The sequence below is a fragment of the Humulus lupulus genome, chromosome 8 (assembly GCF_963169125.1).
Source record: "Humulus lupulus chromosome 8, drHumLupu1.1, whole genome shotgun sequence".
Classification (NCBI taxonomy): Eukaryota; Viridiplantae; Streptophyta; class Magnoliopsida; order Rosales; family Cannabaceae; genus Humulus; species Humulus lupulus.
Window position 1 is genome coordinate 31,694,340 of NC_084800.1, and position 72,089 is coordinate 31,766,428.

The following is a 72,089-nucleotide window of genomic DNA, read 5'->3' on the forward strand; positions in this document are numbered from 1 at the left end:
TCGGACATGAAGCTCCTCGGATGGCCAGCTATTCGGACACCCAGCCTGGCAGGCGCGCAGCTCTTCGGATGCGCTAGTTCCTCGGACACGCATCCCCTCGGATGTGCACCCCCCTCGGTGTGCCTGGATCCTCGGATGCGCACCCCCCTCGGCGTGCCCCTCGACCTACTCTGACACATGGAACATTCGCTCGGGCATGCGACGCAGCCGCTCGGGCACACGACACAGCCCCTTGGGCACACGGCATAGCCACTTAATCACACAGCATAGCCTAAACCTTATCCCTCCGAACATCATTCGACACTTAAAACACCTTGTGTGAATCTCTCAAAATTGCCATTATTTCCCAAAAGAATAAATGTCTTTATGTGGGGAAAATTTATCTTTCCTCTCAAAGAAATTGTTTTCATAGGGCACTGTATATATATATATATATTTGTTTTTGTTTTTCATTCACTCTATGTTTGGTTTACTCACCTCCCCTTATCTTTTTTAGATGAACCGCTTTGACTACAGGGGAGGTGACGACCAAACAGACTCTGATTCCTCATTTCCCACTTCAAGAGACACATTTTTGAGTCGTGATTCTTCTTCCAAATCTCCCAGCAAACGAACTCCTGAAGACCATCTCCATCATCTCAAGAAAATCCTTCCATGGTCAGCTTTGTATTTTCTTCACAAAGATCAGTTCCTTAAGCAACAACACCAACACCAACCGATGAAGGTGAACAAGTCTAATCGAAGATTGAGCAGGCTGAGAAAACAATTGCTGATCGAGATAGATCGTTGAAGGAGTTGGTTGATGAGAACAACAAGTAAGTCCAAGCCAATAAGACATTGGCCGACCAGCTAAAGAAGAAGACTCAAGATAATGAAGAGCTGAAACAGGAGAAGGAAGCTGATGTGGCTTATTATGAAGAAATCTGCTTCAACTGCTTCTATTAGATTGGGAAGTTAAACAAGCCTCTTAACCTCAAATTTCTCTCTGAAAAAGCCAAGGCCGAAGAACTCGCCAAATGTGAAGTCAATGCTGCTGAGGAGGTAGCTCTTCCAGCTGCCATTGTGCCTGCCTCTCCTGCTCTATCATTCCGACCAGAGGAGGTCCTGGATGTTGAGGATGGTGTTGACCAGCCAGGGACTAGTTTACCCGACCAGTAGACATTCTTAGCCAACCTGAGAGCTTCCTATCCAACCACAGAGTTTCCTACTCGACCAGTGATACATGCTCAGCTGACCAGGGAAGTTGTATCTGCTCTCCTGACCAGGAAAACTTTACACCTGACCAGCTAAACTTTGTACCTGTCCAGTAGTTTACTCTTTTTTCTTATATTTTTATGAAGACAATTGCTGCTTAGAAGCTTTGATATTTTTCTCATAAGGCCGAGCTGTTAGCATTTATACTTTACTTTTCTTTGCTAACTTGAAACATTCTAAGTCTTTTTAGACTTAAAACATTATAAGTTTTTTGTGAATAGTAAAGTCACTCTGATGTATATCTTATATTTTCACATGAGTACTTAGTTTTCTAACTTAGAAATTCTAGGCATTTCATAAGTCCATACTGAGTATATTTTCTCACACTCTTATTGCTCTAACATTTTATGAGCATAATGTTTATGGTCACACGAATATCTGCTTCTAACTTGAAATTTTGAAAAATTCCAAGTTACTTAAGCTTTTTCAAACAAGTTAGCTTAATGGCCTTTTTTTACTTCAAAAATTTACAAGTCAGCCTAAAAACAAATATCTTAACTCGTGCTCTTATTGCCTGTGTTAAATTATATACCAATATGCCCCATGTGCCCCCCAAGTGATCGAGGGTTAAAAGATCCTTGGTCACTTGCTACTATACCGAATCTGTTCGAGCAGTTAATTACTCGTGAAACACATAGAATATATGGAAAATATTCGAGCAGTTGAACACTGCTTGAACGTACCGACCAATTGAACATTATAATGCCCCAAAATCGCTAATAAGGTTTAAGACCTTGATTAGGAGGCCGGGAGGGCCGTAATTGATTTATTATGCCATTAAATGATTATATGCATGTTTATGTGAATTATATTATTATATGATGATAAAAGCATGCATATGGGTCCACATTTCATTATAAGGGCATTTTGGTAATTTGGCCCGTTGAGGGGGTAATTGTGTATTTTCATGTATGTTGGTGAATTATAAATAAGACCACATTATAATGTGGATTTGTTCAAGCCATTCGGCATGAGACGATATGTGAATGCAAGTTATTGGTCTGGTCATAACAGGATTAATTTCGGGGCTCGGGGTGAGTCTCGGGGTAATTTGAGGATTAGAACATTACTGGGAATTAAAGGGAAATGGGATGTGATTTATTAGCATTTGAGAGTATTGAGAATCACGGGAATTGGAGGGTGTTAATTATGATTAATGAGAAAGGAGTAAAAGGATGATTTTGCCCTTGGTGGCGTTGAGAAGACTTTAAATGACCTAGGGGCATTTTAGTCTTTTGACCCTAAAGGATATTTATCAGCCATTAAAGCTTAGAAGGCTGTAGAAAATAGAGCACTCATGCACCTTCTCCCGTTCATCATTTCTTCCTCTTTTCTTCTTGATTTTTGAAGCTCTTTTTGAGGAACCAAGCTAGGGAACCAAGCCTTGAGGGTTTTGGGTTGTGTTCCACCATTGAAGAGGGTGCTAAGCTAAGATTGAGGTGAGTTTTTGGCCATCAAAACCTTAGTTCTTGCTCTATTTTCATTTGGTTTTGAGTTTGGTTTTTTGAGTTGGAAAGTTGAGAATTTTATGGAAGTTTTGGCTAGGGTTACTTGGGTTATGTTGCCTAGGACTTGTGTATATGGTATTTGGGTTCATTTGGGGGTTTGAAAGGAGTTTGGAAGCTTGATTTTTTGGTTGGAAATGGAGGATTCGAAGGAGGGGAAAAACCAAGGTGATCTGACTGGTCCTAGCGCTACAACGCCCAAAGGGTAGCGCTAAAGCACTAGCCAAGGCAAAATTCCCCTGGTTGTAGCGTTAGGGTGCTAGGGGGCAGTGCTGTAGCACTGCCCTGCTTTCTCTTATGCATATTTTGGGCACTTTTGAGGGTTTTTGGCACGGGGTTTCAATTCCTAAGGCTCGGGATCGAATATACTCACAGTTTGGGTACAATTCGGGGTCCCGGGAGTGAGGTTTAGGTCAAGAACCTTTTATTGTTGATTTTCATTAATTGGAGATTGTAATTGGTTATGACTAGGTGACTGTTAAAGAATCAAAGGATCGATCGTTCTTAAGGGTCGTTCATTTGTTATTTCTCGCTCGAACCAAAGGTAAGAAAAATGCACCCTATATGTGACATGCATGGTTATTGTTGAGGCACATTGAGTGTTTAAATGTGGACATTGATTGCATATCAAATGCTTAGCAAATCTTGTTCACTTATGAATGGCACTGACTTATTAGTCAGATTCGGCAATGGTGTCGGTATTAACTGTGAATGTAACGCCCTGGGTAACCAAGACTGTTACATTGTGTGTTTTAAAATAGTGCAAGACTTGCTAACCAAGTCATTTTAAAAAAATGTGAATTTAACGTCATCAACGGATTAGAAATAAAAGGTTTTGGTCATAAACAGATTATTTTCATTAAAAATGACTGTTTAATACATGGAATCTCAAAACAGGGTTTAGATGACATATTTACAAAAATTCCATAAGTTATAAATAACTCAGGCCACTCTAATGGCAAAATACACATTTTAGGTGTTGGTTTTTATAGATCAAATTAGAGATTATACACAGCAGAACAACAATCAAAATTGTTAATTTAACCCCACAAGATTTCTAGATCTACTTCTTCACATACATATATATATTGAATCAAAAATATGAATAGAAAATTACCTCAGGTCCTTCCTTGCTGCTATCTTTTTGTATGGCAAAAATCCTTGAGATCTCACACAAAGATCTTCCAAAATGTTCTCGGCACATAAAGAACGAGTGTGGGCTCGCTATACAAAATAATAGGCAAAATCTATTTATCAGATGTTCTCAACACATGAGATCTAATAAATGTCGGACCTAAGTTTGTGAAGAACAGTGACCTATGCTTGTCGCACTGTTCTCTTTTTCTCAGAGATATTTCACGATATTTTTCTATCCCTGAAAAGTATCGATCTAAAAAACTGATATCCTATAGTTAATATATCCAATATATTAAAATAAAATATTAGTTATTTTAAACAATTTGAAAATAACTAATCAGTTATCAGATTATGTTTTAAATAATAATATTTTAATCATATTACAATATCTCATTATTTATTTAATATTTAAATAACTAAAATTGTGGAACCAAGAAACTACCAATAGCTTCTTATGCGTGTAGCACAGTGACTGTGCACTGTGCTACACGTGTACTACATGCCAGGGAAGGTATGTGATTTTTCTCAATTTTTATTATTATTTAAATACCAAAAATCCTAAAAATAAATTAATTCAAAATTAATTATATTTTTTTAAAATCAAATAATTAATTAATTACACATAATTATACAATAATTATGTTTGATGCATAGAAAAATATTTTACTTATCAAATAAGTCATTTTGCCCATTTTTGTATTTACCTTTGTCAGTGTTTGTTTGAGTCATTTCGGGGACCATGGACCTATAACATTATGCTCCAATAAATTGAAACTAAATAATTAAACTCTTTAATTATAATAGTTAATTTATTAATTGTAATGCCCCGGCTTCCCTAATGTGGTTTAGCGGCTGGATTTGTAGGCCGAGAGGGCCATAATTGCTTAATTACGCCATTAAATGTGTTTATGCATGTTTATGAGAATTATATTATAATATAATGTTAATTGTATGCATATCGATGTTATGTGTTGAGACCACATTATGATGTGGGTTGGTTCGAGCTTTTCGACATGAGACGATCGTAGAATATTGATTAGCGGTTTAGTCACAATAGGTTTAAGTGTCGGGACTTGGGTTGAGTCTCGGGGTGATTTTGATGATTAGAGCGTTACCGGGAGATAAAGGGTAACGAGATGTGAATTATTGGTATTTGAGAACATTGAGAATAGCGGGAATTGGAGAGCGTTAATTATGATTAACGAGATAGGAGGAAAGTACCAAAAATGCCCTTGGGAGCCTTTAGAAAGAATTAATTGACCTAGGGGTAAAATGGTCATTTCACCCCTAGGATAGATATAACACTTGGTGACTGAGAAAAATGATGGAAAAACAGAGTACACATTAGAGTTCTCCCGTACCTTCTTCTCCTCACTGTTCTTTGTGGTTTTTGAACCAATTTTGAGGATTCAAGCTTAGGAAGCAAGCCTTGGGAGTTTGGGAGTGTGTTCCACCATTGAAGACCATCATAAGCCAAGCTTTGGGTAAGTTTCTAACCATGGTTTTCTCTGTTTTGGTTTTGTTTTGCAGCTGAGTTTACTAGGGTGAATTCATGGTTTTTGTTGGGAGTCTTGGCTAGGGTTCCCAAGCTTGTGATGTTTGGGATGGTTTTTGGGTTTATTTGGCATCAAGAATAGGCTTTGGAAGCTTGGGAATCGAGTTAGAATCGAAGAAGTTGAAGAAGGTCGGTTCAGGGGTGTTTGGGCCTGGAGGTAGCGCTACAGCGCCCACCCTAGGGCGCTATAGCGCTCCTCAGGAGGATTTTTGGTGCTTGGGAGGCTCTGTGTAGAGCGCTGTGGCGCTAGGGGTTGAGCGCTGTAGCGCTACCCTGTTCCTTCCAAACCCCGTTTTGAGTGTTTTTAAGGGTTTTTGACTTTGGGTTTCAATCCTTAAGGCCCGGGATCGAATCTACTCACCGTGTGGGCATGTTTCGAGGTCCCGAGGGTGGTGCTTAGGTTAAGACCCTATTATTGTGGATTCTCATTAATGGAGATTATAATTGGTTGTGATTAGGTAACCGCTAAGGAACTAAAAGATCGATCGTTCTCAGGGGTCGTCTTTATCATACTTCTCGCTCGAACCTGAGGTAAGAAAACAGTGTATGAATACAGTTGCACCCTGTACAGGTATATGACATGCATGGTTTGATATTGAGGCATGTTGGTTGATATATGTGAACGTGGATTGCATATTAAATGCTAATGAATGCTGATTACCTGTTTGAGACACTGACTAGTCAGGGACCGACTCTAAAGTCGATGATCACACATTGAATGGCTCTATGGCATTAGTGTGGGACCGACCCTAAGGTCGAAGAACTTATAAGCGCTTGCCTGGTCTACGACCAGAAGACTATAGCCAAGGTTTATGACCCCGGTGACCGTCTGTCACGTGGCTAAGGGACGTTGTCCATAGTTTCGACCCTAGAGTCGTGAGGAAGGTTATGTTGGTGACCAATCACCATGCACCTGTCCTGAACATGCTTATGAAAGAATCACCTATTAGTTAAGCCCTGGTGACCCTATCGTCGCATGGCTAGAGGGAGCGATGCTCATTATTGTGACTTTTGGCTATTGTCACCTATTACTAGACTGATAGTCCTGGATGATTATTATGATCGTTGTTGATATTATATCATGTTTTATTGTGTTTTCTTGCTGGGCCTTGGCTCATGGGTGCTATGTGGTGCAGGTAAAGGAAAGGAAAAGCTTGGCCAGCCTTGAGTGGAGAGCTTGGGCGATGTGATGTACATACAGGGCCGCTTGACTGCCACGGTCAAGGAGTTCTCAGAGGGACTAGGGGTTTACCCTAATTTTTGCCGCTTAGGCCGGCGGGAATTGTAAATTTGAAACTATAGCGACTCTTTTGTATTATGAACACCTTGTAAACAATTTAAAAAGGGCTCATGAGCAGTTCATTTACGTAATGAAATGTACCCTTTCCTTTTTACTGGTTTTACACCTTAACCTGATAACAACACTTAGGCCACGTTTTTAACCAAAGGACTCGGGTAGCGGGTCAAATTTTCGGTTCACCGTAACTGTTCTGGGGTAACCAGGGCGTTACATTAATTCTGATATTTCTCCACTATAAATTCAGAATTGCACTCTTTATGTTATAGATATACTTTTACAGAAATCTTATCTTAAGTCGTCCATTGATATACTCATCTTACAATAGTTCAACCCTCTAATTAATTAGTTCATAAATTAGAATGGAAGAATTACCATTTTACCTTTCTAATTTACTTCTTATTCCTTAAGTAGCATTAATTCACTAGCGAATAATTAATTTATAATCCAATTATAGATTTGAGCTCAAAATCATTCAGTTCCAGAACTAAACCTTAAGGGAACTAATATACGATTCGTTAGGAAATATTAGATTCCGTATTGTTGATACATGTTCCCAGCCATCCATGATATTAAATCTCAAAAACAAAAGTCATTAGCCTCATTCTACGAAGAGACCTTAACGAATGAATCAAAAGATTTAATAAACATGAACAGGAGTTCATGAACACTCATGATTTAGGTTGATCTATAAATGATCATCAGTTATGATATGAATTACAAGTCTTTATTATTAAATGGTTTTTGGATAAAGACTTTTATTCATATCGGTCATTGTCATATATAATCATATTATATAAAGTACATTTACCGAGATGTCTTACCACATCAATAACCCGAATCTAGATTATTTGTATCAACATGATACTCATCAAACCGTACTTACAACCCTAATTAAAGAATTCCATAACTTTAATTTGTTGTTGTTGACTATTTTATTCATTCATGTGATCTTAATTCTCTCGTACTAATACAATATCACATCCTCAATAATGAATATGGAATTTTTTCTGATATTTACAAAATTATTCAAACAATAATTTAATAATCTAAATATATAAGAATAATAAACCATTGTATTTATTTATTCATAGAAATAACAAATGTCTTTTACATGCTTTTAGGACATACTCCTAACATTAGGTTTCCGTCCCTGTACAAACCCTCGACCGTGGCGGCCAAGCAGCTGACAATGTACACCTCGCCCCCAGAGCTCTCCAACTCATGGTTGATTCAACATACCCTTGCCTTTACTTGCACCACGTAGCACCCGTGAGCCGAGGCCCAACAAGAAAACTATTATATCATAGAATGATCAATATAAATAACCAAATATTTCACAAAGCATAACCAAGTGTTCAACGATTCATAACATTCACCTATTTAGTGATAACAATTGACAAATCAACAACTTGTCATCCAGATAATTAACATACCATATTCATTAGTTTAACAACAATAATCACATTCATAATCAGCAGTTTATCACAACCATTACACAATATTCAGGGTCGGCACCCTTAGGCCGCTCCCTCTGTTTAACCCACTGTCTTCGGCTCACTTAGGCCGCCCCCAGTGTTATACCCACTGACTCTGTCCAGCTTAACCGAGCTCAGTGATTAATAAGCTGTCCTCAGCTACCAGTGGCTGAGCTGCGCCCTGTGCGCATATATTGATTCCGGCACTCTTAGGTCGTTTATCATATGTTCCCATGGCATAATACCATCTCATGACATCATATACAAATATATGGAGCTCTTAGTCCCATCATATTCACATGCTTCATCACAATCACATAACAATGCATACAAATATAGGGAACACTTAGTCCCAACTTAACCACATAATCGAGTGCAGTTTTCTTACCTCTTGTTCGAGCGAGAAATACATTACGAACGACCCTTAAGAACGGTCGATCCTTTGATCCCTTAGCGGTCATGTAGTCATAACCAAATATGGAATCCAATTAATGAAAATATTAATAAAAGGTCTTAACCTAAACCTCACTCCCGGGACCCCGAATTGTACCCAAACGGTGAGTAGATTCGATCCCGAGCCTTAAGGATTGAAACCCCGAGCCAAAAACCCTTAAAAATACCCAAAATATGCATCTGAGAAAACAAGGTAGCGCTACCCCCCTAGCGCCCTAACGCTACAACCAGGGGCATTTTGCCCTGGCTAGCGCTACCCTTTGGGCGCTATAGCGCTGGGACCAGGCAGACATGGCCCTGGTTCTTCCTCCTTCGAATCCTCCATTTCCAACCTGATTCAAAAGCTTCCAAACACCATTTAAACCCCCAATTGAACCCAAATACCATATACTACTAGTCCTAGGCATCATAACCTAACCAAGCTTTTCCAAAAACCCCATTGAATGTTCAACTTTCAAACCCAAAATCTCAACTGAACCCAATAATAAAACAGAGCAGAAAACCAGAGTTCTAATGGTTAGAAGCTTACCTTAAGCTCGGTATGAACTCCTCTTCAATGATGGAACAATACCCTAGATCCTCAACACTTAATTCCCCAACTTAATTCCTCAAAAGAAGCTTCAAAATTGAAGAAGAAAAGGAGAAGAAATGATGAACAGTTGATGAAGGAAGGGGTGCTCTGTTTTTCTATAGCCTTCTACAGTTTTATAGTTTAAGTATGGATATATATCCTTTAGGGTAAAAAGACCTATGAATAATTTGGTAATTTAGTACAATCCTGGGATTGATTGGGTAATGAGAAATTATTTGGTAATTATTTGAGGATATTGGAAGTAACGAGTATTATAAGGCGTGAATTATGATTAAGGAGATGGGTGGCAAATGACAAATTTGCCTTTGGGGCATAAGAAGGCAAAGCTAAAGGGCAAGGGGCATTTGGGTCATTTTGTGCCAAAATAGTGAATTAGTCACTTTCTCCTTCAGCTCAAGAAAACCCCAAAACAGAACATTCACAAACTCTCTCTCAACTCTCACATTCTCTCTCTCGTTAGTCTCTCTTTGTGGTGAGGTGTTTTTTTGGAATTTTGAGGAGGAAAGACTCAAAACTTGGAGGATTGAAGCTAGAACTTGGGCATAGGCAACTTGGGGTTTGCAGCTTGATAGATTAAAGGCAAGAATTCTTTGTGTTCCCCTGTAATTCTTCATGTTTTTATAGTTATCTTGAGCTTGAGGTTCAAGGTGTTAAGTTAGAGATTTGGTGGAGGTTTTGAGTGAGTTAAGCTTGGGTTTTGATGGTGTTAACGTGCTGATAATGTTTGGGGGCTTGAATTATGATTTTGGGTGAAATTGGCTGAGGAATAGAAGAAAATATGGGTTCGTGGGGTCGCGCCGTGACACGTGTGAACCCAGGGCGCAGGGGGTTCTGTCTGGGGTAGGCGCGCCGCGACCCTCAGGGTCAAGTCGCGGCCCATGTCCTGGGTTCCTGGTAGGGGGCTCTCTATTTTCATAGGCGCACCATGACCCTCAGGGTTAAGTCGCGGTCGACATAGACAATTTTGGCCAAGTTAGGTTTTGAGTGATAGGAACTCAAACCTAAGGACTTGGGATCGATCCTACTACTTGGTTTAGTAGAATTCGAGGTCCCAGAGGCTAGGACTCGGTTCGAAAGCCTTTATTCGCTCGTTATTGACGGGATTTTATGTTTGGTTATGACTAGGTTACCGCTAGGGGGTTGGAATCAGGATCGTTCTCGAGGGTCGTTCTTATTTTACATTACACTCGAACCTGAGGTAAGAAAGGTGCACCCAATACGTGATGTACATGATTAGGGTTTGACCTGAATGTTGAATATTGTTTTGATTAGGGCTTGGACCCCTATAAATGCGCATGATTATGATTGTGATTATTCTTGTGATTGTTGATTAAGCATGTTGAATGCTCTGTATCTGGATATTTGGTATATGATATATGCTTGTTTGCATTATTTGATTGAAAAGACTTGACTTATATGTCAAGAACGACAATAGTGCGCTGAGCGCTGGTCGAAAGCATTGACTTATAAGTCAAAGGAGGCAATAGCACGCTGAGCACTGGTCGATATGGTTAGGCCTAATCAGGAGCGCATCATACGCTTGTCCGACCCAATGGTCGTGGAAAATTAAGCGCCATGTACGCTGGGCCAGCTCCAAGGCTGGTTATACAAAAGATAGGACAAAGGGCCCCAGGGTTACTTATTAGTCCCATATCCTAGGGCTGGGCCCCCAGTATGATTCATCAATCATGTATTTTGGGCCACGGACCCCAGTATGATTCATTAATCATTTGATTAGGGCAACTGGCCCCCATATGATGCTGTAGTCATTTACATGAATGGTATGCATGCATGAGTATGGTTATTACTGCTAGGCATGCTTATTATGACTTGGTAATGTGTTATTGACTGCTTATGAGCATGTTTAAGTTTTCTTGTTGAGCCTTGACTCACGGGTGCTACGTGGTGCGGGTAAGGGGAAAAGGAAGTTGGACCAACCATGAGTTGGAGAGCTTCGATGGCGACGTGTACATATGCGACTGCTCGACCACCACAACTAGGGTTTCTCAGAGGAACTAGGGTCAAACCCTAATTTTTCCGCTTAGGTCGGTTAGTTGTAACTTTTGAGTTATAATTACTCTTTTGGAACTGTAAACAACTTTGTAAACGTCTATTATGAAATCCCATGTACAAACTTAACGTTTTAATGATATAACTAATCATTTTGACCGAAATTTTTAACCCTAAACCATTAATCACATTTAATTATACGGTTATGCCCAAATGACTCATTTAGTGAGCTAGCATTATTTATAATACAGTAACGATTTTGGTTTACCAAAGTATTACAATGATAATTTTCAAGATTCTTATGTTTGGTATGAAGTGTTTTTTTTTTTTTAAATCCTGGAGTTATAAGACAGTGGAAATGAGATTATTATAGAAGAGGATAATCTTATATCATTCCAAAAAGGTGAATTTCAAACATTCTCGTTAATCATAATATGGCTACACTTATAATTAATTTTAAAAATAATTAAATTTAAATATTTAATTTAATATATATATTATGATATGTTACATTATTTTTCTTTTTATTAAATTTTTTAAAAAGACAAGGAACAAAGTGACGTCGTTTAGCAGTTACACGTGCAAACCCATTATCTCCCTTCAGATGAGAACTCACAAGAGAAAACAATAGATCATCAATAGTATCGCACTCGCTGCCCTGAGCTTTCAGGGAAACCCCAAGACCGGAACCCTAATCTCTCGGATTTCGCTCAAGAATTTTTGGATACCATCATCATGGAAGGAGACGACGAGCCCTCAGGAAAGATGATCGACGAGGAGATCTACGCCAACGGCGTCGGTGAAGAAGAGAAACGCAAAAGGCCAATCATAAGCGGCGAGCAGCTCGACATCGAGGCCTACGCCAGTCTCTACACGGGTCGTACCAAGATCACGCGCCTTCTCTTTATCGCTGAACACTGCCAGAACAACCAGGCGATGCAATTGGAAGCCCTAAGAATGGCGTACGACGAGATTAAGAAGGGCGAGAACACCCAATTGTTCAGGGAGGTCGTACAGAAGATTGATGGCCGTTTGGGCCCGGATTATAGTATGGATTCAGCGTGGTGTGATACTGTCGATCGTAGGGCCGAGCAGAAGAAGGAGAAGCTTGAGAATGAACTCAATGCCTACAGGGTACACTTCTTTTTTTGGCTTTAAATTATTTTCTCTTTCGAGTTTAAGTGGGCTTTCCATGACATCTTTGTTAGTAGTGCTTCCTTTTTATGGATGCTTTCTCATATGCTATTTATTACACTCAATGCAGATTAGAATTACGCTGTTTTGTACTTGTTTGTTTTTAAATGCTTGGTGTCTTCTTTGACCGGTCATATTTTGTGATACTATTGAGTGAAAGTTTATTATATGCAAGGCATGTTGGGTTTTCGTTGTTTGGGTTGCTGTTTTTACATGATTTTGTTAATCCCTTGATTTTACACAATTCTTTTTAACGCGAGACGTGTTTGCTTTAGGTTACATTCTTGGTTGATATATGACTATGGGTATTCATGTACGCTTATCAAATGATGATTTTTCAGAAGAATTTCGTGTTCCTGAATTCTCTTTCTGACAGACCTGTGTGTATGTTTGTTGCTAAAGTAGATTCATTATGGTTAAATCTCTTGTAAGTTGTAACTTTTATTTTGTCTTGTTGAATATTTTAAATTATGTATGCAGACTAATCTTATTAAAGAAAGCATACGAATGGGGTATAATGACTTTGGAGATTTTTATTATGCTCATGGTGCTTTAGGGGATGCTTTTAAGCATTATGTTCGTACGCGCGACTATTGTACCACATCAAAACACATAATTCATATGTGTATGAGTGCAATTCTTGTCAGCATTGAGATGGGTCAATTCACTCATGTTACAAGCTATGTTAGTAAAGCAGAGCAGTCACAGGATGCTCTCGACGCAATTATTATAGCAAAGCTTCGTTGTGCTGCTGGATTGGCTCTCCTGGAGGCCAAAAAGTATAAGCTTGCTGCTCGTAAGGTTTGTGACTCTTTTTTACTTCCTGTGCTTCCATTGTCAAAGCCTTGTAAATGTATTTAAGAAATATGAGAACAATTTAGGAGTTTATTTATGAGCAACTCACTTGAGTTACAAATTTGAAGCAAAGTAAAAGATACTATGATATTTTAGAGCTTGTTCGTTAAATGGATAATGAAATTTAAATCTAATGTAGTTAATACATAAGAATACCTTCATGTTTCTTTCACTTGTCAAGTCAATTGCAATGAGTCATTCGTTTTCAGATTAGAGGTAGAGCCTCCTCAATTAATGCTCTTAGTTACAAATGCCTTTGATCATATTATATATTTTATATTCCTTATCTCATCTATGTACTACTTTTGAAAGATAAAGGGATATTTTTTTTAACTAATAATTTAGTGTATGGCTGGGGTCCTACTTGTTTGCCTCCAGCAATATATGGGTGGATAACAGTTTTTTCCATTGTTGTGCTGCAAAGGGCATTGCGAGTTTATAGCACTTGACACTTGTGAACTGGAATACAATACAAGTCCTAATTAAAGATCAGCTTACATGTTGCTTAATTATCTCTGTATGATCCTTGGAATATCAAATTTATCATGGATTGTTGGGTTGCAATGTAATGATTCTTCTGTTCAGTACTTGCTGAGGTAGTTTTAACTTTAAGACGAGTTCAAATGGTCTGTGCTTTGTCCTAGGTGTGGAATAGTTAATATTTTTTTAATTCCATTTTCAATTTTTGCTGTTATGATAAGGTTTGATGATTAAATTCCATCATGTCATGCCTAATTTTTGAAGCTTTATTCCTTCCCTTCGACACTATGCAGTTCTTGGAAACTTCTCCTGAATTGGGAAATAACTACAATGAAGTAATTGCGCCACAAGATGTTGCAACATACGGTGGACTTTGTGCACTTGCGAGTTTTGACCGGACAGAGTTGAAGGCATTTACTTTTTCTTCTCTTTTGTCTGCAGATGCTTATGCTTTTGTTTCTAAATGTTTATTTTTATTGTATTTTGTAATAGTTGAGAGAGGTCTTTTCTTATTAAATGATTTTTTTTTTCTTTTTTGACAGAACAAAGTTATAGACAATCTTAATTTCAGGAATTTCTTGGAATTAGTGCCTGAAGTCAGGGAGCTTATCAATGATTTCTACTCAAGGTAATGCAGTGCTATCTCGCAAATGTTTGATTAGTTATTTTTCACCTCGCATTAAACGTCTCATCATTTCAAGTCTTGAACTTGTTACTTCAAGGTGGTTCTAACATGTAAAATATGTGAAATTCTGTTATATAAAAGCTCATGTTATATATGAATCTATGGACTCATGCAATGATTTGAGGTACAATATGGTTAAGTGAATTATGTGTAATGTTATAAAGAATTTGACAAATCTTATGTATACGTGTGTGTGTATTATTGCAACCATTAGTTATGTTATGTTATTCGATTGGATATTGTGAGTTTTCGAGATAATCCAACTTAATTACTCAACAAAAGTCCTAGTGGAGATTCCTGACCAGTTTAAATTTAATTTTTCTTCTTCTTTTTTTTCTTCTTTTTTTTTTTAAAAACAACAAGGGAAATCAATTCCTTGTGGGATTTTATTCTTATAACATCCTGTTTGCCATCCTTGTAATTGTTTCCTCTATCTTGGCATGAAGAATTGTTATTGCTGAGTTTCGGTGTTTTGGTGTCACTACTATTCTAATCCCCCCTCCTCCCCCTTCTCAATGTAGTCGTTATGCATCATGTTTGGACTACCTTGGCAATCTCAAAGCAAACCTGTTGCTTGATGTTCATTTGCACGACCATGTTGACACACTGTATGATCAAATCCGGAATAAGGCTCTCATCCAGTATACACACCCTTTTGTGTCTGTTGATTTGCAAATGATGGCAAATGCTTTTAAGACAAGCATTTCAGGGCTACAGAAAGAGCTGGAAGCTTTAATCACTGACAATCAAATCCAGGTAATTTTTTTAAAAAAATTTCAGACTGCTACCACCTATAGTTGTTGGAAGTCTAGAATGCCGTTTTGTCCAATTTTTTTGGGCTTGTGCATACCCATTACTGTTCTTATTCCTATTTGGCAATATGCTAGAGTTTTCTGCCATATTCCTCTAATGTTTGAATTTGTTAGGACTGGACATGAAATTTTGGAACCTTAACAATTAGTTATGCAATATATACTACTAAATTTGCTTTGATCACAGCTGTGCTCTGAATGGATTGATACTTAAAATTCACTCCTACTTTATGTTTTGCCTAATTGTTGAGATTAATTAACCCATAAAATGTCCCTGCAGGCTCGGATTGATTCCCACAACAAAATTTTATATGCAAGACATGCGGATCAGAGAAATGCAACCTTCCAACGGGTTCTACAGACAGGTGGTGAATTTGATCGAGACGTTAGATCAATGTTGCTCAGAGCAAACCTTATCAAGCACGATTTCAATCTTAGGGCATCTTCAAGGAAACTGTAAATTTAAGCTTCATTTGCAAGAAAGTAGTTTGAGGTACAGAGATATCATTTTGATATGAAAAAGGTGATATATTCATTTGGTTGGTCAAGTTATGGAGCCCAATACTTTTTTTGGGTACCCAAAGATGGATTTTGCACATTCAGGACAACACAGATCAAGGCAACAGTTACTTGTATCCAATGGTTGGATATTGGTTTTTGTTTCATCAATTTCATCAATTGCATCCTATTCTTAGTTGTACTGGTTTTTGCTTATTTTAATGGTACTTGCACTTAGTGAACTATGCAGATATTATTTGGAATCCTAAACTATGGGTGAACGCGGTCAATTAGAGCGCCTCTGGGGTTTGTTGTGTATATATATTTAAGATGTTAGGGGTTTTGTTTTCCAGTAGGTCACCAAGTTAAGTGATGTTCATATAGAGTTCCATGGTTGTGCAAAAAAAATTTATGGATGGTCATTTTCGTTTCTTTTGTAAATTGTGCATGCATAACTAAAAACAGGATAAAAACGTCATTAATTGCATAATTTTGTGGAGGCGATCATTTTCAACTTCAATCACGTTAGGTAGGTACCCAATTAGTTGAAAAATTGGATGGTTCTTATGTTTGAATCGAAACCATTTTATATTATGCTCTAGTGCAGCAGCAGATACAATGATTTAACCAAAAATATTTTTATAACAATGGTCGTCCCCCATGAGGTGAGACTCACAAGTAAAAGAATTAAAACATTTTTTTCCCCTTATTCTGTCGCCTTTTTCTTTCACAATTATTTCTCTGATTACCATATATTTTAATCAGGCGGTGGACGCATAAGAGGGGCCCTTCTCTGTTTTATTTTACACTTCTAAAAATTAATATAAAAATTACAATTTAATTCAATTTCATCCTTGACGGTGGTGTTGGAAACCAAATTAAACTATTATTTTTCCCTTTCTTGGTAAACGAATCAAGTACTCTTTTTTCTTTTCCTTTGGGCATCGCAAGCGGTCACAGTCAACCCTGGGCTGTCTCTGTCTCTGTGACTCTTGGTTGTTTTGTAGGGAATTAATGTTATGTAATTTCGACACCTGTTTATCGTGTCGAAATAGCCGAGTCATTCACAGTTAAAACATCACAGCTCTGTTAAGTTAGCTATTCTCGGAAATCTCTGTTTTTTTTTTTTTAATTTTATTTATTTTGGAATGGAAAGCAATATTAATTAAACTAAAAAATAATTAGTGAAGACATTTGATAGCAGCTTCACTAGTAAAATTGAGTGATTAATAACCCACTGACTCCCGTTACTTCGGTCTCTTTCTCCCTTACCATACTCTTAATCTCTTCTCACCTTACCCACCATTTCACTGAAAACGATAATGGAGAACAACCAATAATTCTATCAAGATCCAAGTAGAGCTAGGCTAGCCACCCACAACCACTGATCCAATTAAGGATTTAGGACTCCATTCTCAATTTTCCCCTAAAAACTTGTACATCGCACACCCAAATGCCCATTTGATTAGATCCGGAGCTTTTGGCAAAATGGGTCATGTTAATTTGCCTCCATCGAAGCGGAGCTTCAGGCAATGGAGGCTTTTGGACCTCATATCTGCAGCGTTCTTTGGCATAGTCATTCTCTTCTTCCTCCTGGTCTTCACTCCTCTTGGGGACTCGCTCGCCGCTTCCGGCCGGCAATCACTGCTGATGTCCGGCGGCGATCCGATGCAGAGACAGCGCCTGGTCACAGTGGTGGAGCTGGGCCAACATCCACAGCCCATCGATGCATGCCCGGCTGACGCTGTCGACCACATGCCTTGCGAGGACCCCCGACGCAACAGCCAGCTCAGTCGGGAGATGAACTTCTATAGGGAGCGCCATTGCCCTTTGCCTGAGGACACCCCGCTCTGCTTGATCCCACCCCCTGGTGGCTACAAGATTCCGGTCGAGTGGCCTGAGAGCTTGCACAAGGTTAGTGATTTGGAACCATACTCTGTTATTCTTGGCGTTTTGTTTCATTTGTTTATTTATTATTATTCCAAGAAATTCGACTAGGCATAATGTTTGCTCATGATTGGAGTTCTTTGTAATCTATGGCATTTATGTTGAGGGTGATGAGTTTTTCCAGAGATCCAAGATGAGTATGTTTAGTTGAATATTGAGCTAAGTATTACAGTATTATAACCGTGTAAATGTTTGGATATGTACTTTGTACTTGATACTAGTTAATGAGTCTTTATAAAGAATTGAATCTTGACGCCTTCGGATAAAACTTTCAAATTTAATCATATTACATACAATCTAAAACCATGGGGTTTTAAGGATCATTCATTTTAATGCGATACTAAGGAGGTTTGAAATGGATTGTATGTTTGATGGGTCAGGGATCCCGGCACAGAGTGTTTACTCCATTAATTGTTTATCTTAAATGGTAACATACGTTCCGTATCATATTTGGAGGAAGAACATAAACATTCTGCACCATTGTTAGTGATAATTTTCTTTCAATTGTTGCTGAGGGAAGTTCTTCTTATGTACAGATATGGCACGACAACATGCCACACAATAAAATTGCGGAAAGGAAAGGTCACCAAGGATGGATGAAGCTGGAAGGTCCATTCTTCATTTTCCCTGGTGGTGGCACCATGTTTCCTGATGGTGCAGTGCAATATATTGAAAAGCTTGGACAATACATCCCCATAAGCGGAGGTAACCTGAGGACTGCTCTTGATATGGGATGCGGGGTAGGTGCTCTCCTGTTTCTTTTATCTTAGACTCTAACAAAGTTGTTTCTTTTGAATAGTAATAAGATTCAATTTTCTTGTAGGTTGCCAGTTTCGGTGGGTATCTTTTGAATGAAGGAATTATAACTATGTCATTTGCTCCAAGAGATTCACACAAATCACAGATACAATTTGCCCTTGAAAGAGGAGTTCCTGCATTCGTTGCCATGCTTGGCACTCGCCGGCTACCATTTCCTGCTTTCTCGTTTGATTTGGTTCATTGCTCTCGATGTCTTATTCCTTTCACTGCCTATAGTGAGTTCTTTGTCACCCCTGGAGTCTTTGATTCACCAAGTACAAATGATACTTCTTTTACCTCTTGTTTATTGTACTTAAAAATTACACTGCATTTTTCAGATGCAACATATTTCATTGAAGTAGACCGATTACTTCGTCCGGGAGGATACTTGGTAATTTCTGGTCCCCCTGTAGAGTGGGCTAATCAAGACAAGGAATGGGCAGATCTCCAGGCCGTGGCTAGAGCATTGTGTTATGAGCTGATTGCAGTGGATGGAAACACAGCTGTTTGGAAAAAACCTGCTGCAGGTTCATGTCTTCCAAATCAGAACGAATTTGGTCTTGAATTGTGCAAGGAAGCAGATGATCCAAGTGATGCATGGTAACTATCATTGAGCACGATCTTGGACTTCATATTTCTTTACTTTCTCCTTTTTCTTCATAGTTATAATACTAAATATGGTATTGTTTACTATATCTATCTATAACAGTATTTCTGGCTTAAGTAAAAGATATCGTTTTAAGTTTGCAGAAAAGTTCCTATTAATATAAAATTTACCAGGCACTTGAAACTAATAAATAAAAACATGACTGTTTTACAGGTACTATAAGTTAAAGAAATGTGTGAGTAGGATGTCTTCTGTCAAGGGAGAACTTGCTGTTGGACAGATTCCAAAGTGGCCAGACAGAGTGAAAAAAGCTCCTTCAAGGGCCATGGTCATGAAAAATGGTATTGATGTGTTTGAAGCCGACACAAAGCGGTGGGAAAGGAGAGTTGCTTACTATAAGAATTCCTTAAACTTGAAGCTGGGAAGTTCAGCAGTACGCAATGTCATGGATATGAATGCATTTTTTGGAGGTTTTGCAGCAGCTCTTAAATCTGACCCTGTGTGGGTAATGAATGTTGTACCTGCCCGCAAGCCCTCAACTCTCTCTGTCATTTATGATAGAGGCCTTATTGGAGCATACCATGATTGGTAAGGTTCTAAAGTGTCCTATATTGTTTTATTTAATTAGTGTTTGAAAAAATATTACAAGGTGCATGCATATTATTTGAATATTGTAACTTAGTAATTACAGATCACTACCCTAAATTAACAATGTGCTCAATTTTGTACTTTGTAAGAAACTAATTATCTTGGCTGCTAACTGGCAGTTGTTATCTTGTCGTGGTATTTGATCCCCCATCATACTTGAAAGAATTTAGCCAACTTATTATTAATTGGTTACTGTAAATTCATAATCTTGTGATCTCACCATTGTTGCTTGACTTTTTTACCAATAGATCTCATTGCTAACGTTATTCTTATTCAAATGGTTGTCAATTTCTATGTGGGTTTTCCAAGTTTTAAGGAGTGCTTTTAAAGTGTATTATTGTATGAGTGGAACTTTCCATTTAATTTATAATAACAATTTTTTAGATTGCTTTAATCGCTCATCTTTCTGATACTTTTCTGGATTGTATCCTTTCTATTTGTTCAAGAAATTTTATTCATGTGAATTTTAATTTCATGAAAATGTTATAATTGTTAAAAGTCTTGTGTGAATTTGAACTGATGCATGCTTCCCACTGACAGGTGCGAGCCTTTCTCTACGTATCCTCGTAGTTATGATTTTATCCATGTGACTGGTATTGAATCACTCATCAAACATCCCGGTTCAGGCAAGAGCAGGTATTTCTATTCTACAGAAAGCATGTAAAGTTTCTTCATTTGATCATTACCCAGTGATAGGTTGTCAGGTAGTATGTTGAAAATATATTGCTCCATAATGAGTACTTGAGATACCATTGCTATCAATAGCTCTGCATTCTAAAAAATTCCAGCATCATTTCTTGTAATCCAAAAAGACAAACATGAATTTCTCTACTTTTTAAAAAAAAGCACAAGATGAGTTTTAGATTACATAGCCCTTGTTGTCTTGCTATGCTTCAGGTGTAACCTCGTGGATTTAATGGTGGAGATGGACCGAATGTTGCGTCCGGAAGGAACAGTTTTGGTGAGAGATTCTCCCGAGGCCATTGACAAGGTTGCTCGCATAGCCCGTGCTGTAAGGTGGACAGCCGCCATACACCAGAAAGAACCCGAATCCAATGGGAGGGAAAAGATTCTTGTTGCAACGAAGAACTTTTGGAAGCTGCCGTCAGCTTCTCACTGATACTACACCCTTTGTTTCATTTTATGTAGGTATAGTTTCTTATTCTTCTTATTTATCCCATTTTGATGCCAACAGTTCATTTGGGTGTTCATCAAGTGGTACAGTTTTATTTTTTTGTCCTGCTTCCTATATCAGTTGACAATGGGGTTGATATCTTGTTAAAGTACAAAGATGAAAAGAAAGCCCTTCTGTTTTAGGTTTTACACAAAGTAAAGGCAGTCATAATTTAAAGTTAGTTCGACGAAAAATGTAACCAAAATGTTTTTTTTTTTCATCTGTAAGTCGATGATGTTTTGCATAATCTTCGTCATCACTGTTATCTTTCTCTTTATGCATAGTTTCTCTTCCACAAGGACAATGAAATTGATTTTGTTCCTATTTCTATTTATCATCATCATCATCATCATCATCATTATCTTCGTCTTCTTCTTCATTTCTTGTCACGTGTGTAATAGCAATTGTGTAGCTAACTTCTAAATAAGAAAAAATAGTTATCTTATGCTGAACAGTTGCTGATGCTCATGATGGCTAGTACTTGTACAATTTATGATGAGTAGTTTCATTGTTTGTGCCCTCATACATGCCTCCATTTGACTAGGTTCTACACAGGCTGCAATACCTTGTTACTATTAGAGACCTTTTGAGTCTTGTTTTATCATATTTTTTATATGTAAAATAAAAGTTTGAGTTCATTAACCTCTGTTTAGAGGGGGAAAAATTGAATTCCAAATAATTTTATTTAATCTTGTTTGGATTGTGAGAATTTTTTTCTGAAAAAAATTATACTTAAATGTAAAATGTAGTATAATTTTATAAAATTTCAAAAAATAATAAATATATTAAAAATAAAAATATTTTTTTAAAAAATCACTTGTAAAACAATATATATTCTTATATTTTCCTTAATCTTTTTACTCACAATTTTTTTAAAAACAAGACCTAAAACAAAATAATTATCAAACATGTACATTTACATAAAATTGTTTTCCTTCCTGTAACTATATGACTAAATATAAATTTCAAAATGGTTTATATTTATTATAGATTCATAGTTGGGGAGAAATAAAAACAAAAGTTTCGGACTAACACTAACTCTTTTCTTTTTATAAGGCTAGAACAATGTAAGAAGTTTTAAACATAGATGTACTATTCTAGCTATAAAACGTGATCATGTCAAACTTAAATTGTTACTTTAAATTTCCCCCAAAAAAAAAAATTGCTACTTTAAATTCTGGTCTTATTAAAAGAAGTAATATCCAATGTTTCGATTTCTATTAGTGTATATGATTGAGTTGTTTGCATCATTCCATCATTAAATGAACAATTAATAATCGATGTGATTTGTGACTATTGAAAAGGCAACCGCAAATTTTCAAGCTAATCAGCGTTTGGAAGAAGTCAGTGGCAAAAGAAAAAAACCATACATAGTTGTTAAACGCAAAAGAAAGATATCTTGAAGTTTAATCTTTGAAAAATAAAATAAAACGAAAATGATATGTTGCAAGTATTATTATATATTAGAGTTGTGTGTTGTGCCTTCTCAACACATTGAAAAATATACGCACTTTATGAATATATAAATATATTTATATAGATATAGCGAGAGAACTTGTGTTTCTTGAAAGTAGAAAAGAAGCTCAATGTTGAAATAAAACAACACCATTTGGGACCTTATTTCTCATTCATTCTCTTTCGATCGATATCAGAATGGAAATATGGTACCAATTGTAAAAAATTGACTTGAGCTGTCTTCACAAACAAAGCTGTAGACGTATGCGTCAGTTGTTCTTATTTTCTCAAGGCTATGACACTATATTTTGATTAGACATCACAAATTAAATGGTAGTTAACCCCATTCGTTTTTCAACTTGTCAAGAATTGTCATATGAAGCTATACAGTAATCGTATTATGAGCTTCTTTAGTTGACATGTATATACATAATTGTGATTATTAATTTAAAACCAATTATTATTAAAAATAGTAAATTGATCTCATAGAGTCATAACTCATAATCGTTAATCGTGAACATAGGACATATTTGCATGGGATGGTTTTTTATTCGAGAGATGGTGAATAATGTTACCAACAATAAACATGTTCTCTTTTCCCAAAATTGAACCAACAATCAAAACAGAGGGAGCTTCAGTTTCAGGCTTATATATTTCTATCTGGATAAAAATTAATGTCCATACTTAGTCAACTACGTTATTAGCTGAACAAGTTTCGTAGTCTACTTAGTTGTAGCTTTGTTTTCAAGAAGTGAAAATTAGCCTATATATATATATGTATTAATACACCATACACCTGCCTTGAAAAAGAGTTATGTTTTTGCCATTTTGTTGTATGCCTATGATATAGTGCAAAAGTGCATATATAAGATTTCTTAAGAAACCATAAGCTATATATAATGCTAGACAGGTTATTTCATCCCTCAATAATTCTCTTGTTTATTTTGGCAACACAAGATTATATATCTGGTTACAAAAGTCAAGTGTGGGGAAAAGGAAAATAAGGTCTTACTAGACACACCTAATTCCACGTATTATTAAATAATTCTTCTGCATGAATTGAATTCTATATGAAGCAACAAATTTTAGTTGAGTCAACTTTGTTTTATATGACGAAGAAGACAGTTAGGATTCATGAATTTGAACACAACATTTTTCAATTTAATTATTTGAATAAATGTTTTTTTTTTAATTCCCGATTAAGATGTATAATTTGTGGAAGACCTATTTCACACACTGAATATGACAAAATTTCGAACCACAATTTTTTTTCTTCAAAGAACAGTGCTACAGAAACCTTTTTTTGACATTTTTTTGTGCACTCGTCACTCTCAAATCTCAAATAAATATACATTATTTAAATATGTTATATTTTAAAAAATAATATTAATTATTAGTTTAATACAAATATCAGATATTGAGATAAGAGAGTAAAAAATTAAAATAAAAAATCATTTACCATTTCTCTTTATTTAAATTAGGATTAACTTTTTATAAGTATTTAATACATTATTTTGTATAATTTAAATTGGACAAATAGTATTTTTTTTTATCGAATCATGGCTATTGTAGAGTTATACCTCTAAACTATTTTTGTGAAAAAAAAAATTCATTGAACTATGCAACCATTGCAAATGTACCCCTTCGATTGCATTATGTTCATTTTTTCAAATAGTTTGCTTATGTAGCGCTTATGTGGCGCTAATCTGGTACAATTCAAGAGTTCGGACAAAATATAAAATGCATAGATAGTAGTCTAATGACAAATTTCATAAATATATATATACATTCTTAGAGCTATGTCTGTATGTTTACCGCTAATAAACTCGATTTCGGCTAGCTAAAGTTAGTTAAATATACTATTGTATTGCAACTATACCTGTGGCATGTGACTACATCAACAAATTGTTTAAAAAATGAACAAAATGTGTAACGTCTTGAATCCCCTAATAATGCTTAGTGTTGATTAGGAGGTCAGGAGGACAATAGTTGGGTTAATTATGTGTTTATGTGATATGTGTATATTGTTATGTGACTTATGTGCGTTATATTATGATATGACTATGTTTGCATGTTTAAGTGTATTAAATATGCATGTGGGTCCGTTTCTTATTAGAAGAGAATTTTCGTAATTTTGACCCGTTGATGGTATATTTGTAAATATATGTGTTTTGTGATTTAGACCACATTATTATATGGATATATTTGAGTTATTCGGCACGAAGCGATCCTAGTGAGGAAGTTAGCGGTTTAGTCACAACGGGGTCAAATACGTGGCTCGGGGTGAGCCTAGGGGTATTTTGGTAATTTAGTACATTACCAGATATTTGTTGGGTAATGGAAACTTATTTGGTAATTATTTGGAGATATTAGAATTAATTGGGAAATATGATGTTAATTGTGGATTAGTGGGAAATGGTGGCAAAAGACGATTTTGCCCTTGAGGGCATTAAAGAGAAAGCTTTTGAGCAAGGGGCATTTTGATATTTTCATGCCCATTTTTGCAGATTTTATAGCTACGCAAGTATACGTAATTGCAATTTGTAATAAATCTCAATAAGAACGAGTATCGTCCCACGAAGACTGATTTATCAATTACCAAATAATTAATTTCTAGTTTGAATTTGGCTAGTGAAAACTAGATTTGTAAAATTTGAAAACAAGAAAACAGAAATAAATGAAAATTGCAGAAATCAATTAATAACAAGAACACAAGAATTAAATTCACTATGAAATAATTAGGAATCCTAATCTTCTCTGCTATCCACTTTACTATTCTTTAATGCAATTACTACTAAAACTCTTCTCACTGAAATGATAGGCATGCAAAAGTGTTAACTATTCGAGTTAAAAAACAGAATACTCGACCTCTCACATTCCCTAAATTTCTATGGTCAATTCAAACAATAGGAAGCAATGGATATAGCCCTAAATCACATAAATTAATTTGATACTCTTGTTCTAAATTGAAATCTATGTCTATTCAATTTTAGCATATTTAAATCTCACTTTTCAGATTTTGTTTCAAATTCATAAATTGTATGTAAAAGGTGCGCAGTCAATCACATACACAATAAATACAAACTGAATAGATTTTAGATGAAGAAAAAATAGATAAATGCATTAAATCATAATAGAGTTTCAAGAGAGTCAATTAGAAAACCTAAACATAAATTTAGTTCATAAACATGACTAAATCAAACATAAACATAAAATTTAACATAGTTTAATTCAAAAGATAAAGAAAAAGAACTCTAGGTTTTTGTTTGGGCTATTTACACAATTCATTACAATATCTTTTTTATTTACTATATTAATACCATCCAACATATTTTCATATTTATATACATATCTTAACCGATTTTTGTTTTTAATTACTATGATTATATATATATTTTCTTTTAATGATTTTGTATTAGTTATTACTTTTCGTGATATATGTTTATATATTTATTATTTTCCTTTTAAAACTTGATTCTCTTTTTGTTTTTATTCAATAAAATTTCTGAACAACTTTTAAAAAGTCTCTGCCGTTTTGTTTCCCCAATAAAGCACTTTTCCCATTTCAAAATCAAAAACCCCAAAATTCATTATCTTTATCTTCCTTACCGTGATATTTTACCCCAAACCTAGTTTTCTCCTTCTGCCATTTCCTATACCCAGAAAACACTTTTTTTCCCATTTCAATAATAAAACCCCATATTTCCTTCTATTTCCTTTCCTTATCGTGAACCCTTACTCCCAAACCCATTTTTGATTTTTCATCATCCATTGCCATGGTCTCAACTCGGAGTGCCGGAGACAATCTATCCACTGAGTCGCCGGAGAATGATGGTCCGATCGATGATGACTTTGAAACCGACGAGTCCGATGATGACAGAGATTCCTCACCGAGTGTGAAGATGCATGCAACTTTGAAGAAGATGAAAACTAGATCACCCCCCTCTGTTAAACCGAGAACTAACAAGAAGTTGAAAATTGTTGATGAAGCTGTGCTTGTTCAAGACTTTGTTTCTGACTCCGACCCAATCCCCGAATCCCCATTGATAAAGGTTTGTTTTTTCTTTTGTAGCTTTTTTTTTTCTGTATATTTTTTTGGGTTCTTGAACAACTAAATATTTGTTTTCTTTTAGTTAAGATTTTTATCATAATAGACAGTTATAGTGTTTTAATGTAGGTATTATTTTGGTGTATTTCTAACAGATAGTTTTTATTTATTAGTTTTTTGCAATTTTTTGTTGTTTCATTTGTTTTCGGAATTTTTATATTTTTGTTTATCTTTTTATTCGTTTACACTTGTTTATTTTTCTCATTTGTTTGCACTTGTTTATTTTTTCATATTATAAAAATTTTGTTTATTTTTTTATATTAGGTTTTTGATTTAGTTTTATTTTTTGTGTGTTATATTTTTGTTCATATCAACCTGTTTTACATCATAATATATTTATTTTTAATTTTTTTGGTTGCTGAAATGTTGTTTTTTCCTTTATGTTAATTTGTATAATTTTTTACAGGATTGGGAATTCTTTTTAGACCCGAGAATAGACCGGGTGGGAGGTTAGTCTACACATCTCATTATGATGTAATAAAGGTTATTAATGAGACATTGACTAATGCGCAGAAGGAAATTTTTAGAAAGTCTTGTGTTGGGCATTTTATTGATATTCAGTCTTGTGAATATCAATCTCAAGTAGTTCACCAGGTTTTACTTAGAGAAATCAAACAACCAAACAATGATGAGATGTGGTTTTTGATTGGTGGGAGGAGGGTTAGATTTGGGTTAGGTGAGTTTGCTTTGATTTCTGGCTTAAACTGTGTGGGTGATTGTGATATATCTAGGTTTGCCAAGATGCCCAATGGGATGTGTGATAGGTATTTTCCTGATTAACAGATTAATTTTGATTCTATTAGGAAGAGGTTTGTGGTAGATAAGTTTAACAATGATCTTGTTGCTGTTAAATTTGCTAAGCTATATCTTATTACTAATTTTTTGCTTAGCAAAGAGAAGGACAAAAATGTACCTGAGGAATTGATAAACCTAGTTGGATCTGATGAGTGTGAGACTTTCCCTTGGGTTAGATTGGATTTCAATGCCACTTTGAGGTCTCTTCGTTCTGGGACTAAGGGAAAAAACTTAAAGAACACCAAAAAAAAAAACCAGAGTAGAAAGGATTCTAAGGTTTGGTGCCTTTATGTGTTGAAGGGTTGTCCTTTTGTATTCCTAGTTTGGGTGTATGACACAATTAGGAACTTGAGAGATTTGTCCATGTGTATATACAACCCAGCACCTACTTTTCGCATTTATCGGTGGACTAACTCAAAGAGTCCCAAATCTGCTGCGTTGGAGAACAAGGTGTTTGGATCCTCAGCGGTAAGTTAGTTTTGATTAATATACACAAATGTTTATTTTCTTAATTGCAAATATTTTTTTATTTTGATCTAATATAGTAATTACTAATTTGTTTGAGAGTTTGGGTTATTAATGCTTACTCATAATTGCCAGCTGCGAGTTGATTACTGTGTGCCTACTGTTGAGGAGACAAAGATGTTGAAGCTTCAGTCTTTTGGGTTTGACATTTACAGTTCATCGTTTTTGGGTCATGATGAGTACGAGAAGAAGGATAAACGTGGAGCAAAAAAAGGCATTTCATCTAGTTCTCGTTTTGTCAAAGAAGCAGAGATTGATAAAAACATCGTGTTTGAGTTGCTTGATAAAGTTAATCTTGCTTTGGGAAAGATTGATTCCATGTCAATGACTTTCAATGACTTGAATGATGAGGTTAACAAGCGCTTGGATTTAAATGAGGTTTCTTTGCAACATTTCATGACTCACAGACTTATGGATGGTTTTAGGAACACATTGAGTGAAAACTCTACTGAACTTAAAAAAATCATCAGTGAAGTTGTTCAAGAAGCCATTAAGCAGTCCATGGTGTATGCTCAGATTAAGGTATATTTTTGTTCTTTTTTACATTTACTTTCTTGTTTTTTTAATTGTTCACATATACATTTTGTTTCTTTTAAATATTTGTTATTATATTGTTTTATTTCAGTGAATGCCATTGGTATTGATCAATTATATAGTTGCTGACAATTCTTGAAAAGTATTATGAACATCTTATATGACATTTGTAATTTGTTGTATATTCTTTTGTGTTTTTTTATTTATTTCTCCGAGTTAATTATTCTTTATTTCTCTGTTAGGGTGATGTTACTAAGGACCACGTTGAAGATGAAATCCCTAATTTCTCAAAGATAACTGAAGATATTATCATTCAGCCTCAGCCCAGTAATGAAGTTATTGGGGCATTATCTGTTAAGGATGTTGTTGATGGTTCTCAGAAGTCAGCTTCTGAGAAAGTATAGAAAAACACTTATGTTTATTATATTATGACTCAATTTATTTTGTGGACTTGGTCTGTTATGACTATTTTAAGCATGTTGTCCATATTTAGTCCAGGGCATTAACATTTATGTCGTGCTTTTGTGAATGGAGTCATGCTCTAGCGTACTTAAGTTGTTTATTTTCTTGGTGACTACTTCTGGATATGATACTGATAATGGTTTATATATGTTTCATATTATTTGTATTCACTAACTTGTTTTTTTTTATATTTAAACTGTATTTGATTTATTTTTTTAAACTGATGCTTTTTAAAAAAAAAAAACTCTGTTATAGTTGTTGTTTTGTTCCTTAAAATCATTAACATCAGATGAGACCTTCTTTTTATGTTTACTTTATCAAAAACCAAACATTTTTAAAAAAAAAAAAAAAAAGAAATTTACTTTTACATGTTATGAAGTTTTTTTAATATGTTTATTTGTTTTTTTGTTATCACCAAGTTGTTTTTTTTCTTTTCATAATATCGATCTTTAACCGGACTTATTTTTGTACACTAATTTATTTTATATGTCAAACATATTAACGTTTATTTTTTTCATCTTTATACGGTGGTTGTTTATTTTTAATTATGGTTATTGTTAAACACTACAATTAAAAAAGTTTATTTTTTCGTCTTTATTCAGTTGTTGTTTATTCAATTTCTGTGTAGGATATATTGGTTGAATCTGTCATAACAATACCAAGTTCAGTTCAAAGTGAATCAGAACGTACTCCCATAGTCAAGAAGATTTCAGTTGATGATCATGTAAATGATGATGTGGTCGATGATTTGTGTCTTAGTGCTGAGGATTTGAAGAAGTTGGACGAGCATGTTGAGATGTTAAAAAACCAAAGAAAGATGAACCTAAAGGTTTTACTCTATTAATTGATTTTCCACTATATTTAAATTGGTTTGTTTATTACATTGTCAACGTGTAACTCAAAAGATATATACAAATTATATTTTTACCCTTATTGCCATAGGGAAAAAGTATTGTTGTGCAAGACGACAACCATGTTTTAATGACTAAAAGGCCAGTTAAACCAGGCATTCAAATGTCTCATCCGTTCACAACTTCATTCGGTTCTGATGAGGGCAAGCAAAATAAACACGAAAATATTAATATTATAGACGCTCCATTCTCCTCTAATATTTTCATTGATCCGGAAGATAATTTGCAGGCAACATTCGATAAGTGGTATAAAGCTGGCCTTAAGATTAGTAAAAGGTTAGATTTTACTATTTTTTTTACATTAAAATGTTTATTTATCATTTATATTGTTTATTTTATTATTATTTTCGGTTTTTCATTTTGCAGGAGCAAACCTTTTAATGAGAATATGTCTAAACTCAAACCATCATTTGATTATAATATTGTTCACATAGACAACAAAATGTGGTTTTATGACTTACACACTCCAGGAAGGATGCTTGATAGCAATGTAATTTTTATAGTTGTTCATACATTTATTTATATTTATTTTCTTATTCAATCCGTGTATTAACTTTAATGTTGATTTTTTCTTATGTAGCACATCAATGTTGCTTTTTATTATTTGAGGAAACAAATTAAATGCAATGTAGACATCAAAATGAAAGCAACCTCTACAGACTCTTGGTTTGCAGAAACCTTGATTGCGTTGTACGGTAGGTATGTTCGGAATGGACGCGATGCATCTATTTTATTTGGCCCTAGTCTATGTGTTGACTACATTAGGGGTCAACAAATGAGATGCAACACTCCATGGTTGCTTGTCAATTTTGTATTGATGCCTGTGCATATGAATATAGTTGATCATTGGTATCTCTTGGTATTTGACATTCATCAACGGAGATTGAAATTGTTCAATTCGCCGGTGGGCAAAACTGATAGGAGATTGAAGAAATTTCTGGAGCCTTTTGTTATTTTGTTGCCATTATTGTTAGCCAATATGGGGTTTTACCAAAACAGGATTGATGTGAACAAAAACACATCATATTTCATTGGGAAGAAGGATGGTGATCAATTTGATACATTCGTTGTTCCAAAACTTCCGAAGCAAGTAGAATGGTAAGTTTTAATAAATTTTTTTATACTTTTTTATTTTACTTTACCCATGTCTAATTATTTTATTTATTATTGTTTTTTCGTATGTTTATTTCAGTGATTGTGGCATTTTTGTTATCAAGTATGCTGAATTCTTTTTGCATGGATGTATTGAAAAATTGCCCAATCCATTACCCGTTCAAGCATTCCGGAACAAGATCGCTGTGGAGTTGTATAATCATGGTGCTCGCAAAATTGAAAAAAATTGTGGTTTTGATTCGGAAAATGTCGGAAGAAATAATAGGATCGTTGTTGCTTAGAATTTTAAGTTTGTACTTCATTTATAATGTTATGGTAGAGTTCTGTTTTCTCAGTTTCCTTTAGTATTTTATTTTGAGCACATTAATTTTGTTCAAGTTTTAATGGTATTAAATTTAGCATGTTTTATTTAATTTTAATTCGTGTTTATTTTATTTGCCATCTATCTGTTTATTTTTTATTCATGTACAAATGAAAATAACTTATTTATTATCAAATGTTATTAAAATCGAATATCATTTATATATATTTTTTTGTTTAGTTTATCCTTTATTCATTTACAAATATAAATCATTTTTATATTAACAAATGTTATTGTAGTACTGGAAATCGCATTTTTTTTAATCAATATTTCATAATACTAATCGTTATTTCTTTGCTTAAACCTCCTTTTTTATTAATTTATTTGTGAGAGCAATTCACTCTTTTTTGTTTATTTCCACGTGTTTATAATTAAGTTTTTCTTTATTTTTAACAGACACATAACAAATAATTCTCTATTGTAACTTGTTGTATTCTATCAATTATTTTTTCAAAATAAACAAAATAATTTCCAAAACTTTTCGTGAATAATACATCTATATTTGTCTAACATAGTTCTTTAATCAGAATACAACAATTAATTTTCAAACAAAACATATTCAAACTTTATTCCCCTTATTGCTAGTCTTTATAACAGGTTCATTTTTGCATGTCCTCCTATTGTGGCCCTTACCGCCGCAACGACCACATAAAGCTCTGTATCTAGTTTGTTTCGGCCTTCCTGCTGGACGCTTAGTCAACGGTGGTAAAACTTCATGTTGTGTTAGTTCCACAGGTATTTCCCATGAGTGTTGATCTCCTAATGGCATTGCAGAGTCTTCATAAGTTGCCATGTATGCTTCATTTGTGTAGTATTATGAGACATAATCATAACAATTTAGATTTTTTTTATGATGACTGCCATTGCATGGGAACAAGGCATTTCATCATACTCAAATCTCTTGCAAGTGCATGTTTTTTTCTCCATGTTTACAATGTAGGGTGTTTCCTCATCATAAACATTGAACACAAATAGATTCGATGATTCAACCTATTTAAGAAGATATTTTTATTACAAAATAAACAAACAAATATTTATTTTAATTGAAATATTTTTTTTTCTAAGGAATTTTAATGTAAACAATTTTTTTTTTATTTCATAATAATAAACATTTTCTTACCTTGTATTGTGCACAATCATCTCTCTTTTTTCGAATCATCAAGTCTGGTGTAGTAGGCAATCTTGTGAAAGTAAATGCTGCTATGTTCTTGTTCTTTAGATACCATTCTTGTACCAAACTCCTCAATGCTTCAACCAACGGTGTCACCGGTAATTCTCTAACCTCTTTTATTGTCAAATTAATTGATTCAGCAATGTTGGATGTCATGGTGGAGTATCTGTTGTTGTTACTATATAGTCTTGTGCATTTCTCCAAACCAACTTCATTTGTTAAGTAATTACGTATACGATCATCTATTCCATCAAGATCAAGCATGTATTTCTGAAATTCATTTTTGTTGTAAGCCCTGCATGCACCATTGAAAGCTGTTTTCAAATCATCCCCACCTTTCTTGAAGTTTTTTTTAATGTTTTTTAGTAGGTGGTAAGTGCACACTCCATGCGTTGTACCATCATACAAATTGTCGATGGCCTTTTTAATGCTTTTGTGTCTATCAGATATGATGCATTGCCCATTTCTTTCACCATAAGCTTCTTTTACTTTATTCATGAACCATTCCCATGATGTATCATTTTCTGAGTCTACGATTCCTAACGCTAAAGGATGTATCTTCCTATTAGCATTCTGAGCACTTGCTGTCAACAACGTCCCACCATATGAAGCTTTCAAGAATGTTCCGTCGACCACAATTATAGGTGTGCAATGTGCCCATCCCTTTATAGATGCTCCAATAGCAAAGAATAAATATTTAAATCTATTGTTCTCGTCTACCACAAGATCTGTTTTTGTACCTGAATTCAATAAACAAACGACTTTACTAATTCAATTATTTATTTTGAAAGTAATAATCTAAATATATTGATTAGTGGCAGTAAATGATTCGTTACACTAATAACGCAATATTTTTATTATTCGTTACATATTAAAATAAACATAATTTTTACCTGGGTTACTTTTTTGCAAATTAAAAAGGAATCCTGGTAGGAAGCGATATGAATTTTGTGGGCAACCTAATATGGTCTCCCTTGCTTTCTCTCTGGCCCTCCATGCTTTTTGATACGATATTGATACACTATATTCATCGATCATTGTGTTCATTATATCGCGTGGGTTGTACTTTGTTTTTAGATCTAACAATCGCCGCTTTATGCACTCACTCACCACCTTGCTTTTTGCTTGAGGATGGTCTGCAACAAGCTTGTTTAATGAGCATGTATGTTGTTGGTCAAATTTACGAACCTTGTACAAACCTGTTTGGCGCAATTTTGATGAACGAAAATACCACTTGCACTCTTCATCCAAACACACGAGCACATAATCTCTATTTGATGCCCTTTTAACTCTGTGTTGGTAATTTGATCGTATGGACCACAAACTCATTGCTGTTATCATACTTTGTTTGTCTTGGAAGACATGCCCAATTTTTATGTTCTTAATCTCCCAATCCCCATACAAGAATGGATCATCATCATTATCATCTGCAGCCACTATTTGTTCTTCATTGTTTATTATTGATATGGCTAGATCATGTGCTACCCCATTCCAGTGTGGTTCCTGTATAAGATATCCCCCCATGCTAACCTGATTTATCAAAAGAAAAACATTTTTGTTAAATATTTGATAACATTCTCAATTTATATTGGAAAGTGTTGTAATGTTTATTTTTTGGATTTCTTTTGGGTAAAAAAATATTTTACGTGATTGTTTTGTCTTGAACATTCCCCCACGCTTTGTGTGTTTTGTACTTGGGTATTGTCAAAACTTACCAGCAAAGGGTATACTGTTTCATCAGAATGTTTCTTATGTAGTTCCATGAAAAACTTTACCGTGTCATCATCATCTATTACCATCGGTGGTAATGATGGATTTGGTTGGAACTTAATTTCTACAGCTATGTTTTTACTTTGTACCTTCATTTTTTTAGTGATCATTGTACTCAATTGAAGAAAAGTACAGTCACTAGGAAGTAAGATCCCAGTTACCTCAAAATCTTTATAAGTACACCGATTTTCCCAAATACCATTGTAGTAAATGTACACAGTTGTCATATTGGTGTGACCTGTTTTCATAAATTAAACAGTAAGTCAAATTTTAGATAATAAACATTTTTTTTCACACGATTTTAAAAAAATGAACAAATCTATTTAACGTTCAAATATGTGTTATAATCTTACATATTCATTTTTATACAAATTTTACTTAATAAATAAATAAATTGGAATACATAACAATAGCAGTTTATAAATGTTTATAGTAACATACAAAATAAATTTTATAAATGTTTATAAATTTTTTTTCTAACTTTCCCTTCATATAAAATAATTTTTTTTAACATTTACAATGACATTGTTTTTTTTTCTTTTTATGACTTATATATTCCGTTCTCATAATTATGTATAATGTTTTCAAAAAATAAACAGTAACATACATGCTAGATAATAACCCTTGAATTTCTGACTGTTATCATTTTTTTTCACCATGTCATAGAAAATAAACAAAAGGTTCTGAGTTACACAGATGTGTTTTAATTTCACACAATATTTAAAAAAAAAACATATCTAAATTAATAATTAAAAAAAACATAACACTATTAGGTTATAGTTTTATAAAAGTAAATGTGAGTGTTAATTATTTATTCAAATAGTCCTTTTTAGTGTTAAATTTTTATGTTTAGATTTACAATAGCATTTGTACGCCCTGGTTTTCCCACGGGCTGTTTAGCAGGACGAGCCTCGGACTAAACATGATTTAGTCCGAGGCTCCCACAGGCCGGAGGCTCTATTTCCAGGACGGGCCCTTGCTAGCTCGAGGGGGTCCTGTTTCCAGCTCGCACTTGTTGCCCCAGGAGCTGGGAATAACATCCGACGGCCACGGACGGATAAGCTCGGGTTATGAACTGCTCCGGTAGCGAGCTTCTCAGGAAGCTCCGACCCTATGGGAAGTCAACACGCAAGATAAACGTGCATATTCCTGCCATCACGTGTCCGATATCCCCCTGACTTCTCGGACACGCAGCAGGAACGTGCGTATTCAGACACCCACGGACGGGTTGGGCCGTGCGGCCCATTATCTCCTTCCATACTGATTAGACCACACTTGTGTGTCAGGTTTAGGAATTAATCATGAATATCACAGACTTGATATGACAAATGGTAAGGTCACGGGATGACCTCCCTACCAACTTCCAGGTGCCTTCTCCTATAAATATGGAGACCCTGGGAGTTGATAGGGGTTGGAAAAAATAGTCTTTGAAGAACTATGTACTTTGTAAACCAATTACCCAGAGAATATCAATAATATTGACTAGTAGAGTAGAAGGATTTTAACCTTCGAACCACTTAAAAACGTGTCTCGAGTCACCTAGTTCCTTCCCCAAAGATTTCCTATCTGTGACGGTTCTACTTTTAGTACTAATCTCTTTCTCTTCTTCTCTTAATTATCTGTTGCCGAAGAACCGCGTCAACAGTTTGGTGCTTTCATTGAGAGCAAGTCCGATTAGTACTACCACAAACATACAACTATGGTGACCACTCGATCCAAACATGGCAACGAGACAGAACAGCATGATGGGCAGGAGGCACGCCATGTTGCCCTCCCTGATGAGCAAGTTCCTGAAGTCCGGCAGAGGCCAGGGAAGCAGCCGGCGGGCCAAGACGACACTGGTAGTTCAGCGCCCCGGCCGCCTAATCCAAATCCATGTTATTACACTGCGGTGGAGATGGAGAATGCTCAGCTGAGGAGCCAGTTAGCAGCAGCTGGTCAGCAAATCCAGGATATTCTGAGTCGACTACCCCCTCTCACAACCAACGGTAACGTTGGAGAGAGGCAAGGCGAGGCTCCTAAGTCTCGCCGGAGTAATCGATCCAGGCATAGCCGTTCGAGTAGACTCCCTGCAGCCAACTCCACCCCTTCACCACACCATCAAGAGGCGAACTTCAGGGAAATGCCTCGGACCGAACAGCAGCAGTACAGCCGTTCGGTTAGGACGTCAACCCCTAGCTCTCAGCCTTCCTCGAGGACGCCCAGAAGAGATCGAGGAAATTCCCAAAGAAGGACCGAGGAGATCCGGAGACGTCAGCCCGTCCCCGAAGAACGTCCAGTTCCTCGTCCGGCTCGCCCAGCGCGAAACCAGCAAGCCGGCAGGGCCGAGAGGCCCCCACCAAATTTAGTCCGTCCGGACGGCACTAGGATCGCCTCTCCGGTCAGGCATCCTCCTTCTCCCATCAGATATCCGTCTCCTCAGCCCGTCCGCGACGTCCCGACCTACGGAAATAGTAGGAGAGACCCGCCATCGGCCGGGCCTTCCCGGCGCAGCAGGGTGCCAGAGGAAGGATCAGGTCATGGCCGCCAAAAACGCACTCCGAGTCTGTCCAGCAGGAGTCACTGGACCGGCAGTGCGCGGAGTGATCTTTCGGGAGGAGACCTGCGCCAGCGACTGAGTTCAGCACAAAGTCACCATGCTGCCCAGGGAGGCGACATTCGAGATCGCCTCAACTCTCACAGGGAGGATCGAGTTAGGGATGGTAGCCAGGCCCGCTCAGTTGGGGTCCGATCCGAAGTACGTAACGACGGGAATGCCCCAAATGACCTATCTCAAGATAGGAGGGGCAACAACCCGCCTAATATGTACAACGGGTCCGGAGCTGTTGAACAGCCCCGGAATAACCCAGGATCTCAGGACAAAACCCTAGAGCGCTTAACTCAGATGGAGGAGCTGATGAAGAAGCTCCTGTCGGAAAAAGAAAAGGACGAATATGATTCAGGGGATGAGATGAAACTCTTCGCCCCCAATATAGCAGCAACGGCATACCCTTCTGGCTTTCGTATGCTCCACTTGTCAAAGTTCAACGGGGATGGAGACCCGTCTGACCACTTAGGGATGTTCAACACCCTAATGATGGCGCATAACATCGGACCAGAGCTTCGTTGCTTGATCTTTCCTTCCACCCTAACTGGACCTGCCAGGCAGTGGTTCAAGCAAAGTAAAAGGCAGTCAATCAGCTCCTGGAAGACCTTTTCGGCTGACTTCAAGAGGGCATTCCGCGCCTCTCAGGCCGCCAGGGTCCAGGCCGACTCCCTAGCTAACGTGAGACAGCAACCCGGAGAGACGCTAAAAGCCTACTTGAGCAGATTTGCAAATGTCGCTGCTCGAGCCAGAGACGCCGACGACAGCTCCAAGCTCATGGCTATGAGGACCGGGATCCTAGTCGGCGGGGATCTGTGGAAGGATATTCAAAGGAGGGGGGTCAGCTCGGTTAGTGAATTCCTTAACAGAGCCCAAGAGTGGATAAACTTGGAAGAAGCTGAAGCTTCAGCCGCAGGGACCAGCCAGGTCCTCGAGAAGCCCGCTGGGGCGGGAACAGAGATCGTAGTGGCGACTCCCGACGTCGCGCAGAGTAACCAGCCCGGTGGCGGCAAAAGAAAAGGAAATGGTGAAAACAGCCAGCACGGTCAAAAGAAGAATAAGTCCGTGGATAAATTCAAGCCCGTGTTCACAACGTATACCGAGCTCACCCAGACCAGAGAGAATATTTTCCTGGCCAACGCTACGCGAGTCCCCTGGAAAAAGCCGGAGCCAATAAAACACCCTAAGGGAAAGAGAGACGCTTCCAAATTCTGCCGTTTTCATAACGACGTCGGGCACAATACCGACGACTGCAGGCACCTCAAAGATGAAATCGAGACTCTCATCCGAGCAGGTCCGTTGGCACAATACTCGCGGAACAGGGTCTCGACAAGTCGACCCGCTCCGGAGATCCCAGCCAGTCAACCTAGACCTCGGGTAGATCAGGACGTCCTTCCCCCCGTGGTCGAGGGAGAGATTTCCACCATCTCTGGAGGACCACACATGGCTGGCACGAGTAGAGGCGCCCAGAAGAGGTATGTGAATGAGTTGAAGGCCCACAATGGAGTGGAGTTCGTCCCGGAACAGCGTCAATCAAAACAACAAAGATTAGAGAAACAACCGATTATCTTCGCGAAGGAAGACGCAAGCCATGTCCAATTCCCTCATAACGATCCCTTGGTCGTAGTAGTCCAGCTCGCCAACCGGAGAGTAAGGAGAGTGTTAGTAGACAATGGGAGCTCGGTGAACCTCCTATTCCGGTCCACCTTAGAAAAAATGGGTCTGACCGTCTCCGAGCTCAAGGCAACCTCGATGATGCTGTATGGTTTTTCAGGAGAAGGATCAGCAGCGATAGGGACGATTGAGCTAGTGATCACCCTTGGAGACGAGTCCCGAACAGTGTCCAAATTACTCGAATTCGTAGTCATTGACTGCTCCGCTGCTTACTACGCCATTTTGGGCCGACCTACGCTCATTGCTTTCGAGGCTATCACTTCCGTCCGGCACCTCGCCATGAAATTTCCTACTCCAACAGGGATCTACACTATCAAGGGCGATCAGCTCGCTGCCAGGGAATGCTATAGCGTTTCCATGAAGGGAAAATCTAAACCCGGGCAGGTGACGATGGCCGTTCGGGACGAAGAGGAATCTCGGGGACCCAAGGCGGCTCCCGAGATTGAAAAACCTCAGATTTCCGAAGGCGAAGAGCTCGCCCTAAGCGAGGACATTGACCCCCGAGTAGGCGAGGACAGGTCCGAGCTCCAAGCTATTGAAGAGCTCGAGGAGCTAAGCATCGATGAACAAAACCCGTCACGGACGGTTAAGCTCGGAAAGAACCTCTGCGATGGAAGAAAGGCGGAGCTAACTACGTTTCTGAAGAAGAACCTGGACGTATTCGCATGGTCGCACGAGGACATGATAGGGATCAGTCCGAGCGTAATCATGCACACGCTCCACCTAGACAAAAGCGTCCCTGCCAAGTCTCAAAAGCAGAGGCGTTTAGGAACAACCCGAGCCGAAGCCCTTGAAGAAGAAGTGGCCCGGCTCAAAAAATGTGGCTTTATCCGCGAAGCCAAATTTCCTGTTTGGGTTGCCAATCCCGTGTTAGTTCCAAAGCCCAACAGAAAGTGGCGGACCTGTATCGACTTTTCCGACCTGAATAAAGCCTGCCCCAAGGATTGCTTTCCATTACCAAGGATCGATCAACTTGTGGATGCCACGGCGGGGCACGAGCTCATGTCTTTCATGGACGCGTACTCGGGCTACAATCAGATCGCGATGAATCCAGCAGATCAGGAACATACCAGCTTCATGACCCCGACTAATGTCTATTGCTATAAGGTCATGCCGTTCGGTCTGAAGAACACCGGAGCTACCTACCAAAGGCTGGTAAATAGAATGTTCGCGGACCAGATCGGGAAAAACATGGAAGTGTACGTTGATGATATGCTTGTCAAGTCTAAGATTGCCAGCAACCATGTCACCGATCTGGAAGAATGCTTTAACATACTGCGAGAATATGGCATGAGGCTCAATCCTCAGAAGTACACTTTCGGTGTCGCATCAGGGAAATTCTTGGGTTTCATAGTCAATACCCGAGGAATCGAGGCAAACCCCGACAAGATCAGGTCACTGCTCGAGCTTCCTTCCCCCATGTCGCGGAAAGATGTCCAAGGCCTCACAGGTAGGGTGGCAGCACTGAACCGGTTCATTTCCAAATCGACCGACAAGTGCCTGCCCTTCTACAACCTGCTCCGGGGAAACAAGAAGTTCGAATGGACAGTAGAATGCGAAGGCGCATTCCTCGACCTAAAAACGCACCTGGCTGAACCACCTGTGCTATCAAAGCCCAAGGTAGGAGAACCTCTTTTCCTCTACATGGCCGTAATTGAGGACGCAGCTAGTGCCGTTCTGGTGCGAGAAGAGGACCAGACTCAGAAACCGGTTTATTACATCAGCAAGAGACTCCTCGGAGCTGAGTCAAGGTACCCATTGATGGAAAAAACTGGCGTTCTGCCTAATCAAGGCCTCGCGAAAACTCAGGCCATACTTCCATTCCCACTCTGTACACGTCATGACTGATCAGCCTCTAAGGCAGGTTTTGCAAAAGCCTGAAGCCTCAGGACGCTTGCTAAAGTGGGCGGTCGAACTCAGTCAGTTCGAGATTTTCTATACTCCCCGAACTACCATAAAAAGTCAAGCCTTGGCCGACTTCGTGGCAGAATGTGCGGGATTCCATGAGATCCCATCAGAAGACTCACATCAGCTCGCCTCCTCAGGTTCATCGTGGAAGATCTTCGTTGATGGCTCATCTAACGAGAACGGCTCCGGGGCCGGAATCATTCTGATATCCCCAGAGGGGCATAGATTCCACTCGGCGCTAAGGTTTGGGTTCAAGGCATCTAACAACGAGGCAGAGTACGAGGCCTTGTTAGCTGGACTTAGGATAGCTAGCGAGCTAAAGGCGAGCTCTGTCCAATGCTTCAGCGACTCCCAGCTCGTGGTGAATCAGGTTCTAGGCGAGTATCAGGCGCGGGGTCCCAAGATGGCCGCCTATTTGGCGAAGGTAAAGTCCGAAATGTCTGCGTTTGGGCGGGGGTCGATCGAACAGATACCTCGGGAGCAGAACGCCAACGCAGATGCTCTCGCCAAGCTCGCCACCTCGGGAGAGACAGAAACCCTGGGGTTGGTGCTAGTTGAGTTCTTGAAGAAACCTAGCATAGACGAAGGTCAGGCGGATATTGAAATGATCGACATCAGGCCGACCTGGATGACTCCCATTATTGAGTACCTCGTCGAGGGCAAGTTACCCGAAGGGCGCAACGACGCACGACGAGTCCTTTATCAAGCTCCGAGGTATACGTTAGTCGAGGGGGTGTTGTACCGACGTGGGCATTCCTTACCTCTCCTCCGGTGCGTTCTTCCAAGTGAAGCGAAGGCCATCCTGCAAGAAGTTCATGACGGATTCTGCGGAGATCACACTAGGGGGCAAAGCCTGGCCTTGAAGATCCTCCGGCAAGGTTATTACTGGCCGACTCTGTCCAAAGACTCGATCTCATATGTAAGAAAGTGCGACAAGTGTCAGCGGTTCGCTGCGGTTGCCCGAGCTCCTCCGACCGAGCTAAAAATGATTTCGTCTCCCTGGCCCTTCGCAGTTTGGGGAATAGATCTAATAGGCGCCCTGCCCACCGGAAAGGGCGGGGTCCGTTACGCCGTGGTAGCCATTGACTACTTCACCAAGTGGGCCGAAGCAGAACCGTTGGCGACAATAACATCGAAAAAGGTGCTAGACTTCGTGGTTAAAAGCATTGTATGTCGATTTGGCCTACCTAAAAAGATCGTCTTCGACAATGGTACTCAATTTGACAGCGATCTGTTCGCCGAATTTTGCGAGAGGCACGGAATTGTGAAAAGCTTCTCGTCCGTGGCCTATCCCCAGGCGAACGGCCAGGTCGAGGCTGTCAATAAAACTCTGAAGGCAAGCCTCAAGAAGAGGCTAGATGAGGCAAAGGGGATCTGGCCAGAATAGCTCCCCCAAGTTCTGTGGGCCTATAGGACCACACATCGGACTCCCACGGGTCACACTCCTTTCTCCCTAACCTTTGGAAGTGAAGCAGTCCTCCCCGTGGAGGTGAAGGTCCTATCGCACAGGGTCCGGTCCTACGACCAAGACGGGAACCACGAGCTCTTATGCCACTCCTTAGACTTAGTGGATGAAAGGCGAGAGGATTCACAACTCCAGCTCGCCCATTATCAACAGAAAATCACTCGCTACTTCAACACTAAGGTCAAAAGACGTGCCTTTAGCGTCGGTGATTTGGTCTTGAGGAGAGTTTTCCTGGCCGGGAAAGATCCCAAAGATGGGGTTTTGGGACCAAGCTGGGAAGGACCATACCAGGTCATCGAAGTCATCAAAGAGGGAACTTATAAGTTAGCTCGACTTGGTGGAGGGGCGGTCCTGCGGACTTGGAATGCTATCCGCCTAAAGAAATACTATCAATGAGCCATTTGTAAGGCCTAGAAGGTCGCATTCCATGCATAAATAAAAATCAAATGTTTCTCGTTATTTGCAAGTGTAATTTTAAAGTAACCACGAAAGATCCTTTCCCAGTTACTTGGGGGGCATATGGTACCTGGATATAACCAGGTCTCCTTAACGACTTAGGTGTTAATTTTTATCTACGGATAAGAGTCATCACAAACTAAGTCCTATCCTGGTCTTAACCAGGTCAGAAAACTTAGAAGTTAACTAAAATTTGTTGACCGTGGTTCTTCTTTAAAGAGCCCGGGATACGGATAAAAGTTGACGCGAACTAAGTTTTTCAAAATAAGTTCCTGGTCTTAACCAGGTCAGAAAACTTAGAAGTTAACTAAAATTTGTTGACCGTGGTTCTTCTTTAAAGAGCCCGGGATACGGATAAAAGTTGACGCGAACTAAGTTTTTCAAAATAAGTTCCTGGTCTTAACCAGGTCAGAAAACTTAGAAGTTAACTAAAATTTGTTGACCGTGGTTCTTCTTTAAAGAGCCCGGGATACGGGTAAAAGTTGACGCGAACTAAGTTTTTCAAAATAAGTTCCTGGTCTTAACCAGGTCATAAAACTTAGAAGTTAACTAAAATTTGTTGACCGTGGTTCTTCTTTAAAGAGCCCGGGATACGGATAAAAGTTGACACGAACTAAATTTTTCAAAATAAGTTCCTGGTCTTAACCAGGTCAGAAAACTTAGAAGTTAACTAAAATGTGTTGACCGTGGTTCTTCTTTAAAGAGCCCGGGATACGGATAAAGTTGACACGAACTAAGTTTTTTAAAATAAGTTCCTGGTCTTAACCAGGTCACAAAACTTAGAAGTTAACTAAAATTTATAGATCGTGGCCCTTCTCTAAAGAGCCCGGGACACGGATAAAGTTAACTCGAACTAAGTTCATAAAAATAAAGAGACGAATTGTAACCAAATGCATAAAAATATATATGTCAAACTGGCTGAGCAAATTGTCTCGAGGTGGAAACGCCTCACATAAAAAAGAGAATTACAATAGAAAGAGAGTTCAAAATACTTAAAAGAGAAATATCCTAAGCCCCATCAGTTGGCCCCTTGGAGGTCGCGGTCTCATCCTGCTCCGCCGCAACAGAGGCCTCTCCAGTCTCCGATGGAGGAACCTCCTTATTTAGGCGGGCTTGGAGCTGCAGCAACAAGAACGCCCAGAGGTCCGGCGGCATGAAAGAAAAGTCCGCGTCCGGATTGTGGGACCAGCAGTGATAGAACAGGTCTTGTAAGGACTGCTCCGAGACGACCCGCTCGGCTTCCAGGGCGGCCTGGGCCTCAGTCTTCGCCACCTCAAGATCTGTCCGCGATGCGGCCAGGGAGTTTTTAAGCTCTTGGTTCTCGGAGCGGATCTTCTCTAGCTTGGCTTTAGAGGCCGCCAGCGCGGCTCTCGCCTCCTGAGACTCCTGGAGGGCGGTCTGGCGCTCAGCTTCCAAACCCTCGAGCTGGGCCTTGGTCCTGGCAATGCCTCTGTATGCGGCAGCAATGCCCTGCAAGAAAGAAATGTTAAATTAACAAACTGGAAGGAAAAAGGCGGCGTGTGAGTGTTAAAGCCTCAAAAGAAGGGGGCACTTTACCGTTAAGGTCATGTCCACCGCAGACTCTATAACTCGGACCGGGCTCGTTGTTTCGATGGCCCGGAGCTCCTTCTCCCTGATATTGTAGAAATGGCTGACGGCGTAGCTAGCCGACTCATACACCGTACCCCGGAATGCTTCGGGCATCTTCTCCAGAGCCCGGGGGTCGACCGGGATATGCACATCCGGGGCTGCCGCGGCCAGATTCCCGATCTCTATTACCCCGTCCTGGGTGGCTAATGGAGATCGTTGGGGTGGCGGGTGCATGAGCCCTGTCCTGGCAACAGGGAGGATCGCCCCCGCGACCTGGGATGGCGGGGCTTTCTCCTTCTCCTTAGCCGGGGATTTGGTGGAGGCCCCAGCCGAGCTCTTGGACTCGCGGAGCCTCTTTAACCTCGGCCCTGCTGGGGGGTTCCCGCCGAACACAACGCCCCGCAGACTATTTCCGGGCTGAGACATCTCTTCTGCTAAGAACAAAAAACATGGTTATTACAAGGTAGCAATCATGCAGAAATAGAGACAAAAGTTTCAAAGGAAATAAGTAAGCAAATACTAAGGGAGCCCTACCCCCCGAGCTGGAGGAGCCTAAGACGATTATCTCGTGATCTGTCGCAGGTTCTAGGTCCGGCTCTGACTCAGGACTGGACTCTCCTACGTACTGCCTAATCCCCGGAGCATAGATGCCCCCCTGGAGCGCAGACCACGTGCGCAAGTTGGTCCCGTACTCCTCAAAAAGGACCGACCTAAAGGCTAGGGTATTATCTACTACTACGGTACCCTTAGGACGACTCTCTTGGTTGTCCAGCACGAGCTGGTCAACGCAGTGAAGCAAGAGCGTGTCCAGGTCTGGATTCCTTGGGTGACGATGGACGAGCTGCCTAGGGTTGAACCTAACCAGCCGGGGGTCTGCAGTGGCCCTATCTACATTCTTAAACAAGTAAGGGTTACCTTGGCCGGAAGGACCCGCGGCTGCTCCGGATTGGACCCTCTCCTCGCCCATACCTTGGCCGACCTCCAAGGTCCTCTTCCTGTTCATCACGAGAGGAACTTCGTCACCTTCCTCCTCGCCTTCGTCGTCTGCGACCTCCTCCGCGACGATCGGTCTGTTGTCGCGAGCTGGGGGAGGCCCCCGGGGCCTTTTCAAGTTCAAAGTCTGATTTGGGAAAATCAGCTTGCAGAATACCATTGTCTCGTCCGTCACGAGCACGCGGTAGTCCTTCTCACTGGGGGGCAAGTTCGCCAGTGTATCGTATTGACCCCCGAGGGTCACAGACTTTCCGGTCCTCGCATAAATGGCTGCAAGGTTGGTTGAAATCAGAAGTGGAATAAGGGAGGAGCTAAAACAAGATAACCTTTAAAAGGCGAACTAAATCAAGGATCACTTACGAGGACGGTTGAAGTAGTGATGGTCGCAGTTGCGGAACCCAGTTGACATGAAAAACTGGTCTTTGAAGTCGTTTGGATGGCTCAGCAGCTCGATGACTGCTGCTGTGTTAGGGAAGCGGGTTAAATAATAGAACCCGTCGCCTCGCCCCCGCTGGTCCGGGCTGGCTTTAAGGCAAAAGAAATATAGAATATCAGCCGAAGTGGGGACCTCCCACTCATGCTTTTGGAACAAATACCTCAATCCCGCCAGCAGACGGTATGAGTTGGGGGGGGAGCTGAAATGGGGCCAACCCCACATAGTTCAAAAAATTAGCAAAATACTGATCCAAGGGGAGGAAGGGCCTGCCTTGAAGTGTTCACCGCTCCAGGCCGCGAACGACTCGTCGAGCGGCGTGCAGCTCCGCTCCCCATCCGCAGCAGGTCGGGCGATCACGGAGGCCATCCCCAGGGGAATGTTGTGGTTGAGGAAGATTTTGTTGATCTTTGCCTGGTTGGTTATCTTCGAGACAATTCTCTCTGCCTCGAAAAACGCGTCAGGGGCCACCTCGGCTTGCTTCTCCACCGCCGGCCCAAAGTGAGGAATTGGCGAGCTGGGCACCACCGCCTTTCCTTTATCCCGTTGGGAAGACGAACTTCCCACGTTCTTCTGTGGCAGATTTCTCTTTGGAGCCATCTGGTCGCCTATCGAACAAAAGAAAACACTTTAGAAAAGGCGACCCAAGCAGGAGAATGAAGCAAATATTAAGTACACGAGCTGGGGTAAGCCCAGCCCGTGGAGAGTGGTGCCACGCGTCCCAAGGAACACGCGCCTATGCCCTCAACAGATCCCAGATTACTCGGAATTCGTGTGTCAGAGGACTCAGAGTAAAAAATTGCCTTGGGGGGAAAGTTTCAACAGGCAAGGCGTGGCAAAACCGCTTTTGAGGCGTATTCCCTAAGCTACCCGGTTTTTGCACCCAAAATTCCTAAGGGTCCTACCCAGAAATTGTTCCTAAGGGAGAACCATGGAACCCATATTCTAAGACGAGGTCCCATGGCAAGTGTGCCCTAATCTAAGAAGGGCTGTCACCCTCCATATCCGCGCGACCCAGAAAACCTCTGCATGTGGCTACAGTAAATTTTTTTTACCTAAGCTACAGTGGCATGCTTTCAAAAATAAACAGGGACAGAAGACTTACAGTATATGGTTTGATGGTGAGCGAGGTTGCTGCGCTGGTAGGAGCTTTGTTGGCACAGTGGTCTCCAAGGCTTTGAAGGAACTCGTACGCTTAAGCTTCGTGAACGGAGAAGATGAGAGCAATGGAAATGAGGGTTTTGTTCTTCGGAAGGTCAAAGAGAAAAGAAGGAAATTTGAGAGATTTTGAATGGTAAGGTGGCCTGTGCGTGGGATGACCACCCCCTTTTTATACAAGGGAAGGATCACGTGTAAAAGGCTCTTGGGAGACCCTCCACTCGAAATGTGAAACGACGGCTGGACAGTAGGCTAGGCCATTTAATGCGGTTCTCGTAGAGTGTACCGTCGCCACCCATGGCGTTCCACGTATCAGACGCCTGCGAAAAGCATGGAATACGAAGGGTTGTGGGGGAAGTCTAAAAGCCCCTACTATGGTCTCCCATATCTGACGTCATAGACCACGAGCAGGAGCTTGGGGGGCAGATGTACGCCCTGGTTTTCCCACGGGCTGTTTAGCAGGACGAGCCTCGGACTAAACATGATTTAGTCCGAGGCTCCCACAGGCCGGAGGCTCTATTTCCAGGACGAGCCCTTGCTAGCTCGAGGGGGTCCTGTTTCCAGTTCGCACTTGTTGCCCCAGGAGCTGGGAATAACATCCGACAGCCACGGACGGATAAGCTCGGGTTATGAACTGCTCCGGTAGCGAGCTTCTCAGGAAGCTCCGACCCTATGGGAAGTCAACACGCAAGATAAACGTGCATATTCCTGCCATCACGTGTCCGATATCCCCCTGACTTCTCGGACACGCAGCAGGAACGTGCGTATTCAGACACCCACGGACGGGTTGGGCCGTGCGGCCCATTATCTCCTTTCATACTGATTAGACCACACTTGTGTGTCAGGTTTAGGAATTAATCATGAATATCACAGACTTGATATGACAAATGGTAAGGTCACGGGATGACCTCCCTACCAACTTCCAGGTGCCTTCTCCTATAAATATGGAGACCCTGGGAGTTGATAGGGGTTGGAAAAAATAGTCTTTGAAGAACTATGTACTTTGTAAACCAATTACCCAGAGAATATCAATAACATTGACTAGTGGAGTAGAAGGATTTTAACCTTCGAACCACTTAAAAACGTGTCTCGAGTCACCTAGTTCCTTCCCCAAAGATTTCCTATCTGTGACGGTTCTACTTTTAGTACTAATCTCTTTCTCTTCTTCTCTTAATTATCTGTTGCCGAAGAACTGCGTCAACAGCATTGTTTTTTTCCTTCCTCATCATAGTTTATTTATTTTTGTGTTTTGTTTATATCCTTTTTTAAGTTATTCGTATTATTCCTAACAATGGATCATAACATAATTATTTGTTCATGTCCACTCCTTACAAAATAAACCTATTATATTTTATTTTTGAACTGGTGAAATTGATAATTATATCTATATGCGGACTGTTCCTATTATTACTGAAACTTTTCATTCTTAACCTTATTTGATTATAATATAAAATTACTTAAACATATGTTATGCAAATCACAATGTTAAATCAAACATATATATATATATTCTATATATATACTTTAAAACAATATTGACATATAAATCATTCCAAAAGCTTACCTTACCGGATAAAATGGTGTATCAAAATAGCAGCTTCAAAAGTAGATATTGCATCTTTTATATAAGAAGTGTGCTCTAGATCAATACCCCTAATTCCTATATGAAATTATAAACATATTTATTTTTCTTTCAAACAAAAATTTTTCTTTTGTTTTCTCTTGAAATTGTGAACAAAAACAGATTTGTGAAGATATATGTCTAAAATTTTTGAAAATGGCGCCTGATAATACTGATTATGTTTTTCCAATTGTTTGTTGTGTAAATCCGTCATTATTTGTATGATATTAAATTTGTATATTTATTCATATCAAATATTAATTAATAAATATCTTCATTTATATCTGATTTTACAGATTTGTTTTGTGTTTTTTTATGTTTAGGTTGCATTTATTTTGTTTCCTTATATAATAAAGAGATTACGTTGAAGATATATGTCCAAATTCTTTGAAAATGACATGTGATAATAGTGATTACATATTTCCTTTTTTGTTTGTGTAAATCAGATATTAATTGTATGATATTATTTGTGTATATTTATTCATATCATATCATTTATATTTAATATTACGGTTTTATTGTTTGTGTTTTATTTATGGGAAGTTATAAATTTTGAAACTAATACATATAAGGAAAGTGTCTGAATTTTAGGGATTGCATTTTCATAATTATTTACATTAAAATGGTATAGATTGTATATATTTTTGTAATTAGTTTTATTGGTCTTATTACGGTAATTTCTTTACTTTTGTTGTATATAAGTGAAAATTGTCTTTTTTGTTTCTTCTCTAGCCTCCTTCTTGCTTAATTTGATATCTTCCTCTTAAAAACGTCATTAAGGAAGCTTTTATAGACCCTAATTCATTTTTTTTTCATGAAAAGACAAGATTGCCCCTGAAAATTCCCCTAAATTCTGTTTCGGTACGGACCCTAGCGCTAGGGCGCCACGAGATAGTGCCGAGGCATTGTAGATAAATCGCAAAACATGTTTATGGAAAACTGATAGTGCTGGGGCGCTGAAATGTAGCGCCTAGGCGCTACAACCCGCATTAAATCATGCTCTCTGTTTCTCGACAGCGCTGGGGCGCTGTATAATAGAATAAAACGTAACCCGTCTCGAACAACCTGCAACGTCAGCTCATCGTATTTTTATCATAACTTCTTCGATATAATTCTAAATTGAATGGTTAAAAAAGTTATGGAAAGCTAAGAGAAATATCTATAACTTCTATTTATAGAAGTGTTTCCAAAAAGTGAAGAAATCATGGTAAAAATGCGGCTTGAAGTCACAGACTTTCGTTATAGAGCATAAATGACGTGTGTTGAGTATCTTCAATGCAGTATTTTCCACACATAATGTCTTGAAACTTCACAATCAACACTAAATCCATCTTATTCATCATATTTAACATATTTCTTCTCATTTGACCATTATGTATTTGATCATATTCACTCCATATTATGTATTTGACCATTAAAACCTGAAACAAGAAGAAAACAAGCATAAATCTGCACTAAACAATCCTAAATAACTAAAAAACGTAGCATAGAACAATCTCTAAAACAAACCTAAAGTGAACCTAACACCCATGGATGGACTTAGTCACTAGAAGTCTTCATAAATAACTCAATAAACACAAAAGACAACTCCTTTAACATCCCTCTCTCTTTCTCGTTACCTCTCTCTCTTTCTTAGACTTTGAGTTTTTTTTAAAACTCTTGAATTCTAAGGCTTGGAGGAAATCTTGGTGGGTATTGGAAGCTTGGAGGAGCAGAAATTGGATTAAGATGCTGCTTAGGGTCATAGGTTCTCAGCTGAGGTGAGGAGTTATACTGTGTTTTGGTGAAATTTTAGTTTGGTTTTAAGTGTTCTTGAGTTTTGGCATAATTCTTGGCGTATTTGTGTTGCCTTAAGTGTATTATTGAGGTTTTGGGACTCAAATATGGGTTTGGTCGTTATTTGGGATGAATTTTGATGGATTCAACTCAGGGAAAAATGTTGGAGTATTGGGTTCGCGGGGTTGCGTCACGGCGCTATTCTTGGAGTGCCGCAGCCCGTATGAACTTAGGGGAGTTGGGGTTCTTCTGAACTGCCTTAGTGATGCGATGCCTGGTGGGCTGCGCCGCGGGGCGTGTCCAGTGAAAACAAGTCCACGACCCTCTCCTTTGGGGCGTGTCGCGGTCCTTCAAGGGTGCGCCGAGACGCTAATTGGAAAGACTAGCCAAGTGAAGTTTTTAGTTGCGGGGACTCAAAACTAAGGGCTCGGGAATGATTCTACTACCCAGTTTAGTAAAATTCGAGGTCTTGGAGGCCAGGACACGGTCCGGAAGCCTTTATTTACTCGATATTGATGGATATCCTCTATTTTGGTTGTGACTAGGGTACCGCTAGGGCTCGGAAGGGGAACGTGCTCGTGGGTCATTTCTGTTTATTCAGTGCTTGAACCAGAAGTAAGAAAAATGCACCCTGGGTTATGATTAGGCCTCGGGCCCCTGTGAATGAGCATGATTATGATTATGCCTGTGATTATTTGATTAAACATGCTTGAATGCTCTATATCTGGATAATTGTTAAATTATTTATGCTTGTCTGTATCATCTAATTGAAAGGCTTGACTTATAAGTCAAGGACGGCAGTAGCGCGTTGGGCGCTGGCCGATATGGTTAGGCCTCTACAGGAGTGTGGTATACGCTTGACCGACCTTATGGTCGGTTGGAAAATAAAACGTTAGGTACGCTTGGGCAGCCCTAAGGCTGGTTATACATAAATAGGGCAACAGGCCCTGGGGTGACTCTACAGTCACTTATCTAGGGCAACAGGCCTCGGTGTGACTCTATAGCCACTTATATGGATTGAATGCATGTATGAGTAAGGTTATTACTGATAGACATGCTATTTATGATTCTATAATATGTTATTAACTAGAGCTGTAAATGTGGGCCGCCCGGCCCGGCCCGGTCCACATTTTTCGTGCCTTTGGTAAATTCGGGCCGGGCCCGGCCCATATTCAATTCGTACCGTGCTCGTGCCGGCCCATTTTTGAAAGAGTAGGCCCAACACGGCCCATGTCGTGCCGTGCTCGTGCCGTGTCGGGCCCAAGTCGGGCCGGCCCACTTTCCTTATTCGGGCTGGCCCACTGTCTATATTCAGGCCCAAATTTGGGCCCACTTTTTTTTTGCTAAAAAATGTGAGGATGGAGAATTGAACCCTCCACCTCCTCTTTAACCATTAATGGACTTACCACCAAACCAAATACATTTCTTTATTTAAATTATAATTTTAGATAATTTTATATACTTTTTAACAATATTTTACACAAAATTATATCAAAGATAATTATTAGAATTTTAATACCTACTAATAAATGCTAAAAATTTAACTAACAAATCTTAAAATAAATTAATATAATTATAAAATTATAAACATTGAAAAAAATAAGACATATATTATCATTTTAATTTATTAATTATTGATAAATAAAAATTTATTATGATTATTAATGTCAAAATATCGGGTTTTTTATCGTGTCGTGCTTTCGAGCTAGTTTGTTCGTGCTTTCGTGTCGTGCCTTCGGGCTTGTCGTGACGTGCCGTGCTAAGCCCGTGTCGTGCCGTGCCTGGCCCAAGCCCATATTTTTTCGTGCCGTGTCGTGCTCGTGCCTCCCGGGCTCGTGCCGGTTTCATGCCGTGCTCAAAAGCCCGGCCCGTATTTACAGCTCTATTATTAACTGCTTATGAACATGTTTAAGTTTTCTTGCTGAGTCTTGGCTCATGGGTGCTATGTGGTGCAGGTAAGAGAAAATGGAAGTTTGACCAACCATGAGTTAGAGAGCTTCGGTGGTGACGTGTACATATGCAGCTTGCTCGACCACCACGACCGGGGATTCACAGAGGATCTAGGGTCGAACCCTAATTTTGCCACTTAGGTCGGTCTTTTGTATTCTTTTGAATTGTAAATGACATTTCAATGTTTATTTTGAGATCTCATGTACGAACTTAAACTTCTAATGAAATGATACTTCTTTTGACCAATTTTTTTAACCCTAACATGTTAATTACCGTTAGTTACACGTTTACGACCAAATGACTCTATTAGGGAGTCTCGCACTATTTAAAGTACACAATGTAATAGTATTGCCTAACTAGGGCGTTACAAAATGCAACTGAAGGGACACATTTGCAATAGATACTATAGTTCTAGGGGATTTTTCTCATGATAAAAAAATTAGGGGGCAAAACTCTTTCAAGGGGAAAACTCTTATTTATCTATTTACATATATAAATGTGTATCAGCTACTATTTATATTAACTTTATAGTTAAATAGATTTAATGTATATCAAAAATTTTGCAACAAAAAAAAATGTATACCAAATGTCATTATACTAATATTAATGTTAGAGTAATGATATGTGCAAACATTTTATATGCATCTAAAAATTACATTACATATTATATGCGACAGTTTTTATAATCAAATTGCATTTATTTAAGATGATCTTTTGTATACAAATATATGTCACGCCCATGTAATATCTTGTTTATATTTCATATGCACACATCATTAAATATAAGTGGTTTTACTTTTTTTGGCAATTTAATTCTAAAGAATATATATTTTAAAATCAAATCTTTGAGTTTTATAAACTTTAGCAATTAAGTCCTTATTTGTTTTTTTGAAATCTTCTATACAATATAACATGTAAAAGCATTTAAAAGTGTATAATATTTAGAAAAATACCAAAATTATAATTTTATTAAAAAATTAACTAATAAAAGAACTTAATTGCTATTATTTTTCAAACTCAAGGACTTGTTTGCCAACGAAAGTTTTTCAAGGACTTATTTGGCAAATAATAAAAAATTCAGGATGCGTTTATGCTATTAATTATCTTAAGAGATATAAATGATAATTGAGTTCAGCTCATTGTAAACGAAAATGAAAGGACGCTACCATTGAATCTAGACTCTTGTCTGACTTTTCTTAAATAAGAGCGGCACATTTCTGCTACATACTAAAACTCCTCAAAAAGACTTTAGGAGTTCTAGAGATTATGATCAACTCATTAAATCAAAGAAAATATTGCATATTGTTTTCTTCATTTCCAAGAACAGCATACAAAGGCATGCATGTAGATATCAACAACATGATACGAAGTCAATATATAGCATTGAAAAGAAGCAACGGAACTTGGTAGAGGAATATTAGATATTGTAAAGTCCTAATTTTTGGGGGTGGAAAAGGAAAATGAAAAAGAAATAGAAAAGCAAGTGAAGGAAAGTTTAGGGAGTTTAGGAGGAAGGATTTCGTGTTGAAGAAGTGAAGCTAGCAGAGATAGTGACAGACATGGTTTAACGCTAGTTAACGGTGGGAATAAGTGCCTTAAATGCCAAAGTGGTGGCAAAGGAAACAACAACCAATTCCACTATTAATGCCATCTGCTAACACCCAAAACAGAAGCCAATTTGGGTGTGGTGGGCAGGTGGGAGAGAGCTCCCCATCTCTATATATGTGATTTTGACCAATTATCCAAACCCACCTCCAATTATTCAATTCCTACTATACGTTCCCACTTTACACACTCACGCCAATCAAATATATATCATATTGGTTAAACAAACCAGCACAGTTTATTAATTTTAATGTAGAGTTACGGTGGTTAATTAATATATATCACGACCTTGATCATCAGAGTGGTATTTGAAAGAAAGAAAAGAAAAGACAAAAAAAGGGGTTAATATTAATTAGTTTTTGAAAGAGAATGGAGATGATTGGAATAAAGAAGTGGGGTTTGTTTGGATTAGAACGTAATGGTAATATATGGAGTGTGAAAGGTCATGTGAGGTGTGGGACTATGGATGGGAACGTAACACTCAACCACTTTGAATTGGATCAGTTGATGGCTTGGATTTTCTTCTCTCAGTTGAACTATTTTCTTGTCCACGTTCGATAATCTAATAAGCATAATTGGAATGAATGTCCTATGAATTTTAGGTTTATGTCAACAAGAACAATATTCATAACCCATTTTGTTTCCATCTTTTTCACTACTTATCTAGAGAGATGACCCGCTTTCGGTTTTCCCGTACAACTAGTTATGTATAAAAATACAATAACTGGTATATTTATATATTATTGGACATGACAAAAATGCTTGCTTATTTTTCTAATATTTTACTTTATATTATATTATAGTTAGTTCTTTTTACCTTTAATTAACAGCAAGGTATACTCATTCTAATTTTTTTTGTTCATAAATATATTGGGATTATATTATTTTATTTTTTTAGTTTGCTTTAATACCAGTTTACATGATTCTTCTCATCTAATAAATACCAAAATATTATCCTAACAATTAAATAAAATATTATATCTTAATTTTAATAATAAGTTTTCAAAAAATAAAATCTAAATTTTAAAATAATGATATTTAGATATTTTTAAATTAATTAAAAACCTAAAATTTTAAGACATTAATAAATTTGTTTTTTTTTCCATAGATTTTTAATTAATTGAAATAAATAATATTTTTTTATTTCAAATTTTTAGTTAATTATTTTTTTTAATAAAAGTTATGTTTGAATTTTGATTTTAACTTTTAAAATTAATATTAAATTTTGATTTTTAATTAATTAGATATATTATGTTATTAAATAGGGATGTGTTAGTATTATTGAAAATAAAATTGATTAAAATTATGTTTAAAGAATCTATTTATACATTTATTATTTATTAAATGAGAAAAGTTTAAATTAATACGCATAATTTGGTAGTAATTAATCACTCTTATTAATTTGATTTGGAATTCCTAGCTTTATGGCTCTCTAGAAAAGAAAATAAAGAAATATAAGCTATTAAACTAATAGTAGAGAGCATTGCTTTGTTAATAGGCACCCATGGTGTCCTAACACTACCTAATATTAATTAGTACAATTTAGTATTATGTCTCACAAATTATATTAATTAAAATGGGTAAGATTTGTTATTAAATTTTACTAATATGGAGCTACATTGCATGGGTACCCTCTACCATGGTTGAACATTAATAACATTTTCAAACTATTTTTGATACAGAATTAATATTGGTCATTAATTAATGGTGATGTAATGAATTAATGTTTGGAATGGCAGTAGGTGATTAGAGTGAAGATTCGTACCGTTTGAGATTTTATGGATATTAAATATATCTATGGTAGTGTTAATTTCATCGCTGTGTTCATCTCTGTCCCCATGTGGTAAGACTGTGGTACATCACTACTTGTTTTGTTCCTTAGCTGGTCATAACTTATTACTATATGACGATCAATGCCCTCCATAGACATATATATTAATATATAAATATTTACATGTAAGTGATAACAGTAATTAATGTCTGAGTTTTCTGAACTGGAGTTAGAGTGGTGAGGGAATAAACAATAAAGAGAGAAGTAAAATTCAATGTGTTACAGATCCAGTTTTAAGCATTAAAAAAAAAGATCAAAAGTAGGTTTATTAGAGGAAGATATATGTACTTTAAGTGAAGGGTAACTAAATGAGAGCTTACAGCAATAAAGGCATACCACCAAACTCAAACCAACAGAACAAATTAATATTATTAATATTTATAAGAAAATGCTCTTCATCAATAATTTTTATTTATTTTAAAATAATAGAAAGAAGGAAAAAAAAACAATAAATATGATTAGCTTGTTTGCCATGTCAGCAAGATTGACACACCATGTGAGATGTGCCCTTTAAAACTCAAAAGTGTATTGAGTTGTATTTTTATATGCACAACAGTTTCCAGCTAGATGAGAAACATGGCTCCATGTTATATACTGAATACGTTTCTCTCTCTCTCCCATTATATACTCGTATATATTTATTGAGTCTTCTATACCCGTATTTGTATAGTGAAATTTCATGTTATATGTTATATGCAAGATAAATTAGTTAAATTTTTTAATATATCAACATAAGTTACTATCTTAAATATATGACAATTTAAATTTTTTAGACAAAAATACCCCTAGCATTTAAACACATATTTTCTCTTTCTCTACCATCTCTCATTCTCTCTCTCATTCTAATCTTGTTGATCTCAAAATAATACCAAAATTTAAAAAAAAATATTCTGAAACAAACATTTGAGTGAAAAAATATGAACATCCAAAGTTTTCGTTGAATTTTCGCGCAGAGCATTGAAAATGCATCGTTTTAGCCAAAAATCAAGTTTTCATGATGCATCGCAATAGCAACGAAACAACATCGATTTTGCATCGAATATGCATCGTTTTGAAAAAAAAAAACAAGTTTTCATGATTGCATCGCAAGAGCATCGAAAAACTATTGAAAAAGCATCGTTTTAGCCAAAAATCAAGTTTCCATGATTGCATCTCAATAGCATCGAAACACTATTGATTTTGCATCGAAAAAACATCGTTTTGGCCAAAAAAATAAGTTTTTATGATTGCATCACAAGAGCATCGAAATATCATCGATTTTGCATTGAAAAAGCATTGTTTTGGCCAAAATCAAGTTTTCATGATTGTATCGCAACAACATCGAAACACGATTGATTTTGCATCGAAAAAGTATCATTTTGGCCAAAAAACAAGTTTTCATGATTGCATCGCAAGAACATCGAAACACCATCGATTTTGCATCGAAAAAGCATCTTTTTTGCCAAAAATCAAGCTTCATGATTGCATCGCAAGAGCATCGAAATTGCATCGAAAATGCATCGTTTTGATGCAATTTAGATGCTTTTTTTTTATGGTGTTTCGATATAATTTCGATGCAAAATCGATGGTGTTTCAATGCAAAATCAATGGTGTTTCGATGTTCTTGTGATGCAATCATGAAAACTTATTTTTTTGGCCAAAACGATGCTTTTTCGATGCAAAATTGATGGGGTTTCGATGCTAAATAAATGGTGTTTCTATGCAAAATCGATGGTGTTTCGATGTTGTTGCGATGAAATCATGAAAACTTGATTTTTGTCGAAAACGATGCTTTTTCGATGCTCTGCACTGAAATTTGACGAAAACTTTGAAGGTTTATATTTTTTCACTCAAATGTCTGTTTCAGATTTTTTTTTTTTAAATTTTGGTATTTTTTCGAGATCTACGAGATTAGAATGAGAGAGAGTGAGAGAATGAGAGATGTTAGAGAGAGAAAGTTCGGACTGAGAGAGAAAATGAGCATTTAAATGTTATGGGTATTTTTGTCTAAAATATTGAAATTGTTATATATTTGGGATAGTAACTTATGTTGACATATTAAATTTTTTTACTAAATTATCATGCATATAACATGAAACTTTCCTTTGTTTAATGGTGGCACAGACTATTATTAAAAGAAGATATATATTTCTTCTTCTATATAAAAAATGTGTATAGATAATATAAATTTTTTATTTTAACGATTTTTTTGTTAACTTTAAAGGAATATACTTTTAAAACTAATTAAAAATAAAAATTTATTAATTATATTAATAAAAATTCAAATATTATAAAATATCATTAAATATTTATTAATTATAAATTCAAATGTTATAAAATATAATTATTATAATAATATGTAATACTAAACTAGATATTTATTAATTGTATCCATATAAATTCAAATGTTATAAAATATTTTTATTATAATAATATATAACATATAATATATATGCGTTGACGTGATTCTTCGGCAACAAATAATTATATGAATAAGGAGAGGGATTAGTGCTAAATGATGAACCGTAATAGATGAATGATCTCAAAAGAAGATTATAACTCGAATACTTTTTTAGGTGGTTCAAAGGTTAAAATCATTCAAGTCCACCAGCCAATGTTATTGATATCTCTATGATATTCTTTACAAGGTATTTCTTTACAAATTAGAAGCTAACCTCTTGCAACTCCCAAGGTCTCCATATTTATAGGGAGAGAACACCTGGGTGTTGGCAGAGGAGGTCATCCCGTGACCTTCTTACCCATCATGTCACTTATGTGACATTCATGATTAATTCCTAAAACCTGACAATGAAGTGTGGTCTAATCAATAGGTGAGGGGGATAATGGGTCGAATGGCCCAAACCAGTCGTGGGGTGTCTGAACATGCACGTTTATGTTGTGTGTCCGAGAATTCAGGAATGGAGTAGACACGTGATGTCTAATATATGCACGTTTACATTGCGTGGTTGACTTTATAAAGAGTCGGAGGTGTCAGCTCAAGCTCGTTCCTCGAGCTTAATGTAGTCTCAGCTCGTGTGTCCACACTGCTAACCCGATGCCTTAGTACTCACTAAACATTTGGCTATCTCGAGCTAGAGAGGTAGAGACCCGTAACAGCAGCTCCGGGTAGGTGGCTTCCACATGGCTGTTAGAATTAAGTCATTTTCCAGCTCGCTAATAACCCGTGGATATTTAGGGCTTACAATATGTAATCCTAATATTTATAAAATTTTGCTAGAATAAATATTTAGTAATTATATTGATATAAATTCAAATATTATAAAATATTGGAGCGACTACAACGCGTCCACTTTTTTTGACAACACTGGTGCATCATTTTTCTATTTTTGGCGCCTGGATTGATATAATCCAAAAAAAATTATATGACAATAAACATTGTAGTTATTTAGAACATCCTCCAAATTTTTAAGAAATTCTGAATAGTTTACAAAGTCGAAAACAAGGTTCAAACTGTCAAATTTTACACGCGTACAGAAAAAAAGCAGGCACACATGCAACAAACAATTTAAATATATTGAATTTAATATGTTTATATGTCATTCTTTTATATATAATATTATTAATTTCTTTAAAATTAATATGGCAATCATAAAACCTTTATAAAAATAATTAATAATTTTTTTAAAATAAAACTAAGAAAACGTGCATTGCACGTTACATGCATTTAGTATATATACACATATATATATTCTATATAAAAAGTGTGTAGATAACAAAAATTCTTGATTTTAACGGTTTGTTTTGTTAACTTTAACGGAATATTCTAAATATTTGATGGAATATACTTTTAAAACTAAAAAAATATATTTATTAATTACATTAATTTAAATTCAAATATTATAATAATATTAAATATAAGACTACATATATGATAATTATATTAATTTAAATTCAAATTCAAATGTGATAAAATATTATTATTTTAATAATATATAATACAAAAATACATATTTAATAATTATATTAATATAAATTCAAATATTATAAAATATTATTATGATAATATTATACAATCTTAAAATTTTACTAATTATATTAATATGAATTAAAATATTATAAAATATTATTGTTATAATAATATTTATATTTATTACAAGACTACATATTTAATACTTATATTAATATAAATTTAAATATTATATAATATCATGTTAATAATATATTATACATAATCTTAATTTTAATTAAAAAAAATTATCATTTATGTTTAAAAAGACTATTATATTATACATATATATTTTAAAAAATCATAAACAATATTTTAGTTAAAATTTTCATTTAATACGTTTATATCATTCTATTATATATAATATTGTTTATTTATTTAAAATATATATGACAATGATACAAATTTAATAAAAATAATTAATAAATCCTAAAAATAAAACTTTATATCTAGTATATATATATATATATATATATGTTGCGAGCAAGTATAATATATCATTGCCATTTAGAAAAAGAAAAAAAAAAAAAAAAAGAGATTAGATAAAAATGCAATAAAAATGCAAGGTAACGATGTAAATGCAATAAAAATGTTATGTTTGAAAAGTTATTGTATATTATTTTGGATTAGATAACTTTATTTATATAATTTTTTTAAACTAGATACAAACAACGTGCAATGCAAGTTTGTTTAGTTTTATTTATAGAATTTATTAATCATTTTTATTGAATTTCTATTATTGTCATATAAATTTTAATAACTAAACAATATTATATATAAAAGAATGTCATAAACATATTAAAAGAAAAGTTAAACCAAAACATTGTTTATCATTTTAAAAAAAATATATGTATATAATATGAGAAGTATTTAAAAATATATAAATGACAATTTTTTTTAATAAAATTAAGATTACGTATTATATAATATTATTTTAATGATATTTTATAATATTTAAATTTATATTAATATAAGTATTAAATATCTAGTTTTGTATTAAATATTATTATAGTAATAATATTTTATAATATTTGAATTCATATTAATATAACTAGTAAAAATTTAGGATTATTTATTATTATCATAATAATATTTTATAACAATTGAATTTATATTAATATAATTATTAAATATCTAGTCTTATATTATTTATTAGTGTAATAATGATATTTTATAACATTAGAATTTATATTAATATAATTATTAAATATGTAGTCTTATATTAAATATTATTATAATAATGATATTTTATAATATTTAAATTTATATTAATATAATAAATAAATATTTATTTTTAATTAAATTTAAAGGTATATTCCGTTAAATATTTAGAATATTTCGTTAAAGTTAACAACAAAAATGTTAAAACCAATAATTTTCGTTAATTACACATATAGAGATGTAGACTTTCAAACACATTTGATATTTTATCTAATATATTCAATATTCTACCAAAAACACTTATTATATATCCTATCTAAAATGCTGCTTTATAAAAAAAAGTCATTCAAAATAATATTAAAAAAATATTATTTTTATATTATTATGTAATAAACTAGTAGTATTATAAAGAAATATTAAGAATCATCAGTGGTGCACAACACCACATGAATTTGACATACTATTATGTACCGTCCCACGTCACTATGACTGCTTCCTAGAATGACGACTGACCCTGCAAACCAACACAAGTCTTTCCGGCGTGCTTTGTCCTCACTCGCACGCTTTCTAGAAAAACTTTCCAAGAGGTCACCCATCATGAGACTACTCCAGGTCAAACACGCTTAACTTTGGAGTTCTCAAGTGATGGGCTACCGAAAAAGAAGATGTATCTTGTTGGCATAGGTAATACTCATCAATCCATTTAAGCAATTTTTAACTGTGTAGTCTCATACCTACACAGTCTTAGAATCATCACACTTGACCTTCCCCAAGCGATGAGGGATTGCACAATTTTCTACTCGGTTTTTCCCCCTGCGGATCACGAAATTCTGACTATCACATATTATTGGTACAATTCAATATTAGAGAACACATAATTTAATTTAATAATTAATATCAAGTAACGTTAGCCAATTATAAAGAATCACCTCATTAATATTAGACACTTTAATATGTCAAATAATAATACTCAATATTATATAACATGATTATAATAAAAACCATACATTAATACAGGTTGGTCATTTAAGTTATCACACAAAACATCGTGTGGAATAGCACAAGCCTCATTGAATTATTCAAACGGGAAAAACATATTAAAAAAAATCACTCTAAATAATTATTCATAAAAAAAATTTGAAACAATTTTATCATATAAATATATATGTTTTTAATAAATTTTTATTTATAAGAATTATCAGTAACGTATTTGTTTTTTTACCCTTACTCAAAACAAGGCTGAAGTATAATTTTTTTTAAATCATTTGATGATTTAATATAAATCATTTGATGATTTAATATATTAATATATATTTATGTAGAAAGTGAAATTGGTTTTGCTACTTTAGTGATGAACTCAAATTTAGAATCTTAACAGAACTAAATCAAAAACTAATATTGAAGAAAAACAACTTACAAAACCTCAATTTACCTGACTAAAGTAAGGGTTTACATATCTAACCTACACATTGACCTTTATAGATATACATTCGCAGATGTACACAAATTCGATCAAGAAATTAAAGAAAAGAATCAATACAATTTATCAGATAGAGTAGATGATAAATCTGTATATTGTCATATTATTAATGATATTTCTCTTGCATTTTGATATTTGAAAATGTTTAAAAGATTATTGTAACAACCTAATTTCCCAAATAAGACTCACTGATTAAGGAGTTAGGAGGACAATAATTGATTTTAATTAAATTATTATGTGATGATATGTATGATTATATGAATTATGTGATTTATATTGTAATATAATTGTATTTGCATGCATGTGGGCATGTTTCTTATTAGAATGACATTTTTGAATATATATATATGTTATATGATTGAGACCAAATTATTATGTAGATATATTTGAGTTATTTGACACAATGCGATACTAGGGAGCAAGTTAGCGGTTTATTCATAATTGGGTTAAATACCCGACTCAGGGTGAGCCTAGGAGTATTTTAGTAATTTAGTACATTACCGGGATTGATGGGGTAATGAGAAATTATTTGGTAATTATTCAAGGAAATTGGAATTAACAGGAAATTATGAGGTATTAGTTGAGATTAGCGGTGAAGGTGGCAATGATGGTTTTTCCTTGAGGGCATTTGAGAGTAAGCTAAAGGGCAATGGGTATTTTAGTCATTTCTTGCCTAAGGGAGAGATATACTCAGCCAATTCAGAACCTAGTAGAACCAAGAAACACTCTCAGCTCTCTCTCCCTCTCTCTCCTCTACGTTCTCTCTCCCTCTCCCTATGTTGGCTTGGATTTTTAGGAAAATTAGTGGAGTTTAAGGCTTGGAAGCTTGAAGGTTTCAGGCAAGAATTGGATTAACTGCAGCTAAGAGGCCCTAATTCACAATTGAGGTCAGGTTGTAAACCTTGTGTTGTGAATTTTCTAATGATTAAAATATGCGCAAGTATACACAATCGACAACAAGTAATACAGTGATAATGTATCAAAGTTCGTCTCCATAGGGACTTTTCAACTAAAGTAATGTAAAATCAACCAAAAACAGTTTATAATACAGCAACCAAATCAAGAGAAATTTTGAATGATTAATTCTGAAAATAAATGTAAATGAACAAATTAATTCAACTAAAAATCAGAGATCAAAATGGAAGAATTCTGGGTGGATTTCAGATATGAGAAAAATAGATTTAGGTGGTTAATTCCCTTCAGTTTGTTCCAGTTGCTACAGCAATGGTTCAGCAATGGGTCAGCAATTTATGTCACAGTTAACAGATTTCGTAAAACCCAGTGAGTTTTTCCCAAAACTTACTATCTGTTGTTTATAACCTCCCTCAATACATTCATGTATTAAAACAGACTATAAACAATCCATCAAGCACCAAATCTTTGGGTTATACAAGGCAGCAAAATAGTCCTATTCCACTACTAAAACTCACCTAAAAATAGATGAATCTCTTGCATCAATTGAATGGGTTCAGCTAGACTTCCCTTTTCCAAGTTAGATCTAACTTAATAAATGCTAAATATGGCCAGTAATTAACATTCAATTAACATTACAGCACATTCAATTGAACTATGACATAAACAACTTCACCATGCATTTAGAAATTTAGTTCATACATAAGGGTTCATAACCACCCAAATCTTTAGAGTGTTAGTTCATAGCTGAAATTATAAACATAAAACCAGTACAGAATATTTCCATGGAGTTTGAGCAGAAATTGAGATGAGAAAATAATACAAAATTAAAGAGAAATAGAGATTAGAGAGAATTGAGTGTTGAGCTCTAGTCCCCCTTAGGCGTCTGTCTTCTTTTTCTCTCCTATTTTGTACTCCCTTCTTCTTCTTTCTTTCTGCTTCTCTCTGTACTTTTCTTAGTGAAAAATATTCAGAATCCTCCAAAAATGATCCCCCTTCAATATTTCGGCTGGGCTCTCTTTAAGGGTACTTGGTTTACCCTAATTAGCAAGTCAAAGTCAATCTTCCCCCCTGTCCTTTGCCACACCATCCAGCTGACTTAATTGTACAATATTCTCGCCACCTCAGCGCCACTTATGTCTCATTAAGTCCAACTGGCATTTGTCACGTTTCCTCCCTGGGCTCTGCCAATTGCTACGGTAGGTTTGCTGCAGCATTAAGAGTACAGCAACATGCTCTTTCCAGAATTGTTCCTCTTCATGATCCAAAGCTCCCAATCACCTGTTTTAGCCTCCTTTCCTGATTAACATACACACGAAACTACATAAATCACTAAGAAAAGTATGATAATACAGATACACAGTCCCTTGATACAAATATACACTAAATGGACACAATTACACTACTTACAACTCATTACTCTTTTGTTTTGGTTTGAAAATTATGTTTAAAGATGTGAAAATAACTCTAAATCCTAGAGTTATCACCTTGTTTTGATTAATTTTGATTTGGTTCTAAGAGTGTTCTTGAGCTTTGAGGATCAAGGTGATGATTTGAGTTTAAGGTTGTTTTTTGATGGTGATAATGTGTTGATGATGTTTCGGGACTCAATTGTGGCTTTGGGACTACCTTGGGGTGGATTAGGAGGAAATTGACTTGGAGAAAAGCATAGAAAAAGTGGGTTAGCAAGGTCGCACCGCGACCCACCTGAAACCAGAGCCCAGGTGGCTCTCTGAATCGCGTAGGCGCGCCACGACCCTTCAGGATTGCGCCGCGGCACGCATCCCTGGGATTAAGGCAGGGGGGCTCTCTGACTTGAGGCATGCCGCGACACTAATTGGTGGCGGGAACTCAAACCTAAGGGCTCGAGAAGGATTCTACTACCCGGTTTAATAGAATTTGAGGTCCCAGAAGCTAAGACTCAGTTCAGAAGCCTTTATTTACTCGATATTGATAAATATAATTTATTATGGATATGACAAGGGTACCGCTAGGGCTCAGAACAAGATCTTTGTAACGCCTTGGTTACCCCAGAACAGTTAACCTGAACGGTGGACCGGAAATTTGACTCACTACCCGAGTCCTTTGGTAAAAAACGTGCTCTAAGTGTAATTAACAGGTTAAGGTATAAAACCAATAAAAAGGAAATGGAGATTTTCATTACAAACTGCTCTGTAGAGCTAATCAAAACATTTACAAGCTGTTCTCAGTACAAAACGGTCTTTACTGTTTTAAAGTTACAATCCCGCCGACCTAAGCGGAAAAAATAGGGTAAACCCCCTAGTTCCTCTGAGAACACCTTGGCCGTGGTGGTCAAGCGGCCGCATATGTACACATCACCACATCAGCTCTCCACTCAAGGCTAGGTGAGCTTTTCTTTCCCTTTACCTGCACCACATGGCACCCATGAGCCAAAGCCCAGCAAGAAAACATAACACTTTTCATAAACATTATCAAATGATTGTCATTATAACCACACTGAGCATAAAGCTTTCAAGCAAGTGAGTAAACATCACACGAGGTCCTGATAAACCATACTGAGTGACTGACTAGCATATCACTAATTCAGATGGAAGAGTGGCTGTTAGGTAAGCCACTAGCCTTCAACAGGTTATGGTAAACCATACTGAGTGACTGTCAAGCATGTCACTGTTTCAAGTGGGAGAGTGGCTGCTAGGTAAGCCACTAGCCTCCAAGCGCTTATTTCATTCATCGACCCTCGGGGTCGGTCTGGCATTAATGCTCTTTGAGTCATTCAATGCTGATGGTCGATTAGATCTAATCCTTATTGGCTTGCGTTAACACGCTAAGGCCGTCCTAACTAAAGAGTCAGCTCAATGTGACCAGTGCCCAGTACCACTGCCGAACCTGACTAATAAGTCACAGCTTCACAGTTGATACTAGCACCTTTGCCAAATCTGACTAATGAGTCAGTACCATGCACAAGTGAGCAACATATGCTAAACATTCCATATTCAATCCAAGTCCATATTTACACAACCAACATGCCTCATGAATGTCCGTGCATGTCACACTTGGGGTGCAGTTTTCTTACCTCTGGTTCGAGCTAGAGTGAATAAAAGAACGACCTTGAGGACGATCAACATTTTGGTCCTTTAGCGGTTACCTGATCATAACCAATTATGGGATTCCATCAATAAAATGAACAATAAAAGGTTCCCAAACCAAAACCTAACCTTCGGGACATCAAACACTACTCAACCGGGTAGTAGGTTCAACCCCGAGGCCTTAGGTTTGAATCCCCATGCTAAAAACACTATTCTGGCCAAAATGCCCTGTTGGGCCGCGGCCCGCCCTAGCCGCGCCGCGCCGCGCCGCGCCGCACCTCCAAACAGAGGCGGCCACCCTCCTGACAGGCACCATGGGTCGCGGCTCATTATGCCTAACAGCCCAGAAATCAGCACGCACCAGCAACCTCCTCCTGCGTTTTTCCTCTCAACTCAGCCCTTCAAATCAACTCAAAACCTCCTCCAAACACCCATTTAAACCCCTAAACATCACCCATAACTCTCCCTCATCATAACCCAAGTAAAACACTACAAAAACTCTCCTTGATTCCAACTTTCCTCACCAAATTCTAGAGCTGAAAACTTAAAACGAAAACAGAGTATAACCAGAAAATTGATGGATAAAACTCACCTCAAATTCGAAACCAAACCCTCTTCAATGGCTGAACTAAGTCTACAACCTTAGCCCCTTGATCTCCTAGCTTAATTCCACCCTTTGAGCTCAAAACTCCAAAGAAGAAAATGAGGGACAAGAACGTACGGGAAGGAGATGGAAATGTCTCTGTTTTTGTTCTGTTCTATTCTGTTTCTACAGCCATCTAAACCTCACATATATCCTAGCCAAATGACCTAAATACCCCTAAGTCATTTAAGGCTTCTAAAACCATTTCAAGGGTAATTTTGGCACTTTCCACTAACACCGTTAATCATAATTAACGCTTCTCAATTCCCGCTAATCTCAATATTATCAAACTCCAATAATTCACATCCTGTTACCCTTTAATGCCCAGTAACACTCTAAGCATTAAAACACCTCGAGACTCACCCCGAGCCCCGAGCTTAAGCCTGTTATGACCAAACCGATAATTAACATTCCTTGATCGTCTCATGCCGATTGGCTCGAACAAACCCACATCATAATGTGGTCTCAAAATATATCACCAACATGCATCCAAATAAACAATTTACCCTCATCGGGCCAAATTACCATCACACCCCTGCAATTAAAAATATGGACTCACATGCATGCATTTCACATCATATCATAATATAATCAACATATACATGCATTTTATCAATTAATATCATAATTAGGCAAGTATGGCCCTCCCGGCCTATTATTCACACCGTTAAACACAACGGAGAATTCGGGACATTACAACTATCCCCTCTTTACTGAAATTTCGTCCTCGAAATTTACCTGAACAGCTCGGAATACTGACTCTGCATATCTGACTCCATCTCCCATGTCGCCTCCTCGACCTTGTTGTTCCTCCACAATACCTTAACCAAAGGTATTGTCTTATTCCTGAGGACCTTGTCCTTTCTGTCAAGTATCTGAACTGGCTGCTCCTCAAAGGAGAGATCTGGCTCAAGCTCCAGATCTTCATAACTCAGGATATGGCCCACATCAGACACATACCTCCGAAGAGCTGATACATGGAATACATTATGCATGGCAGACAACGCCAGAGGCAAAGCCAATCTGTAAGCCACCTGACCAATCCTCTCCAGGATCTCAAATGGACTTACAAATCTATGACTCAGTTTGCCTTTCTTCCCAAACCTTCTCACCCCTTTCCATGGTGAGACTCTGAGGAAAACATAGTCCCCTAGCTGGAACTCCACGTTCCTGCGCTTGGGATCCGCATAGCTCTTCTGTCTACTCTGAGAAGCAAGCATTCTACCTCTAATCTTCTCTATAGCCTCACTGGTCCTCTAAACTGCATCAGGACCTAAGTATCTCCTTTCTCCTGTCTCATCCCAATGAATGGGAGATCTGCACTTCCTACCATACATCATCTCATAAGGTGCTACTCCAAAGGTAGATTGGTAACTGTTGTTGTAGGAGAATTCTATCAAAGGCAGATACTTACTCCAAGACCCACCGAAATCCAGCACACATGCTCTCAGCATGTCTTCTAAAATCTGAATCGTCCTCTCAGATTGCCCATCTGTCTGAGGATGATAAGCTGTACTGAACTTCAACTTTGTCCCCATGGCTTTCTGCAAACTCCCCCAGAACTTGGAAGTAAAAGTGGGGTCCCGATCTGACACGATCGATCTAGGTGCACCATGGAGCCGCACGATCTCTCTCACATAGAGATCTGCATACTGATCAACTGTATATGTAGTCCTCACTAGAAGAAAGTGAGCTGACTTGGTGTAGCGATCCACTATCACCCAAATGGAATCATGCTGACCAGTAGTTCTGGGTAAGCCCACCACAAAATCCATTGTGATGTCTTCCCACTTCCACTCTGGAATATCCAGAGGCTGTAGTGACCCTGCCAGCCTCTGATGCTCAGCCTTGACCTGTTGACATGTCAAGCACTTAGCCACATACTCTACTACATCTCTATTCATCCCCGGCCACCAATACAGTGATCTCACATCTTGGTACATCTTCGTGGTGCTTGGATGCAAAGAGTAAGGTGTAGTATGAGATTCATCCAGAATCTCTCGCCTCAATGCAGTGTCTAACGGAACACATATCCGCCCATTGTATCTCAACAAGCCTACCTCAGACACCGTATAATCTATGGATGCTCCAGCCAGAACATCCTCCCTGATCTTGATCAGCTGTGGATCACTCAACTGACCCTCCTTGATTCTCTCTAACAGTGTAGACTGTAGCGTAATGTTAGCCAACTGGCCCACCAGCAACTCTATACCAGCTCTGGTCATATCATCTGCTAACTCTCTGGCTATCAGCCTCATACCATGAATCTGTCCCGGACCCTTCCGGCTCAAAGCATCAGTTACCACGTTGGCTTTCCCTGGGTAATACAAAATCTCACAGTCATAGTCTTTCACTAACTCCAGCCAACGCCTTTGCCTCATATTCAGGTCTTTCTGGGTGAAGAAGTACTTCAGGCTCTTGTGGTCTGTATAAATCTCACACTTCTCTCCATAGAGATAATGCCTCCATATCTTCAAAGCAAAAACCACAGCTGCCAACTCCAAAGCATGAGTAGGATATCTCTTTTCATACTCCTTAAACTTACGAGAAGCATAGGCAATAACCTTCTCTGATTGCATCAAAACACAGCCCAAACCCTGATGAGAAGCATCACAGTAAATCACAAACTTCTCCTGATCTGTCGGCAGACTCAAAATCGGAGCTGTAATCAACCTCTGCTTCAGTTCCTGGAAGCTGTTCTCACACTTATCTGACCACACAAATTTATGGCTCTTGCGTGTCAGCTTAGTCAAAGCACTAGCAATCTTCGAGAACCCTTCCACGAACCGCCTGTAATAACCTGCCAACCCAAGGAAACTTCTAACCTCAGAAGCATTCTTTGGCCTTGGCCAATCTCTGACCGCTTCGATCTTTGCTGGATCTACCTTAATCCCCTCCTTACTGATAATGTGTCCAAGAAAGGATACCTGAGACAACCAGAACTCACACTTCTTGAACTTTGCAAACAATCTGTGTTCCCTCAATCTCTGTAGAACCAACCTCAGATGCTGCTCATGCTCTGACTCAGTCTGAGAATACACCAGAATATCATCGATGAAGACGATCACAAACTGGTCTAAGTAATCCTTGAACACTCTGTTCATCATATCTGTTATACCCAAAAATTGGAGATCAATAACGTGGCAATAGAGGTGACAAATGGCAGTACATGGTCCGTAAAAGACACGTTAATAGTCAATAAATACATTGACTCCTCAGAGTTGTGATAAAGTGACTCGGTAGACTGACGAAGAATTTGGACTGCTTGAAAGATGTCATAACCAAGCCAAGTGCACCTTGGTCCGAGGAGGCTAAGGAGAATTCATCCTAGGAGGCTAAGGAGAATGCATTCTAGGAGAGCTAAGGAGAGTGCATCCGAGGAGGCTAAGGAGAATGCATTCTGGGAGAGCTAAGGGGAGTGCATCCTAAGAGAGCTAAGGGGAGTGCATCCTAGGAGAGCTAAGGAGGGTGCATCGAGGAGAACTCAAGAAAGTGGTCCTAGGAGCCCTCAAGGAGGATGTGGTCCTAGGAGACCCCAAGAGAGTGATCCTAGGAGACCCCAAGAATGAGGTCAGAGGAGATACTCAAGAAAGTGGTCCTAGGAGACCCCAAGGAGAGGGTGATCCTAGGAGACCCCAAGGATGAGATGCCAAGGAGGTTGCTTCGGACCTATCCGAGGTGAGAAGCTCCAAGGAGGTTGCCTTGGACCTATCCGAGGTGAGAAGCTTCAAGGAGGTTGCCTTGGACCTATCCGAGGTGAGAAGCCAAGGAGATTGGTTCAAGGAGAAACATGGCATGCTAGAGGAGAGTGTCATGTTAGAGGATAGAAGTGCATGTCCTACCACCATGCACGTCCGACCAACACTTGCATGAGTGGTCAGTAGGAGGTGGATCAACTAGCTAGAGGAGACTAAGTCAATTTCCCATAAACAACTTCAACAAGATATGCGGGAATCTCTCATTCTTCCCACAAATGGGGGGTTTGTTACATTTTGAATTTTGAATGTTTCTTTGTAATTTAAATGTAATAAATATAATAAAATATCCCGGTTCTAAGGGATACCGTATGTATGACCCTAAGCCTATAAATAGAGAGCTTATGGGATTAGAGAGGGGCTTCTTCTGCTTCTTCTTTCTAGAGAGAGAAAATTGGGTCTATGTATTCTAGAGAGAGAAAGTGCTGATATTTGAGAGAACTCTTGTATTTTCACAATCTGTACTTAAGAAACTCAGTTGGCTCAGTCCATCTGATCTTGAGTATAGATCTATAAATCACAACTCTAAGTGGATTAGGCTATTACCGACAATCGGGGCTGAACCGCTATAAAATCTCTTGTGTTGTTTATCTTTCTGTTTATAAACTGTCTGTTGTCGTTTATATTCTCTTGAAGGCTTGTCGTATTTGACGTTCTCACGTCGTTGGCTAAAAAGACAGTCAACAATATCCATGAAAGTAGCAGGGGCATTAGTCAACCCAAATGACATAACTAGAAACTCATAATGCCCATACCTGGTACGAAAGGCAGTCTTCGGTATGTCTCCCTCCTTGACCCTCAACTGATAATAACCAGAACGAAGGTCGATCTTAGAGAATACCTTCTTACCTTGCAGCTGATCGAACAGATCATCTATCCTTGGCAAAGGATATCGGTTCTTAATTGTCAACTTATTCAGTTCCCTGTAATCTATACACATTCTCAGAGAACCATCTTTCTTCTTCACAAACAGAACTGGCGCACCCCAGGGTGAGAAACTAGGTCTAATGAAACCCATATCCAGCAGCTCTTGTGTAATGCCCCGAATTCTCCGATGAGTTTAGCGGCATGAATAGTAGGTCGGGAGGGCCATACTTGCTTAATTATGTTATTAATTGATTAAATGCATGTATATGTTGACTATATTATGATATGATGTGAAATGCATGCATATGAGTCCATATTTACAATTACAGGGGTATGATGATAATTTGGCCCGTTGAGGGTAATTTGTGTATTTGGGTGCATGATGTGATTTGTGAATGAGATTCCATTATTATGGAGATATATTCGAGCTATTTGTCATGAGACGGTTATTTTTAGTGGATTAGCGGTTTTACCATAATGGGGTCAATTTTGGGGTAATAGAAATGTTCATTTGATGATAAATTGGGAATATTTGAGATCAGGGTGAAATTTTGGAGGTTTTGACAATAATGTGCCCGGGGGTGTTTTCGGGACCCCGAGCATTAGGTTTTATTTGAGGTTACTTAAGGTTGAAGTAGCTTATCAGATAGAACATACGATAAGAAAAACCTTCCGTTCTCCCTTTTCAAAGTCTGTTTTGCCGTTTAAGCCTTTTTGACGAAATCTTGAGTTCTAGGAGTCAGAATTGAGTGAGGATCGAGGCATAGCGATCCTAGGGAAGATTAGAAGCTTCTTAACCGAAGGATTCGACAGAAAAAAACCCAATTGAAGGTAATCGAAGTTTAAGTTTTGAGTTTTTCCGAGTTTCTAAGCTTTGAATTGATTTTGTGAATTGTTGAGCTTTCGGTTCGTTCGAACCTTGGGTTTTGAGGGTTTTGATGCATGGGGAAGATTGGGAACTTTGTTTTTATGATTGGGGAATGTTTAGGAATGATATTGGAGGCTTTGGAGTGTTGGAAACGCGGTTGG

At 37.6% G+C, this 72,089-nt stretch overlaps 3 protein-coding genes across 3 annotated transcripts; 2 read left to right on the top strand and 1 right to left on the bottom strand.

Moving 5' to 3' along the window:
- Positions 1-11,901: 11,901 nt before the first annotated feature.
- LOC133796657 (COP9 signalosome complex subunit 1) lies at positions 11,902-16,237 on the top strand. The gene is made up of 6 exons (XM_062234269.1): positions 11,902-12,415; positions 12,956-13,276; positions 14,104-14,220; positions 14,353-14,438; positions 15,017-15,251; positions 15,588-16,237. Exons 1-6 carry the CDS (start codon positions 12,017-12,019, stop codon positions 15,765-15,767), a joined length of 1,338 nt encoding a protein of 445 aa, XP_062090253.1. The 5' UTR covers positions 11,902-12,016; the 3' UTR covers positions 15,768-16,237.
- Positions 16,238-17,032: 795 nt separating this feature from the next.
- LOC133796655 (probable pectin methyltransferase QUA3) lies at positions 17,033-21,303 on the top strand. Its single transcript, XM_062234268.1, has 7 exons — positions 17,033-17,719; positions 18,289-18,492; positions 18,576-18,786; positions 18,889-19,150; positions 19,371-19,745; positions 20,346-20,441; positions 20,703-21,303. Exons 1-7 carry the CDS (start codon positions 17,294-17,296, stop codon positions 20,923-20,925), a joined length of 1,797 nt encoding a protein of 598 aa, XP_062090252.1. The 5' UTR covers positions 17,033-17,293; the 3' UTR covers positions 20,926-21,303.
- A 10,777-nt stretch (positions 21,304-32,080) lies between these two features.
- On the bottom strand, positions 32,081-34,213 carry LOC133795235 (uncharacterized). Its single transcript, XM_062232690.1, has 4 exons — positions 34,130-34,213; positions 33,308-33,944; positions 32,364-33,154; positions 32,081-32,233 (listed from the first exon to the last, which is right to left on the bottom strand). The coding sequence occupies exons 1-4, from the start codon at positions 34,211-34,213 to the stop codon at positions 32,081-32,083; spliced, it is 1,665 nt and encodes a 554-aa protein (XP_062088674.1).
- Positions 34,214-72,089: the final 37,876 nt, after the last annotated feature.

Coding starts and splice junctions, on each gene's coding strand:
- LOC133796657 (XM_062234269.1), top strand. CDS start 12,017: ATGGAAGGAGACGACGAGCCCTCAGGAAAGATGATCGACGAGGAGATC. Junction 14,221..14,352: donor TTGACCGGACAGAGTTGAAG/GCATTTACTTTT, acceptor CTTTTTTGACAG/AACAAAGTTATAGACAATCT. Junction 15,252..15,587: donor TCACTGACAATCAAATCCAG/GTAATTTTTTTA, acceptor ATGTCCCTGCAG/GCTCGGATTGATTCCCACAA.
- LOC133796655 (XM_062234268.1), top strand. CDS start 17,294: ATGGGTCATGTTAATTTGCCTCCATCGAAGCGGAGCTTCAGGCAATGG. Junction 17,720..18,288: donor GGCCTGAGAGCTTGCACAAG/GTTAGTGATTTG, acceptor TCTTATGTACAG/ATATGGCACGACAACATGCC. Junction 18,787..18,888: donor TATTCCTTTCACTGCCTATA/GTGAGTTCTTTG, acceptor TGCATTTTTCAG/ATGCAACATATTTCATTGAA.
- LOC133795235 (XM_062232690.1), bottom strand. CDS start 34,213: ATGGTAATAGATGATGATGACACGGTAAAGTTTTTCATGGAACTACAT. Junction 33,155..33,307: donor TTTGCAAAAAAGTAACCCAG/GTAAAAATTATG, acceptor TATTGAATTCAG/GTACAAAAACAGATCTTGTG. Junction 32,234..32,363: donor ATGATTGTGCACAATACAAG/GTAAGAAAATGT, acceptor CTTCTTAAATAG/GTTGAATCATCGAATCTATT.